General features: G+C 48.0%; 3 protein-coding genes, 2 non-coding genes and 1 pseudogene across 8 annotated transcripts; 3 read left to right on the plus strand and 3 right to left on the minus strand.

Annotated features, from left to right (window-relative positions):
- The first annotated feature begins 4,029 nt into the window (after window positions 1–4,029).
- On the plus strand, window positions 4,030–7,170 carry LOC100282895 (p8MTCP1). The gene is made up of 4 exons (NM_001155801.1): window positions 4,030–4,139; window positions 5,623–6,314; window positions 6,406–6,575; window positions 6,864–7,170. Exons 3-4 carry the CDS (start codon window positions 6,408–6,410, stop codon window positions 7,137–7,139), a joined length of 444 nt encoding a protein of 147 aa, NP_001149273.1. The 5' UTR covers window positions 4,030–4,139; window positions 5,623–6,314; window positions 6,406–6,407; the 3' UTR covers window positions 7,140–7,170.
- Window positions 4,468–4,610, plus strand: LOC111589476 (small nucleolar RNA snoR138). Its single transcript, XR_004849895.1, has one exon. It is a non-coding gene; the product is annotated as a small nucleolar RNA snoR138 (small nucleolar RNA).
- LOC111589460 (small nucleolar RNA U19) lies at window positions 4,765–4,879 on the plus strand. Its single transcript, XR_004849879.1, has one exon. It is a non-coding gene; the product is annotated as a small nucleolar RNA U19 (small nucleolar RNA).
- Window positions 7,171–9,364: 2,194 nt separating the features above from the next.
- LOC100284196 (defense-related protein) lies at window positions 9,365–12,944 on the minus strand. Of its 3 annotated transcripts, XM_008645553.4 has the most exons (4): window positions 12,429–12,936; window positions 10,514–10,837; window positions 10,272–10,389; window positions 9,589–9,872 (listed from the first exon to the last, which is right to left on the minus strand). In XM_008645553.4, the coding sequence occupies exons 1-4, from the start codon at window positions 12,807–12,809 to the stop codon at window positions 9,703–9,705; spliced, it is 993 nt and encodes a 330-aa protein (XP_008643775.1). In that variant the 5' UTR covers window positions 12,810–12,936; the 3' UTR covers window positions 9,589–9,702. The 3 variants fall into 3 exon arrangements, with proteins under 3 accessions (XP_035823965.1, XP_008643775.1, NP_001357546.1); XM_035968072.1 differs by having other exon boundaries at window positions 9,365–9,872; window positions 10,272–10,837; window positions 12,429–12,944; NM_001370617.1 differs by lacking the exon at window positions 9,589–9,872 and having other exon boundaries at window positions 10,108–10,389; window positions 12,429–12,920.
- An 8,134-nt stretch (window positions 12,945–21,078) lies between these two features.
- On the minus strand, window positions 21,079–23,922 carry LOC103628018 (uncharacterized tRNA/rRNA methyltransferase YsgA-like; annotated as a pseudogene).
- Window positions 23,690–41,726, minus strand: LOC103625981 (ferredoxin C 2, chloroplastic). 2 transcript variants are annotated; one of them, XM_008646376.4, is made up of 8 exons: window positions 41,453–41,684; window positions 41,026–41,257; window positions 40,859–40,922; window positions 32,068–33,141; window positions 24,853–24,941; window positions 24,272–24,340; window positions 24,126–24,170; window positions 23,781–24,038 (listed from the first exon to the last, which is right to left on the minus strand). In XM_008646376.4, exons 4-8 carry the CDS (start codon window positions 32,735–32,737, stop codon window positions 23,994–23,996), a joined length of 918 nt encoding a protein of 305 aa, XP_008644598.1. In that variant the 5' UTR covers window positions 32,738–33,141; window positions 40,859–40,922; window positions 41,026–41,257; window positions 41,453–41,684; the 3' UTR covers window positions 23,781–23,993. The 2 variants fall into 2 exon arrangements, with proteins under 2 accessions (XP_008644599.1, XP_008644598.1); XM_008646377.3 differs by lacking the exon at window positions 32,068–33,141 and having other exon boundaries at window positions 23,690–24,038; window positions 41,453–41,726.
- Between the last annotated feature and the right edge of the window lie 28,553 nt (window positions 41,727–70,279).

Consider the following 70,279-nt stretch of genomic DNA (forward strand, 5'->3'; position numbering starts at 1 on the left):
ATAATTAGCCACTTTTGAGCCCAATCCACTCTCATGGGACTAAAGGATTTAAGCCAATCCATGCCTACCACCATGTCGTAGTAGGGAAGGGGCAGGAATGAAACGTCCGAAGTAAAACTGCAGTTCTGAATCTGCCATTGTGCCTGCAACAATTTGTAATGACAAGTCACCATAGCCCCATTGGCCACTTGCACTTGCAGAGTAGATGCCATAGATGTCACCCCTTGCAAGTGTGGTCTAAGTTGATCATTCAAAAAGGTGTGTGAGCTGCCACTATCTATCAGAATAAGTAAGGGATGATTCTGAATGCTCCCATTTAATTTCAGAGTTTGTCGACCAGTCGACCCCGTCCATGCAGATTTGGAAATAGTCACGAACAACTGTTCTAGAGCAGGTTCAGGTGGAGATAAGTCAGATTCGGGTACTTCTTCATCCACCAATAATGACCAAACCTCCTCCATAGCATGAAGTTGAGCAGTGGCAACACATTTGTGACCGGGATTCCACTTTTCTGCACACTTGTCACAAAGACCCTTTGCTCGACGAAAACGTCGCAACGATTCCAGCTTATCAGAATGAGATGCAGATTGAGTTGAATCCTTGTTTGAAGTCCATTTAGTTGAAGCAGACAACTGCACACCAGTCTTGGGGCCAGCATGACTTGAATATGGTTCAGAACGGCGCCAACGTCTCGCCGTTGTGGCCTCCTCCTGCACCAACGCGAGAGAACAGGCAGTGTCCAAATTCGACGGGCGTTGCACCATAATAACAGCTTTAATATCATCACGCAAACCATCTATGAACCGCATTGTGTAATACAATGGGTCAGCATTTGCTTCATATGCAGACAAGTGATCAACAAGTATTGAAAATTGTTCTACATACTCAGCTACGATACCGGACTGATGTATGTGGAAAAGTTGACGAATTAAGGATTCATGCTGCTCTCTACCAAATCTATCATGAAGCTGGCGACAAAATTCAGACCACGACAACATACGCACCCTCTGACCAACAGACTGTAACCATGATGCAGCACGCCCAATAAAATGCATAGTAGCTACACGAATCCACATATATGGTTCCACGTCATACATATCAAAGTAATTTTCACAAAGCGTCTTCCACAACTGAGGATTGTCCCCGTCAAAGTGAGGGAAATTAACCCTCGGTAGGTTACCGTGCCCACAGCGAAACCCCTCGTGACCGCCATTCAGTTCAGTGTGACGAACAGAATCATCAAATGGATCAATACGAGGTGAATCGTGGTACGTACCCTTGACCGGGACATGGGTTTGAGCATGACCATGCCCAAACCCACGCGCCCGGTGACATGGTTCAGCGTGGTGGCCAAATGGCCCGTCAGCGGGTTGTTTCCCGGCAGATGGATGCTCGGACGCCAACCCGGAAGGAGTGAAGAGACCTGGCTTGGTCTGATCAGCGGCGATCGTCTCACGCTCCATGAACTTGGTGGCACGCTTGCTCTCGAGGAAGAGGTTCTCCAGACGCCTCTCCACTTCTGGGCGCCAAGTATCCACCTCGGAATGCCCCATCTTGAGTGAGATGAAGCGTGCCTCCGCTTGTTGCGCCATCGCGTCGATCCGTTGCTCAATCGCGCCGCAGCGATTCTCCAGCGTCGCAGCCATGCGCTCTTCCATCTGCGACAAGGCCTCTAGAACCTTCTGCATCGCGGAATCCATACCGGCGACCGCAGTGGATCGAGGGCGCCGACCGGGTATGGGATCCAGATTCTCTAGGATGAACTAGTCTGATACCACCTGTTAGCACCACGGAACACAGAAGACAGTAAGGGAAGGAGGAAGGGCAACTTGGAGCAGAAGAAGAAGAATAGGGTACGCAACGTGGCGGCTGTTCTTTGTTATTTCGTTCATATCCTCAGCAGCCTAGCACATAGTCTATATATGTCACTCCTGAACTGGACTGCCACAATACGGCTTACACGGCCCACTGCGGCCCAACCACATTTAAGTTTGGCTTCCTGGTCCTCAGCACGCGAGGTTGCATCGTCTCCTGATGTGTTGCTGCTATCTCCAGGTCTTGATTCCCACTTGCTGCCAGCTTCTTCTTGTCTTCCGACGACGCTCTGCTGACAGTCACCGCCCGACAGACTTGTGGGCCCGCTTCGCCAGAACCTTCGTCTCCCTCCCGTAACGAACTAGGGCACAACACAAACTTGTACTTGTGTAGCCGGGGTGTGTTTACTGGCCGACCGCACCCGCCTTGGACTCGTCCACTGCCCCTATATAAACGGTCGCCCCCCGCCCTCGATCAATCAGAGTTTAGGAGCCCCTGCTACCTGTTGTCGTGTGGCGCCGTCGCAATGAGCTCGACGCCGCACGCCATCGTAATTCAGCCACACCTACGCTTTTGCCTTGCTTTCGGTAGGAGGTTTGAGGGTTTCGCCGTCGTACGTGGGAGCTGCTGGATGTTTCGTTAGGTGAGGGAATCTACTGGAGGCAGGCACTGCGTGCCGAGGATCACCGTTGCATCCCAAGCCACCGTTCGACGTCGCCGACTCTCGCCCTCAATTTAGTTACCGACGAGGACCCCTTGACTGTTTCGTTTGCTTCTCACTCGTACCTAGGCACGAGTAGCGCTTTAGATCGGTTTTGGGGCACTCGGATTGCTCGCCGGTGTTCAGAGATTACCACAGAGTCACGCTGTGCTGAGCGCGAGGCTCGACGCTGCATGATCATTGATCAGACCTTGTCCGTGTTGTCTTCATTGACCACAGCTTCGCATACCACCATTTGGATTGGAGAAATAGAGCGCAAGGTCGTCGGTTCGCGTGTGCTAGCGAGCTGTCAGGGCGGAGCTCTATTTCTGCCACCATGACGCGTTGGTAGAGAAAGGAGCGGCATCAGTTGATCAGGATTAAATCCCGCGTACCCCTTCAGCACATTAAATCAAAGCCGTCAGATCTAATCTAGACGTTTGTGATTCGATAATAGCGTGTCGGTTTAGTATTTAAATCTGGACCGTTGATCTCTAGATGATCGCCTTAGGTCGTGTACCAGTTAGTGTAGTTGGGTGAACTTTATTAAAGAGCCCCTATAAAATTTAGGAATTAACCTGCAATCACGTGATATTTAGAAAGTCATGTAGCTAGGTCATGTTCTTAACATATTAGACCCGATGGATTTTAGAATCGGAAGTACACATTAAAGGTATGATTCTATACTTAGTACATTAGTTTTTGTGTACTAACACATTTGTCTAAGTGCTAGAATGAGAAAAAAGACAAAAGGAAAAAGAGTTGGCTGTGTACAGCCAACTGCTGTTCAGTCTGGGTGCACCGGACTGTCCGGTGAGCCTACAGTCGGCCGCGCAATCTGCGCGTGACGCGTGGCCGGGCCAACGGTCTGATGGGGGCACCGGAGTGTCCGGTGTGCACCAGACAGTGTCCGGTGCGCCAACGGCTCCAAATCTTCAACGGTCGGCTGCGCCAAAATAGGAAAGCAATCAGCACCGGGCAGTGTCCGGTGGTGCACCGGACTGTCCGGTGCACCACCCGACAGAAGGCAAGGATAACCTTCCTGGATTGCTCTCAATGGCTCCTAGCTGCCTTGGGGCTATAAAAGGGACCCCTAGGCGCATAGAGGAGTACACCAAGCATACTATAAGCATTCTTGATCATTCACACTCCGTCTCTGCTCACTCGATTGACTTTCTTAGTGATTTGAGCTCCGTTCTTGTGGCGAATCTTGTGCTATTCATTTGAGCTCAAGTCTTGGCTGTGTGTGCGTATTGCTGTGGATTTGTGTGTGTTGCTTCCCTCCCCTACTCTAGTGCTTTCACTTTGATCCTTATTGTAAGAGCGAGAGACTCCAAGTTGTGGAGTAAATGAAACTGAACCCTAAACCCTAAACCCTCTAAAAATGACTAAAATGCAAAATAGACGGCGCATACATAACTAGGAGTAAAATGTCCGAAAAAAAATCGGCTCGAGTCTCGAGACTCGAGTGCCCTCTCTGCCTATAAATCGAACCCTAACCCTTTTTCGTACCTGTTTGTGTCCTTAGGGTTTAGGGTTCTCTGCTCATTCGTTCGCCACCTCGCCCCAAGACGTCTCGCTAGGGTTTCGCCACAGCCGCCGCCATGCCTCGCCGCAAGCTTAGGTAACCTTCTCCTCTGGCGCCTCCTAGGGTTTTGTTTCGAGATTCGGTTGTTCCTTGCGTTGACGGGCCGGGGCTGGCTCCTCCTGGATCTGGGGCTCAGGCGCGTAGGCTTGGGCGTTAGTAGATTTGATTCAGTCGGTATGATGTCGTTAATCGTTTGTTTTAGTATGTGCAAATGATACTGGGGTTGTGGGGATAGGATTGCGCATGTTTGCCATGTTTAGTTGCAGAAATATCCGGATCTGTTTCTTGCGTTCAATGGGCTGGGTCTCTTCCTGTTTAGATAATTGTAAGAAATGGACGGGTGTTCATAATCGACAGAGATCCGATTGCTTCTCGAATAACCGATTGCAGATACTATCTGTTCGCAGGCGGTTCAGACAGGGGCATAGAACAAATCTGAATCCCCACGAGGGAAGGTTTATTTCCATTAATCCTTTCTCGTTAGGATTCGTATAGATTTACATATATACTACAGGTTGTCTTATGAGGTGTTTGGTATATTCTTGAAAGTTAATTCACCAGGGTAGTGGACTGAATCTTATGAATGTTGTATGTGTGTAGCTGTATTGTATTGTCCGTTTATAATGCCTCTTTGAGTAGCCATTACAGTCCCTGAGTACTGTCTTGGTTTAGTTAGGGGGCGCAAAGCACTGGACATCTGATGTCCACTCAGGCCTTTTGAGGGGGTACCTCACCTGTCTTACCAAGAAGTGCCCCCCAAGCAGCCTTAGACATACATCTACATAATCTCTGTTTGTAAGTGCCTCTTTGAGTAGCCATTACAGTCCCTGGGTACTGTCTTGGTTTAGTTAGGGGGCACAAAGCAATGGGCATCTGATGTCCACTCACCTTTTGAGGGGCACCTTATCTGTCTTACAAAGAAGTGCCCCTCAAGCAGCCCTAGACATATATCTACATTATCACTGTTTGATCTGTCCTCAATGCCACGTCTTTTCACTTAGTTTTTGGCACTCATATTTGCTTTATTGAGTTGCCACTGTAGTTGTATATACAATCTTGGTTTAGTTAGGAGGCACATGTGATCTTGAAAAAAACTGACATTGTAGTGTTATCATCTTTCCTGTTGAATGGTAGACATGTAATGCAAAACATTCAAAAGATTGCTTGTGTACTTGATTAGTATCAAGGTTTCAGGGAGCGATGACATTTCTTAATATATTTGGAGGACTCAACTTAGTTACTAACTGGACTACAAGTAACAAATAATGTGCCTCTTGTCTTTATTCATCCCTTCTTAGATTGATTCCTACAGTTAACTGCTATTTTCATCATTTTTGCTGGTGGAAGATGTGGTTGAGCTTGCTTTACAGTATTTTGGTTTTGTTAGCTTGTGTTGCATCTCTCTCTCTACATTTATTATGTGTTGATTTTTGAGTTAAAACTTTGTTTATGATAAACCATGTTGCTTTCTTTGGTTAATTTTTTTTGCTTAATGCTTATTCCCCCACTGTACTGTCAGGAAGGTCCGCGGCTCACGCCCGGCTCCACATGCTGCTCCAGTGAGGAACCCACCACAGCCTGGTAAAGTGATTCACGCAGACAATAAGTATCTTTAGAACTGACATTGGCATGGTAATCATGCCTCTTTTGACTCTGCAGTATTCTATTGTGGACATGTGTTTCAATTATGTAACTTTAGTTATATTTTTGTATAACTGTTTGCTCAGTTGTTGAGAATGTGTTCGGTTTGTTACTATAACAATGTTGATGACATAAATATACTGTTAAGTTTATATTGGAATTTGTGGTACAAGTCTGAAGTTGTTGATTGTGTTTGAAGCAGAGTCAATGGCATTTCGGTTTATATAGAGAATTACAGTTCCTTGTTTTTTGGTAGAACTGGAACCTGTTTCAGTTCTGTTCCTAATGCTTACACATGGGTTTGTGCTACAAGTATAGTATTAGTATTACAGAGCTCATTGTTTTGGAATCTTGATTGCTTTGGAATCAGAATCGTTTATGTTTAGCTCATATTAGTATTAGTATTACAGCTCATTGTGTTTATATAGGAGTTTTAATCTGTTCTATTTCTGTTCCTAAGTGTCTTCTGACTTTTCTTTTTGGCAGCGCGCTAGGCTCGTCCTCCAGCTCCTGTTCGTGATGGTGGTGGTGGCTCCATTCTTGGAGGAATTGGGTCCACCATTGCTTAAGGTAGTTTTCAAAGCTTGTTCTTTTTTGAATAACTTCAGCAACAAACATTATCATAATCCTTGAATTGATTTGAACGAACACATTGTTTTAGGTATGCCATTTGGTACGAGTAGTGCCATGGCACACAGGGCTGTTGATGCTGTAATGGGTCTCCGGACTGTTCGGCATGAGATTGTTATCTCAGAAGCTGCTGCTGCTGCCCCTCCTGCTCCAGTGATGAACGCTAATGCTTGCAGCATCCATTCTAAGGCTTTCCAAGATGTATGTCTGCTTGCCACCTTTATGCTGCCTTGTTTTCCCTCAATTTGATGCATGAAACATTTGGTTACTCACTTCTGTGATGTAGTAGTGAAGTTTTATGGTGTCTTTTTTTTTCCTTTACTGAACCTGCAAATTACTTAATCATCAAACCTTGGCCATCAATCAAGTTTTAATATTATGGGCATGATCCTACCGTTGGCTTTGTTGAGGTCATGTTAAGAATTGTTAACCTGCATTTTGTATACTCATTCGATGATGTGTTCTCACCGATTTTCTTGGTTGATGCAGTGTCTTAACAACTATGGCAGTGAGATCAGCAAGTGCCAGTTCTACCTTGACATGTTGAACGAGTGCCGCCGTGGTGTTGTCTGCCTGAGCTTTTGCTCCAATTGGGATTATTCATGGATTCTCTTTTCACTCCCATGTATCTCATTAATAAGACACCGTGAAACTTTTAACCCTCTCCACGAATGCACCATGGCATCACGGGTTCATCTTGTTGAATCTGTGGTTACGTTCTCTTTATCCTGTGTTGTTGGAACAGACTTCTGTCTCTTCTGGTGATCATAAATATTTAAATGAACCAGTTGTGTTGGAAAATGTTGTTTTCTTTTGTCTCTAGACTGGAAAGCGGAGTTCTCGTCAACACGGTTCTTTCAACTAGGGATGAAAGTGGTAATCCGAATTGTTAGTACAAATTTAATATTTTAAAATAGATATGTATAAAATTTTATGTTGATCTTTTTTATGTTATCAAGCACATTAGTATAAATTAGTATAAATATGAATAAAATATTACATAAAATGTTTTATGTATTATTTGGTCCCTACAACATAAATAGTTGAAAAAATTACTAAATTTGTTTTCGAATCTATATCGAAGTTTATATCTATTATTTAAGAAAAATATAGGATGAAAAGGTTTATCTTTTATGAATCTTTACAAGCTGGATCTTATAAACAAGAAAATAAATTTATATTGTAGATTTTATATCCTATTTATTCGCAATCAAAGAAAAGCGACTAAAAAACTGATTACCGAGTAAATACTGTTTCCAACCGTTTTCGTCCCTACTATCAACGCCTTCTCCCAACCGCAGTCGATCTGTCCGTCTGTATCAGGCGCAGCGGCACCCCTGCTGTTCGACTATCTAGACCATAGAATATTTTAGGTATACAATAATTTTAGTTCCACGCTAGAACATTTTAGTTAGAATAATAACAAGATTTGCTATTGATGTAGGACTCGCCCGTCACTGTCTAAAAAAGCATTCTGTCGGTCTTATTCTTTAGGCATCAGCGGGTGTACTATCTCATTTTTCCTATCATATTCCTCAGTACTCTGTTAAGTATAAATGGTCTATTTTACATGATGAACTAATAAAACTAATTAAGGATCCTAACTTTTTGTGAAGGTAATTTGGATCATTATGCATTACCATCCTACGTATACCTGCTGCAGCAGCATCTGCGTAAGCACAGCCTAGATATATGCTTCTGTGTGGACTGAAAGGAGACTTTGTTTATCAATTAGTATACTCCCAAAAAACTGATGACACCAATGATGCAAATAGGCTGGGAATAGTCTGTCTAATAGTTTGAGTGAATCATGTCACTGTGCGTCCTCTGCAGGCAGTTGTTGACATGAGCGCATCGTCACTGCTGAATCGCCATGGTCTGAAGGCAACAGATAAGGCATACTGGGCCTTGTGGTAGTTGTTTTACTGGGCCTTTTTGTATGATCTATAAAATTCACTGGGATCAACCCGGAGAGGAATGGCAGCAGATGCAGTCCCCAGGGTCCTCCGTCGCCGCCTGAGCACCCGGCACCCGCGCTGAACCGGAGAGGGACGCGCGGACGCCGTGCAGCTGGTGCGGAGGGGGCTGTGGCAGATGAGGATGAGACGCGTACGTGGCTGGGAAGGCCAGCAGGCCACCGGGTCTTCGTCCAGCCCGGCGCGAGTGGACAGGACTAGAGATGGCAACGGTTACAAACCCGCTGGGTTTTACCGTCCCAAACCCGTACCCGTGAAAAATATCTATGCCCATTAAAAAACCCGTACCCATGACGGGTTTGAGATTTTGCCCAAACCCGTACCCATCGGGTTAACGGGTACCCATGGGTTACCCGCGGGTTTCATCTCCAATATACCTGTTCTTCTCATAATCAATAAGTATCGTAATGATTAATGATATCATGATCCAAAATCTATGTAATGAACAACGAGTTCATGATTTGGTATAAAAATTATTAGTAGAGAGAATGAAATACAAATAATAAGTTGTATAATTAAGTGACCTTGCACTAAGTTATCCATCCATCACATATATAACGCTAGTAAAAACTATAATATCAAGCAAGCAACACTCTCACCGACTACTGATACATTCACCAATTGATAAAAAATATGAAGTAAATAAGGAATAACAAGTTTGTTGTTCGTTTATAAAATAAAATGACAATATGCACTAGGTTTGGTCGGGTTTAAAAAACCCACGGGTTCACGGGTTTGGGTACTATAGGAACAAACCCGTACCCATAAACCCATTGGGTACAGATTTATGCCCGTTAACAAACCCATGGGTATGAAAATTGACCCAAACCTATACCCTAATGGGGTAAAAACCCATCGGGTTTCGGATTTCGGGTACCCATTGCCATCTCTAGACAGGACAACCTCGGCCGGTCCTGTATGTAGGCCACCAGCATCGGCCAGTTGGTACATCCAGCCGGGGTCAGGTCACTTTTACTCGTCTCAATCAGACAATCACCGTCCACCAACGAACGCCAACGTTGTCACTTGTCAGGTCGGTTGAGACTTGTATTTTTTTTTGTCCTCCGTAAAAATCAGTTCCAACGACAGATACCCCGACGGTAAGCGGACAGCGCTGTCGTAGTCGTTTTGTTTGAGTCCACAAATGAGCCGAAGATGCAAGCAGCATATGCAACGTGTGTTACAAAGAAAAGAAGTGGATGCAAAGGCACTACGAGAATGAACTGGTGCCACGGAAAGATGGAACCAAACCAACGAACTATTTTTTCCCTCCTTTTTTTTATTAATGCTTCGGACGACGATAGCAGTTTCTGTACAACTCTTGATATATAAAAAACAAACAATATGACGGATTAACCTAGGCATCCAATGCCCCCCCAATTTCCTCCTGCTATAGCGCCACACCTTGCTGCTGCGACGACTGGAGCCTTCCCTTGAGGAAGCCCCTGCACACCTTGCTCCACAGCTCCTTGTCCGGCTGCCGCACGTCGAAGCTCGTCTTGGCCACTTCCACCTGGCAGTCCTGCCAACAACAAACAAAACAAGGACAGATATTTTTTTTTGTCCTCCGTAAAAATCAGCTCCAACGACAGATACCCCGACGGTAAGCGGACAGCGCTGTCGTAGTCGTTTAGTTTGAGTCCACAAATGAGCCGAAGATGAAAGCAGCATATGCAAGGTGTGTTAAAAAGAAAAGAAGTGGATGCAAAGGCACTACGAGAATGAACTGGTGCCACGGAAAGATGGAACCAAACCAACGAACAATTTTTTCCCTCCTTTTTTTTTATTAATGCTTCGGACGAAGATAGCAGTTTCTGTACAACTCTTGAGTTCTGAAGCACATATAATAAAAAACAAACAATATGACGGATTAACCTAGGCATCCAATGCCCCCCAATTTCCTCCTGCTATAGCGCCACACCTTGCTGCTGCGACGACTGGAGCCTTCCCTTGAGGAAGCCCCTGCACACCTTGCTCCACAGCTCCTTGTCCGGCTGCCGCACGTCGAAGCTCGTCTTGGCCACTTCCACCTGGCAGTCCTGCCAACAACAAACAAAACAAGGACAGATATTTTTTTTCCATGTCACAGACAGACAGACAGACAGACAGACAGAGAGACAAACGAACACTCGGCACGCTGTCGTTACTATTATGATTAATTACCAGTATGTGGTTGTGGCGGAGGAGGCGGTCGGCGATGCTCATGAGGACGTCCTTGCTGTACTCCGGGTGGCCCTGGACGCCCATGGCGCGGCCGCCGAGGCGGAACATCTCGACGCGGGTCTTGTCGGACCGCGCCAGCGCCTCGGCGCCGGGGGGCAGCTCCCACACCTCGTCCTGGTGGAACTCGATCACCGGCATGTGCACGGGCAGCTTCAGCGGCGCGAACAGCCGCGCCGCCGCCGCCGTCGGGTGGATGCAGCTCACCCCGATGTCCCAGCCCTTGGCCGACCGCCCCGTGCGCCCGCCCAGCGCCCGGCACAGGATCTGCGTGCCGCAATCAAACAGCTTCAGGAGTTAAGACGGAAGTGTAGTAGCCACAGGAGTTTAGAGGTACGTGTGCGTAACGTGGACGCGTGCAAGTCTGCCTGGCATCGGCGCCCCACCACCGACAGGGCCGATGGACGCAACTAAAACGTTTTCTTCGGGAACACGCCAAGTAATTGATTCATGTGCACACAGACTGTCCCCCTTCTGTTTGTAGTACGATATTGGGAACCTCCTAGGATTCCACTGCTAAACAATTGGTGTCTCCTGTTCCTGCGTACGAGTACGACGACGGAAGACTTCGCGGCCACAAGAGCAATCCAAATCCAAGGCTCTGGCTCTCGGACCACAGGGACAGCGACAGTGTAAGAGCTCTTTGAAGTTGCGAGTGTTATTAACATAGAACCAAGTAATAATTAGGAGAAGAGGTCAGTACGTCCTCACGCGTCGAGGCACGTCTCTGACAAAAGCGTGGTTCGCGCGGGCGATTGCGTGCGCTTGGGCTTGGGCGCTACCCGCACGCCCTTGGGCGTGATCTGATCCCCTGAGCTGCTGGGTTGGTACGCTAGTAGCATCGTCATCCCAAAAGCAATCTCGCTCGGCAGGCGAGATGCGTCACGCCATTTGCGTTCTTCGTCCTCCTCCTCCTTCCCGGGGGATTTGATTTTAAAATTTGCAGGCGCGGTTTACGCGCCACTTTGAGGCAAACAAACCGGCGAACCGGAATAGGGGAACCGCTCGCTCCTCTAAGCCAGGGCAGGGGCGCAGGGCTCTGTGACTGTGAGCCAAACGTCCGGCCACAGACGCAGCGGGCCGTAGGAGATCCTGCAGAACAGATACCCACTCCACTTGTCTGTGTGCCAACAACAACAGCAACCCAGCTGCCACGGCCACGTCACACCACGTGAATCAGCGATGTCAGCCTCGAGCCTTAACCCTTTGTTTGAGAGATGCTGCCGTGTCTTAAACCTAGATTAGCGTGGAGTTTGTAGTCACTAATCCATCCAATCAGTCCCGTGTCCGTCTGTTTGCTTCGACCCGAATCAAACCAGGGGCCTCTGCTTCTATGAACTGAACTGGCATGGACTGAAACAAAACAGCGTCATGGCAGAAGCAAGAGCTCTATATTGTGCGCTCTAAATGGAGATTGGTAAAACTCGTAGAATTGGGGGTTCGTTTCTTCCGTCAAACTCTAACTGTGGGCTTGATGCTAGCACTGAGTCACCTTTGTCATTCTCTGGGGAAAAAAAATAAGGCATCTTTCCGTCCCCATTGCTACTGCTCACCAATTAAGCAGCCAGTACCGTTTGTACTAGTCAAAATGCATCAAGAACGACCACGGGTCGCCGTAAAAAAAAAGAAAGAAAATAATAGAAAAGAAAAGGTGCGCCGGGTGGACGGGAAGGCGCTAGGCTAGAAGAGCGGCAGCCCCACCAGGTGGTGCCCGCAGCGTCCCGCGGTCCCGTGATTCACCAGCGACGACGGAGAAACCCAGCTACGCGCGGAAGGGACTAGACGAGAACCAACCGCACCGCACCTAAACCCAACCAAACAGCAAGTCGAACCAAACATGGACGGATGGGATGGGCACCTGGTGGCCGAAGCAGACGCCGAGGACGCGCTTGCCGGCGGCGTGGACGCGGCGGGTGAGGTCGACGAGCGCGAGGATCCAGGGCTCGTCGCCGTGCGCGTCGGCGCAGCTCCCGGAGATGACGAACCCGTCGAACCCGGCTGCCTCGGCGTCGGCGGGGAGCTCCCCGCGGACGGCGCTGTACACCCGCCACCTCTCGCCGTCCTCCTCCAGCAGCGCGCGGAAGACGGCGAAGTAGCCGCCGTACTTCTGCCGCACGTACTCCGAGTCCTCGCCGCACTGCAGCACCGCGTACGAGCCCGCCCGCGAGGGGGCGGCGGCGGCGGCGGCGGCGGCCTCCAGCGCGGCCGACGCGGCGTTGTCGAGCGGCCCCATTCCCATGGCTGGCGGCGTCGCGGCCAGGCAGGCGCGTCTCCGGCCCGGGAATGGAGGCGGGGGTTGGGCGTCGCTTGGCTTGGCTGACTCGCTTGCGGGGGGTGAGAGGTGGCGGGGAGGATGGGGGGAGAACGGCGAGGCGAGGCGAGGGCGATATTTAAAGTAAGCACGAGCGGTTTTCCCTCGGATTTTTTTTATTTTTTCGTCGCTGGTTTTCCATTTTGCTATTATAGTACTGTTTCTGTTTTTTTTTACTGGTACTGGGGCTGGCCGCTACCGGCCTACCGCTAACATTTGGTATGGACGTATGGCATGGCAACGGCCAGCAGGCGCGGGACGGGGGCTACCGGCGAGCGGCGGTTTTGCTCGGGTCCCCTTCACTGCTCGGGTCTTTGGCCGGGTCCTAGTAATGGGTACCCAAAATCGGGTATCCGATAGATAAAAATCCTATTAGAGCATGGATGTAGCGAATTTTAATATCTATGGATATTTTATTAGGTCATTTATTAAATTTCACTCGCTCATGCATACAATATACTTAACAAGCAAAGAAGACAAACGTGGACCCCTTAATCTCACCTTTAAAACATATATTGATAAAAGAGTTTTTTTTTCTAGACCGATCTTGTCAAATACTGTATCTACCTGCCTGATAAAAGATTCAAACAGGAAGAGCAAAAGCGTATATCAAATTAATTGACACGGGAGTCCATTTCTGTGCTCAGAGTAAGCGAGCCCTACAATTGCAAAAAAAAGGGGGGGGGGGGGGGTATGCATATGTAATATCTGATGTCATTTATATATAGTGCAACGATTCTCTTTCGTACCAAGTTGCAAGTCCTCATATCGAATCGTAAGTTATTCTGTTTTCCTGTGTACATATGAACATATCTATCTTTTAATACAAACAGCATTTTTTATAGTTTTTTCTAAGTACATATGAACATATATCTATCTTCTAATACAAACAACATATTTTTTGTATAGTTTTTGTTATGATCATATGTTTTCCCATGCTACCGTTTGTATTAAAACACGGAAACTAAACTACACTAATTTATTTTATTCATATTTCTTTCTTTAAAAAAATGTTTTTTATCGTTCCATCCTCTCTATTTCAAACCGTAAGCTGTTCTGGCTTTTTTTTTCTAAATGCGTATTTTAGTTATATTTCTAGATATAATTAGAGTGTACATAAACACATAAAAACCCACTTACTAAAATCACAACAACTTACAGCAATTTAAAACCGTGAGATTGCCGAGCAGGGCGAGAACCGACTGTTAGACATGCTCACATGCATGTCTGGGGCATTGTTTGATTTTATTTGCCCGAGAAATTGCTCTGTTTTCATTCGTAGAATTTGTACTAGTATTTTCTTACCGAGGCTGGCTGGGCATACGTGCACGCGCGCGATCGTGCAGCGACATGCACATGCAATGCAATCACCGCGTGACGGAGTACCGAGGCGAGGTCGTCGACCACGTGCCGTATGGGCCGCTGGCACGTGACACCACCGATTCGGATCCTTATTTATTCATTCATTTGTCAGTCCCCACGCATTGTATTTAAAAATTCAGAAACGTAAGCCCACTTTTACGCAAAAACAACTTTACTGTCCGAAACGCCTTGTGCAACTAGCTAGGCTAGGAGGCTAACTCATTAGTAAAATGTTGTGTTTTCCACCCTTCCTTTGTACTAATTTTATAGACTATTAGCCCGGACGAGCTGGCTAGGCCAGACAGGGAAATTATATTTTACTTTGACGCCTCATCTGGATCATTGGAATTGAATTCCATTCTAACAATATTAATTTAGGTATATATCAATTAAGCTAATCCGGTTTTATGCAAAATATATTTATATACTATTATTAGCAAGATGTCGGAGATATTTATGTGCTACATTTTTACTATAAAGGAGTGAAACGAAGAGTGTCATGTAAATTACAGACTAGAAACGAATTCTACTAATGCATAAAATCATTTCACACACTCCACCCCATGAATTTGAGATAGCCTTATATCTGAACTTTGGAAAGTGGTGGAATGTCAAATTCCAAACTAAATAAGTTATTTTATTGAGTGAATTCCAATTCCTCTAAAATGAAGGGATCCAAATGCCCCGTGACTGGAATTTGGAGACGAAGCGCGCGCAGAATATTCGGGTCAAATAGAATCAGCTACATACTATGTGCATTAGGGCTCACATAAATAATCCATATCTTGAGGAGTATCAAGAGAGTAAGTGTAAAAAAAATACAAGAGACATATCTTGATGAAGAGATGTATCTAGCTCAGTTCTCTAAGTCTAGATACAGTTTCGTCCATACAACCCACATAAATGAGTTATATCATGAGAGATTCTAGTGAATAAGATATATGATTATATACAAAAATAGTTTCTTATATGTTTTTTTGTATTTTGAAAACCGAACTGGAGTCTTAAGGTTGCACATGCCCTGGATGTATCTAGTGTTTGTAAAACCTGTTTGTAAAACCGCAACAAAGTTTCTACATTGTACATGCCCTTAGGGATGTTACCAATTTTGGTAGTGAAACGCAATAATGAATTAAGCAATAATTCAAGCGGATCAGAATTAAATGAGACGTGTGGTGTAGACTGTAGAGAGTACTCTACGATATGTAGTGGGATACTTGGAGCAGTAATTATTACTAAACATGAGGTGTAGTAAACATTGACGGGATAACGCTGCACATTAAATACTAGTATCAGTAAACGATGCAATATGCACGATCATGGTCCGAGAGAATATTCGGATCAACACATCTATCTCCTGCGTTTATATATTATTAAAACTGAACGTTACCGTTTTTTGTTAGTAGTGATAAAGATCGATTAAGGTAACTCCAGCAACGTTGGATGTGTATAACACTGTTTTGTATTGTAGATGTACTCTTTTTATATAAGGAGAAGTTTAAAATAGAAATTACGATAACGTAAAGTGGGTTTTTACCGGCTAAATTTGAACGTTTTCCCTTTCCTTCCCTGGTCCTGTACTTGCAGTATTGCACTGTCGCCTGTCGGTTCATCGATCGGAACGACGACGTCGTCGCGCGCGGCACTATGGGCACTAGTACTTTGGTGGCAGTGGCACACGTTCGTAGTGTGTGTCACTTTGGTGTCTGGAGCCTGCTGGAGCAAGACAGCAAGTCAGGCTGAGGCCGGCTACTCAGCTGGGCGAGTGGGTGTTGCTGCGAGCTTTGGCGGATATCAGGGTATGCATATATGGCAACGGCTCCAAAAACGCGCTGCTGCGACTGCGATGCCCTGCAGCATTGCAATGGCTGGCCGGCCGGTGCGCGTTGCTTGGAAGAAAGATGCTGTCCGGTCGGCGAACCAGCCTCGATCAGCCATGCGGTTGTGATGCATGCGCATGCTTAACAGTCTGGACCCTAACACGGGCTGGGTGAAGCTGAAGAGGACCTAATTTTTGGTAGTTTTGTTTGACTGAATTATTGGTAGTTAAGCTAGATTAGTCCTACTTTTGGGCCGGGGCTGGCTTTCTGGCCTAGCTCAACACATAATTGTTTTTTTTTCTCCATACGGACGGCGTACATGCGTTCAAATTTTAAACCTTGACCTTTTACTTTTATTCACGTACGGTGTACTGAACCCGCCGTAGTCCGGTAGAAAAAAGTTTAAAAATGAGAGACACGACCTCATGTTAACCGTCACCCGTGCATCATCGATGGACGTACGTTGACAGCATCACAACGACTACAAAAATATCAAATAATGCATGTTAATCTGATTCTTAGTATAGCCTTTCGGTGTCGGCAAATTGCAATGCCGTGTGCCACTATGTTCATTCTCAAAAAAACTGACCAATTGACGCCGGACTAATGCTGGATCAACAACGACCGCACAAGTCGTGATAGTAACGGTCTAGCTAGTTTTCACTTTTCAGAGATTAATTTAGAGACAGCTAGCTAGCTCATTAGTTAGTTAGCAAATTAGCTAGTTATTTGTTAGTTAGCTAATTTCACTAATATTTTTTAGCCAACTAACTATATATATCTTCAGTGCATTCAAACAGTCCCTATATAATCTAGATTAATTTAGTTGTAGCTATTTGGCATCCTAGATTAATGGAACTCAGATTTTCATCATTAGACAACACTGTCCACGGTCGTATTTCTTCATTATTTATGATACTGTAGCAGTTTGTAGGTACATAAAAACGTTGAACATGTTCAAACACATTAAAAATAAATATTTCATACACATTTTGTGCCCATATCATACTACATTTGAAATTAAATTACATTCTTCTCGCAAATAATACATTGACAATTTTATCTAGAAAAGTATTCGCGGTTCCCTCTTCATCTCCCAATCCGGTATCGTGATGACTTGATGGTATTTAATCGTTGTCGTCTTCATCACATCAATCAAATAGTTCTTCCCGTATATGTTACTACCTCAAATGAAAAAATTATTCCTTCAACATTGGATAACTTGGTAAGTCCAATAAAATTATGAATTTCATCTTCGAGACAGCGAAAGATTGCTCAATATGATAAGTGCAATTGGTTGAATACATCTCATCATCACATGTCAGTCAATTAATTAGTCGATCAACGATGAAAATTAAGCCCTGAGGTTCACCGTGCTACAAAACGACATGATTGTGTGTACAGTTTTCGTACTATTTAAGTTTTACCTCCTTCCTATATGAAACATAATTCCTCAACGATTGTTTGCTTCGGATTAAAGCGGACTATTTAGATTGGTGTAGGTGTAATCTATAAAAACAAAAGTACTATAGAACCAGTAGAAACCGGTATAGATTAAAGTCAAGGGAACGACTGAAAGTCCACAAAGCTACTGGATTCCATGAGCTTCTGTAGATAACAAGCCCGACATGGCGACGTCCACATGGGCCGGGTCTGAAAATTCCCTTCCCAGCAAATAAAGAGAAACTAGCAAATTGTTCATATATGCTACGGTTCTATTTATACTTATGTATAGAATATAAAATATAAAGATATGAGTGTATTGTTAGTTATGTGGATATGAATGTGAGTTTAGAGCTAATAATCATAGTTCGAATCTCTATTTGTATATAATTTTAGCATTTTTATAATTTAAATGTGAGGTATACGATGAAAATCATAAAACTAGGAAAATTAGTGTTTTAATATAGTACAGATATTATTCTCTGAACCAAAGACACACACCAGAATACAACTCACATATGCATTGCACGTGTGAAGCTCCGACACACAGGGCGCAACAACTCAGCTGCTTTCTTTACGTGATCAGATTGCTAGAGTACTTCACAAAGGGACGCCGAGAGAGTATCGTTCACCAACCTGGCAGTGGCAGTTGCCGCATTGTACTAGTGTACAAAAGCCCAGCTGAACGGTGATCAGTGGCCTCCCAATGCCATTCTGTGTAGGCGATCACAGATCTATCAACACCACCAAACCCAAGCCAGCACACTGCAAAACACCAAAAGGATTGAAGCAAGCTGCCAAATGGCACGCGTTGCAGGAACACCGACCCTGCCTGATTCAGAGTCAGAAATGCAATTATAGACGAGTCTATGGGCATTGTCACTGACAGAATGACAGGGCAAAGATACCACAGTTTCACGCGAAAACATGGCCGTGGCACGTTGGCCGCTCGAGGCAACAACTTCTATATTGGCATAGCCAGAATGATAATATTGTTGTACAACTCAGTTAGAGATCGAGTCGCACGATCATGCTCGCACTCTCTGATTAGGGACGTAACAATCTGTTGGTTAATAAGTTCTCCTTTCATACCACATAATAAATAGTCAAAGAACCGATACGCGAACCAACATTCATACCGAGATTCGATCTAATATCTACCGGCCATCTTTTCGACTCCCCGAACCATAGCCGGAGTGGCCATGGGCATTTCTCCGCCCTTGATCAGCATGGCATCTCCTTCCAATTCTGGAGGTACAAATCTATGTTCTATGATTTCTAATGGCTAGGATTACGAGTCGAGGTCTTAAAATCTAATAGTGGTATCAAAGCCATGGTTTTAGGCTCGGGCTCTAACTATAAATGACAGTTTTCCTTAAGTTTTATGACAAAATCCGAGAAAAACACCTCTTAACTCTTTGTATTCGTGTTCCTACTCACGTAGAACAAGCAAAAGGGGAGAAAGAAACTCTAACCCAACATTTCCACCTTTCCCAAACTCTAATCCTAAGGCAGTCCATAATCTGAGCACCCAAGCACACAAAGAAAGGGAAAGCAGACGTTAGGAAAGCAGCCATGTGCTATATATTCGAAGACCTAGCCTACACACACATCTGTGAAACTGTATTAAATTGTTAAATATTTTTAGTTTGTTAAATATTTTTAAATTACGTTAACTCGTCTTTTCTAGTTATTACTTATAGCTTCAAATCTAGTTTCATTTACGATAAAGTTCAATAATCATTATCCTTCTCTTGATTACTATTTTCATTTGGTATGAATCATGATCGGTTGTTTTTCTCTAAATGTTTGGGTGAGTAATCTTTAGGCTTGACAAACGAGGATGGTGAATTCATTTTTTACGCATCTCATATTATTTAAAGTGCATCACTTGTACACGAGCACAAACTCGATGGCATGTAAGTGATTTTAGGGTGTGATTGACACACAAAATAGGCTATTGGGAGTGACAAACAACTCCTCAAGTCTAAGGACTAAATAAGAATATTTAGAAAATTAGTATATTTGGATATCTCATTTAAAAACCCATTGAAGCTTGATTTTTGGTTAATAACATCCTACATTATTTTTAGGGCCTGTTTTGGGAACTAGAGATGTTCTAAGGGCTACCACTCAATTGGATACCTAATTAGTTGTTGACTAATCTTGATTAGTTGGATGACAGAAAATAGAATGGAACTAGGTAACTAAGGGGGTGTTGGATTACACTAGAGATAATAGTTAGCTGCTAAAATTAGCTGAAGACATCCAAACACTTTAGCTAATAGTTAAACTATTAGCTATTTTTAGCAAATTAGCTAATACTCCCTCCGATTTTTTTATTTGACGTTTGTTAGTGAAAATCTGAACTATTGAGTGTCAAATAAATAAAAATGGAGGTAGTAGTTAGGTAGACATTTGTTAGGTAGCTAATTACACTAACAATGTTTAGCCAACTAACTATTAGTTCTAGTGCATTAAAACATCCTCTGAGGTGATGACCTGCATGTGGTATGACTTAAGTCACTTGGCCTCATTAGCCTAATTTGCAACTCTACATGCAGCCATCGTCCTAGAGTTAATTGGTCACTAGTTAGTTGCTAACTGGTCATAGTTAGTTGTCCGTGTGTGCTAGGGTTTCTTTATACCATATAGATAGGCTTTATCGAAAAAAGATATTTATTTAAACACGATCTAAACTCATAGATTCTCATATCGCACAATTATATTTTTTTATTTTTAAATTATTTGTATATATATTTACAATATCAATTCTTAGGCACAAATGAACATGTGGTATACTGGTTAGAGACTCTTTGTTTTGTCTCTCACTGAGTGAGCAGGATTTGAACCCTCATAGGCTGCGTTGGACGCACGGCCGCGAGAGTTAGACGATCCACGATAAAACTCATGTTTTAAGGGTGTGTTTGGTTGTAATGATGGGAATGAGACAGAATGAAATGTGATGATCCTCAAATAAGGTTGTTTAGTTTAGGGTCAAGGGTTGGAACAAGACTGTCCCAGTATTGTCCCAGTTATCCCTCGAAATTAGAGAGACGAGAGGGGACGCGAGGAAACGTCTCTGACCTGGCTATCCCTATGTGTACCGCAACCAAACGCACCATAAATTAATGATGATGATGCTTATTGTTGTTGAAAGGGTTGCAACCTTAACTACAGCACTAACCGCCTTATCCAAGGATCAAACACAAAAGGCCAAACCTGTGAAGATTTACTGTTGTATTACATAATTACAAGATTACCCTGGAATGTTTCGCATGTCTGTAAACCGAAGAAAAATAGTTGGTTCCAAACATCCCAGGTACTAGCCTGTGTGCACCTTGGCGCGCAGAGGCTGGAGTTGATTTTTCCTTTATCGAAAAGGAAATATTTCTAAGCCTCTAACCATTTTTGCATTCTATGCAGTGTCACCTCATCAGAGAGTTAATAGTTAATCAAGCCTCCCAAAACCTTCATTTATTAATGAGCCAGTGAAACTACATGATACCATCATAGTAAGAAGTTCCATGAGTAACAGGTCAGCAGATTCATTTTTCATTTGTGAAACTAGATTAAACAAAATATTCCTTTGGGTTGAAGTTTTTTTTGTCTATTTGACTTTTGGGTTGTAACATGAACAAAAATATACCACCTGCAACTGAAACATTCAAAGATTCAAAGGTACCTTCCTTTGGAATGTTTACAAGCTCAAATGCCTGGAGGGTCTCTGCAGTGAGGCCATTGCCCTCACTTCCTAACACTAAGCACAGAGATTCATTCAACATCGAATCAGCTAGTTCTTTGGACAGCGAGTAGATTTTTTTGGATGCAGCACTACTACTTTCTGGATGGCCTGCCATCATCTTCATACCATACTTTGTCATCAATGCATGCAGGTCATGCCAGGTACCAGAGACAATAGGAAGCTGCAAAGGGGCTCCACGGGCTGCACGAACAGCCTTTCCATTGAAAGGACCACAACAAGCCGGAAGAAGGAATACTCCATCCTGATGGCATTTGGGTTCAGAGGTTGTTAAGAGGTGTAGAGTTGGAACAGCAAAAACTAGAGTGTTTGGTTTTCTCTATTGGAGATTGTTAGTTTCTATGGTGCCTAAGATCGATTCCTAAGTCCCTAATACTAATCCGTAACAGAAAGTAAAACCTCGATGACGAGTAGATCTGATCTACTGAGATCAATAGGGAAACACACTTTTGTTGTTGTTGTTGGAGCGTTGTCGCAGTTGCCGTCTTCATACCGTTGCCCTGCAGAGAAGCAGCAGGCATCGGATTCGAGCCGCTGTGGGTTGTAGCGTTTCCAGGCACTCCGACGCTTAGGTGATGGGGCCTCTGGGGACTAGGGTTTTGGGGCGAGGTACTAGTGTTAGTCTTTCCTGCGACCTTTAGTCCTATATTTATAGCGTTGTGTGCCCGGAGGCTCCAACCGAGGTTAACGTGGCCCCTCTCAATCAAGGGTCCGTTTAAGGAGATAGATAGTTGGGATTAGCCCAATCTGATCACTGATGACCAGCTATAGAGGACACACCCAACAGAGATAACTAATACATATAAATCATGTATTGTGTATCCTATAAAAAATATTGTGTACCGGAATCAGAGATAAGGAGGTAAGGACATCCATCCTATCTTACTTAAGAGCAGAATCAAATTCTTTTTAGCAAAGGAGAACTGGAGCACAATGAAATTTAGTGGCATTCCTCAAATTCTATGGTAGAGTAGCAAGATTATTTAACACTATGCAATGCAGCAATAATACAGTCTGACATACTTCAATAAGCGGCCTTCAGAAAAGAATATGGCATACCCATTTGAAAGCACAAGCTGATCTTATCAGTGTTCCGAGGTTACCAGGGTCCTGCAAGGTAGGGGCACCAGTGCACCATGCTTACCATGAGACCCACTGAACGGATATGCATAACTACATTTGCTTCAAACAAAAACAGCATGCATAGATTGAATTATGCCTTGCATTCTACTCCGTCCGTTCTTTTTTATTTGTCACGGTTTATTAGTTTAGTTCAAAAATGAACTAGCGGGCGACAAATATTCGAGAATGGATATAGTATTATTTAAGGATGACAGCAATCATCTCTCTGCACAATGGTGGCCTTGATGGGTACTGCATATCCTCACCTGAATCCCATCAAGGACTAGAATCCTCTTTGGACAACTGAACAACCCATCAAGAGCATCCCATCCTCATGGCTCCTGAGGTCGCGGAAATGGTTAGGCATGTGCATGACAGCAATCGCCTCGGTGGAATCAGCCGATTGCATCCCGGACACCTTCTTCATCACCGCGTCGCTGCAATACACGACATTAAAGGACTCGCGCAGCACCTCCGGGACCTAGGATAAGCAAGTAATCGATGACAAGGGGTAGAAGCACAGGTTTAGGAAGAGAAGAAACCTCGCAGGACATGTAAATATGACAAGGGCCTGGAGTTGCAGAGGAGTACAGGATGGGCACGAGGCCGACAAAATTTGACCATCACATTTGGTATGTTTGGTTAACTTTCGCATCATATAGGATAGGAGTATAGGACTAGGATCCATTTCAAATTATCGTGCATTTCATAATGGTTTCTGAAGCTTTGGTCACCAAGTATTCCTATTTCTCGGCTGGAATTTCACGTTTGCGCTGCGAGGGAGTGTTTCGTCTTCGACTCTTCGTTCAGACAGACCCCGCGCGGACTGGAGCCAAGCCGCTGCTACCTGCCGCACGCTGCCACTGTCAGGTCCGCTCGGCACATAGCGACACAGCGAGCGCAAACATTTCGTTCGCACTGGTTTAGCAACCGAAACGCTCCTCTATCTAATCTCTTATATCATCCCCTATTTCATACTTATCTCTACAAACAGTGTTATATATAGTTCCACGTCATATATTTTCCACTCTACTAGAAACATGTTTGATTCGCCCCTGACTGTGCCACAATTTACAATTTATCTAAGGTTAGTAAAAAAAAGTTAGATAAAGTATGATAAGATGGCGAACTAAATATACCCTAGCGACACAACAGCTTGGAACAACTTCAACCAGCCCTAGTTAGCCACTCGTAGCTTCATGGTAAAGATTTTGGATAATTTTTTACAAGTTTACACACTTCATCACGACAAAGATTGTGAATGCTGGATGTTTTTGGATTTTGACACCTTTACACACTTCATAACGTGTGCCATCTATTAGAGGAGAAACGAGAACTGCACGCAGCAACGCACCAGGCTAATAAGTGACAACCGAACAAGGAAAGGCGGGAAGGGGGCAACCTGGAAAATAGAGAGCAGAGCAGAACTTTATTCCTCCTCTCAGGAAGTGTCCTTGTCACTCTAAACGCTAACAGCCGAAGGAAAGAAGGCTGAGAGTGAGATTTGGAGCCACAAAAAGATAACCGGCATACTCAGAACTACATGGGTCCAAATTTGAGATGGTATTCAAATTTTAGATGGCAAGGTCTCTTAGGCACAGCTCATTCGTCTCCCATTGCAAGTTCTAGCGCGTAATCATCTCTTTCCTGAAAAACAAGGAGTCCATTTTATCTCAGTGAAGTGTCTAATAACCTATAATCACACTTTGCAGATCAGAAAGTATTGTTACTCACCACTGGCCCTCGTGCAAAGTATCTCCCGAATTGGAGCCAATATACCTGCAAATTGACAAACAACATGCTTTGAAGAGCGAATTTCCTACTACATATAGAGCTAGATATTAATTAATTTCAAAAGGTGTTTTAGACTACGTGCTTGCCTCATCTTCATCTTGAGTCTCGACTTCAACATCGCCAGATGGGAAACCAACACACAACAAAGCATAGCCCTGAAAAGGAAACCATACAATAGAACTCTAAAATCCTTAAGTACCATACTTGATAGGCAACATCGGACAATGCTCCTTTCCACTTTAGCTATGAATTTGGATTTATCCGAATTTATAGCTAAGTGTCTACTATTTTAGGACGAAGATAGTACTTTATAATTGGTAGCTAATTTGTATTGATGAACATTTCTATGTTGCTTGGCCAAGAATAACTGATCAATAAAAAAATCTATTGTCATATCTGTAACACAAAAAATACAAAATAAATTGTGGGTCACATTGCAATCATAATCCTTCCTTAAAAGTCGACATAATAGTTATGCATCAAACTCTAGCAATTGCCCAGGAACATTCAGGAAATTGTACAAACTAGGTAACTGACTAAACTGGAGGACAGGTTAAGAGTGAAATACAACCTCTCATTTCCAGACCATGTACACAGGGAACAATAATATGTCATGGGCACAATACTCCAATCGTGCTTCAACTAGTGGAAGAAAAAATGGATGTACCTTATCTTTTAGTTCTGCAGATATCCCAAGTGCTTCAGGCTGCCTTATCTGTCCTGATTTTATTCGGACTGCACAGCTTGTGCAGCAACCTGATTACCAAAATGAGTTTTCAATTGTTATATAGACCACACGGAACAATCAAATAAGAGATGCTATCCAATCAAAAGGTATTCATAGTTAAATAATATATCAAAAGCCAATGGCATGGGTAGTTTTTTTTTTAATTTATAGTTGCTATAAGTATTTGACAAATAGAAAGAGTCCCAAATGAGTCCAACATGGTTCTGACTACATATTCCAAAATCAAAACCAACATCACACTCCCACACGATACTATCTATATCAACATAAAGGAGGATGAGAAATAGCCAACATTCAGTTTGCACATATTGGAGCAGCTAGTGGTGGAGCTTGGCCATAAAAAGAGGACGGACCATTATGATATGAAGTGTAAAGAGAAGGGAGACAGATTAGTATTTCATCAGTTCCGCCACTCAAGACAGGGCTTCATCAGGCTCTATTTGTAACAAATGAAGACGGTTCAAGCTGAAGGGTGACATTCATGCTTAGCACTTAGTGTAGCTGCTACTAACTAGGCATGCATAATGAGTCGCCCAATAGCTTACTGTCATGTACGGCCGCACTTACAGGCGCCGTCGTGACGCCAGGAGGGCTGCAGATCGCGCAGCCAAGGCAGGCGCCACAATCAGTGGCTAAGTTTAGAAAGATAAGGATTAGTTTCCCTCTTGCATGCCTTAATCATAGGAGGGATTGGTTACGATTAGTTTCCTTTTCATATGCCTTAATAATAGGAGAGATTGGTTAAGATTAGTTTCCTTTTCATATGCCTTAATCATAGGAAAGGTTGGTTGAACCAGAGGCTATATATATGCCGTGTAATAGGCTGGGAAATAATCAAGCAAGATCAATTATCCAAAACTGCTCTTCTCCTTTGCCTCTCTCAAGCCACCGGTGAGGAATCCCTCACGGTGAAGGTCTAGAGCGCGACTACGAACTGCGTAGCCGCGGTCCAGCGACGTTGGGCGTCGAGGCGCTTGACAACCTGGTATCAGCGTCACGTCGATCCTCACCCACCCGCTCTTGCCCTCCACCATCCCCTTCCACGCCCACCACCTCCACCGACCACTCCATCACCATGGCTGAGCCCACCATCAAGGACCTCATGGAGCTGATGCAGTCTTTCCAAACCGAGTTGGCTGCCGTGAAAGCCACCATGAAGGACAAGTCGTCCTCGTCGTCCACCGACGGCGGCGGCGAGCGCGAGGATCCCCCTCGTGTGGATCGGCCCCCCAGGTTCCAGAAGCTCGACTTTCCCCGGTTCGATGGCACCACCGACCCGATGCTCTTCATCAACAAATGTGAATCCTATTTTCGCCAACAGCGCACCATGGCGGAGGAACGCGTGTGGATGGCCTCTTATAATCTGGAGGACGTCGCGCAGCTGTGGTTCATCCAGCTGCAGGACGACGAGGGCACACCATCCTGGGGGCGGTTCAAGGACCTCCTCAATCTTCGCTTCGGGCCACCACTCTGCTCAGCGCCCCTGTTCGAGTTGGCGGAGTGTCGCCGCACCGGGACCGTGGAGGAATACTCCAACCGGTTCCAGGCCCTGCTGCCGCGCGCGGGTCGCCTCACGGAGGGCCAGCGTGTCCAACTCTACACAGGCGGTCTCCTTCCCCCATTGAGCCACGTTGTTCGCATCCACAACCCGGAGACACTTGATGGGGCCATGAGTCTCGCCCGTCAAGCCGAGCAGCTGGAGTTGGCACGGGGACCGCCACCGGCCGCCAGGGGAGCCCCTCGCTCTCTTCCCCCAGCGCCGGCGCCCAAGCAGCCGCTGCTCGCCCTCCCTGCACCACCCGCGGGCGCGCCCCAGCCGCGACCAGAGGGTCCGCCCTTGAAGCGGCTATCACCGGAGGAACAGGCGGAACGGCGCCGCCTCGGCCTCTGCTTCAACTGCAATGAGCCGTACAACCGCGGCCACAACCGTGTCTGCCGCCGCATCTTCTACCTCCATGGCGTCGAGCTCACGGCCGCTGCCGAGGAACTCGTAGGGGACGACCCGCAGGACGGCGCCCCTGTCTTCTCCCTCAGGGCAGTCACTGGCATGCCCATCTGCAATTCCATGCAGGTGCGGGCCACCCTAGGCGCCACCACCCTCCTCGCGCTCCTGGACACCGGCTCCACGCATAACTTCATTGGGGAGGATGCCGCCCGCCGCACCGGCCTGCCGATCCAGCCGCACCTCACGGCCACTGTGGCCAACGGTGAACGTGTCACCTGCCCAGGAGTCATTCGCCGCGCCCAGGTCATCATCGAGGGCGAGCCATTCTTCATCGACCTCTTCGTCATGCCGCTCGCAGGGTACGACCTCGTCCTAGGGACTCAATGGATGGTCACCCTTGGTCGCATGGTGTGGGACTTCGTCGACCGCTCCGTCTCCTTCCTGCACCAAGGTCGCCAGGTCTCCTGGTCGGACGTCGCCGACCGTCAGCATCCCCTGCTCGCCGCTACCACGACACCGAGCGCCCTCCTTGAGGAGCTCTTGCACTCCTTCGACGGGGTGTTTGCTGAGCCGGCGGGTCTGCCCCCACAGCGAGCTCGGGACCACGCCATCGTCCTCAAGCCAGGCTCTACACCTGTGGCGGTCCGGCCGTACCGCTACCCGGTGGCGCACAAGGATGAGTTGGAGCGGCAATGTGCCGCCATGTTGACCCAAGGCATCGTACACCGCAGTGACTCGGCGTTCTCCTCACCGGTTCTGCTGGTCAAGAAGCACGACGGGGCTTGGCGGTTTTGCGTGGACTACCGCGCCCTTAATGCCCTCACCGTCAAAGACGCCTTCCCCATCCCCATCGTCGACGAGCTCCTTGACGAGCTGCATGGTGCGCAGTTCTTCACGAAGCTGGACCTTCGCTCCGGTGATAGTCGCCTAGAGGGGGGGTGAATAGGGCGAAACTGAAATTTACAAATATAAACACAACTACAAGACGGGGTTAGCGTTAGGAATAAGAAACGAGTCCGCAAGAGAGGGCGCAAAACAAATCCCAAGCGAATAAGCAAGTGAGACACGGAGATTTGTTTTACCGAGGTTCGGTTCTCTCAAACCTACTCCCCGTTGAGGAGGCCACAAAGGCCTGGTCTCTTTCAACCCTTCCCTCTCTCAAACGATCCACGGATCGAGTGAGCTTTCTCTTCTCAATCACTTGGAACACAAAGTTCCCACAAGGACCACCACAAGATTGGTGTTTCTTGCCTTAATTACAAGTGAGTTTGATTGCAAAGAAGGATCAAGAAAGAAGAAAGCAATCCAAGCGCAAGAGCTCGAAAGAACACGAGTAAATCACTCTCTCTAGTCACTATGGCGTTGTGTGGAATTTGGAGAGGATTTGATCTCTTTGGCGTGTCTAGAATTGAATGCTAGAGCTCTTGTAGTAGTTGGGAAGTGGAAAACTTGGATGCAATGAATGGTGGGGTGGTTGGGGTATTTATAGCCTCAACCACCAAAAGTGGCCGTTGGAAGGCTGTCTGTTCGATGGCGCACCGGACAGTCCGGTGCACACCGGACAGTCCGGTGCCCCCTGCCACGTCATCACTGTCGTTGGATTCTGACCGTTGGAGCTTCTGACTTGTGGGCCCGCCTGGGTGTCCGGTGCACACCGGACAGGTACTGTTTGCTGTCCGGTGTGCCAGCATGGGCGTTTCTGACTCCTGCGCGCGCAGAGCGCGCATTAAATGCGCGGCAGAGAGCCGTTGGCGCGGAGAAGACCGTTGCTCCGGAGACGCACCGGACAGTCCGGTGAATTATAGTGGACTAGCCGTTGGGGTTTCCCGAAGCTGGCGAGTTCCTGAGGCCGACCTCCTTTGGCGCACCGGACACTGTCCGGTGTACACCGGACAGTCCGGTGAATTATAGCGCGAGTGCCTCTGGAAATTCCCGAAGGTGGCGAGTTTGAGTCTGAGTCCCCCTGGTGCACCGGACAGTCCGGTGCGCCAGACCAGGGGTGCCTTCGGTTGCCCCTTTGCTCTTTTGTTGAATCCAAAACTGGGTCTTTTTATTGGCTGAGTGTGAACCTTTTACACCTGTGTAATCTATACACTTGGGCAAACTAGTTAGTCCAATTATTTGTGTTGGGCAATTCAACCACCAAAATTAATTAGGGACTAGGTGTAAGCCTAATTCCCTTTCAATCTCCCCCTTTTTGGTGATTGATGCCAACACAAACCAAAGCAAATATAGAAGTGCATAATTGAACTAGTTTGCATAATGTAAGAGTAAAGGTTGCTTGGAATTGAGCCAATGTAAATACTTACAAGATATGCAGGGATTGTTTCTTTCTTATATATTATTTTGGACCACGCTTGCACCACATGTTTTGTTTTTGCAAATTCTTTTTGTAAATCCATTTCAAAGATCTTTTGCAAATGGTCAAAGGTAAATGAATAAGAGTTTGCAAAGCATTTTCAAGATTTGAAATTTTCTCCCCCTGTTTCAAATGCTTTTCCTTTGACTAAACAAAACTCCCCCTAAAAGAGATCCTCCTCTTAGTGTTCAAGAGGGTTTTGATATATCATTTTTGAAATACTACTTTCTCCCCCTTTTGAACACAATAGGATACCAATTGATAAATACTCTTGGAAAACACTAAGTTTTTGAAATTGGTTGTGGTGCGGTCCTTTTTGCTTTGGGCTCATACTTTCTCCCCCTTTGGCATGAATCGCCAAAAACGGAATCATTAGAGCCTATCGAAGTACTATCGTCCCCTTTGGTCATAAGTAAATGAGTTAAGATTATACCAAAGACGAAATCCGGTCTTTTAGCTTTGGGTTCTTACTCTCTCCCCAAAGACAAGGTCCTTTATTGGAGCGATGGCGAAGGATGAGTTACCGAGTGGAAGCCTTTGTCTTTCACCGAAGACTCCAATTCCCTTTCAATATACCTATGACTTGGTTTGAAATAGACTTGAAAACACATTAGTCATAGCATATATGATTAAAAGTATAAATGAGCTATGTGTGCAATCTAGCAAAAGAAGTTGCGTGAATCAAGAATATTGAGCTCATGCCTAAGTTTGGTAAAAGTTTGTTCATCAAGAGGCTTGGTAAAGATATCGGCTAATTGATCTTTAGTGTTAATGTAAGAAATCTCGATATCCCCCTTTTGTTGGTGATCCCTAAGAAAATGATACCGAATGGCTATGTGCTTAGTGCGGCTATGCTCGACGGGATTGTCGGTCATTTTGATTGCACTCTCATTATCACATAGCAAAGGGACTTTGGTTAATTTGTAACCGTAGTCCCGCAGGGTTTGCCTCATCCAAAGCAATTGCGCGCAACAATGACCTGCGGCAATGTACTCAGCTTCGGCGGTGGAAAGAGCGACCGAATTTTGCTTCTTTGAAGCCCAAGACACCAAAGATCTTCCCAAGAACTGGCAAGTCCCTGATGTGCTCTTCCTATTAATTTTGCACCCCGCCCAATCGGCATCCGAATAACCAATCAAATCAAATGTGGATCCCCGAGGGTACCAAAGTCCAAACTTAGGAGTATAAGCCAAATATCTCAAGATTCGTTTTACGGCCGTAAGGTGGGATTCCTTAGGGTCGGATTGGAATCTTGCACACATGCATACGGAAAGCATAATGTCCGGTCGAGAAGCACATAAATAGAGTAAAGAACCTATCATCGACCGGTATACCTTTTGATCCACGGACTTACCTCCCGTGTCGAGGTCGAGATGCCCATTGGTTCCCATGGGTGTCTTGATGGGCTTGGCATCCTTCATTCCAAACTTGCTTAGAATATCTTGAGTATACTTTGTTTGGCTAAGGAAGGTGCCCTCTTGGAGTTGTTTGACTTGGAATCCTAGAAAATACTTCAACTCCCCCATCATAGACATCTCGAATTTCTGTGTCATGATCCTACTAAACTCTTCACATGTAGACTCGTTAGTAGACCCAAATATAATATCATCAACATAAATTTGGCATACAAACAAGTCATTTTCAAGAGTTTTAGTAAAGAGTGTAGGATCGGCCTTGCCGACTTTGAAGTCATTAGCAATAAGGAAATCTCTAAGGCATTCATACCATGCTCTTGGGGCTTGCTTGAGCCCATAAAGCGCCTTTGAGAGCCTATAGACATGGTTAGGGTACTCACTATCTTCAAAGCCGGGAGGTTGCTCAACATAGACCTCTTCCTTGATTGGTCCGTTGAGGAAGGCACTTTTCACGTCCATTTGATAAAGCTTAAAGCCATGGTAAGTAGCATAGGCTAATAATATTCGTATTGACTCAAGCCTAGCTACGGGTGCATAGGTTTCACCGAAATCCAAACCTTCGACTTGGGAGTATCCCTTGGCCACAAGTCGTGCTTTGTTCCTTGTCACCACACCATGCTCATCTTGCTTGTTGCGGAAGACCCATTTGGTTCCTACAACATTTTGGTTAGGACGTGGAACCAAATGCCATACCTCATTCCTCGTGAAATTGTTGAGCTCCTCTTGCATCGCCACCACCCAATCCGAATCTTGAAGTGCTTCCTCTATCCTATGTGGCTCAATAGAGGAAACAAAAGAGTAATGCTCACAAAAATGGGCAACACGAGATCGAGTAGTTACCCCCTTATGAATGTCGCCGAGGATGGTGTCGACGGGGTGATCTCGTTGTATTGCTTGGTGGACTCTTGGGTGTGGCGGTCTTGGTTCTTCCTCATGCTCCTTCTCTTGATCATTTGCATCTCCCCCTTGATCATTGTCATTATCTTGAGGTGGCTCATCTTCTTGATTTTGCCCTTCATCAACTTGAGCCTCATCCTCATTTTGAGTTGGTGGAGATGCTTGCGTGGTGGAGGATGATTGATCTTGTGCACTTGGAGGCTCTTCGGATTCCTTAGGACACACATCCCCAATGGACATGTTCCTTAGCGCTATGCATGGAGCCTCTTCATTACCTATCTCATCAAGATCAACTTGCTGTACTTGAGAGCCGTTAGTCTCATCAAACACAACGTCACATGAGACTTCAACTAGTCCAGTGGACTTGTTAAAGACCCTATATGCCCTTGTGTTTGAGTCATAACCAAGTAAAAAGCCTTCTACAGTTTTAGGAGCAAATTTAGATTTTCTACCTCTTTTAACAAGAATAAAGCATTTGCTACCAAAAACTCTAAAGTATGAAATGTTGGGCTTTTTACCGGTTAGGAGTTCATATGATGTCTTCTTGAGGATTCGGTGAAGATATAACCGGTTGATGGCGTAGCAGGCGGTGTTGACCGCTGCGGCCCAAAACCGGTCCGGTGTCTTGTACTCATCAAGCATGGTTCTTGCCATGTCCAATAGAGTTCGATTCTTCCTCTCCACTACACCATTTTGTTGAGGGGTGTAGGGAGAAGAGAACTCATGCTTGATGCCCTCCTCCTCAAGAAAGCCTTCAATTTGTGAGTTCTTGAACTCCGTCCCGTTGTCGCTTCTTATTTTCTTGATCCTTAAGCCGAACTCATTTTGAGCCCGTCTCAAGAATCCCTTCAAGGTCTCTTGGGTTTGAGATTTTTCCTGTAAAAAGAATACCCAAGTGAAGCGAGAATAATCATCCACAATAACTAGACAGTACTTACTCCCGCCGATGCTTATGTAAGCAATCGGGCCGAATAGATCCATGTGTAGGAGCTCCAGTGGCCTGTCGGTCGTCATGATGTTCTTGTGTGGATGATGAGCTCCAACTTGCTTCCCCGCCTGACATGCGCTACAAATCCTGTCTTTCTCAAAATGAACATTTGTTAATCCTAAAATGTGTTCTCCCTTTAGAAGCTTATGAAGATTCTTCATCCCAACATGGGCTAGTCGGCGGTGCCAGAGCCAACCCATGTTAGTCTTAGCAATTAAGCATGTGTCGAGTTCAGCTCTATCAAAATCTACTAAGTATAGCTGACCCTCTAACACACCCTTAAATGCTATTGAATCATTACTTCTTCTAAAGACAGTGACACCTACATCAGTAAAAAGACAGTTGTAGCCTATTTGACATAATTGAGAAACAGAAAGCAAGTTGTAATCTAAAGAATCAACAAGAAAACATTGGAAATAGAATGGTCAGGAGATATAGCAATTTTACCAAGTCCTTTGACCAAACCTTGATTTCCATCCCCGAATGTGATAGCTCGTTGGGGATCTTGGTTTTTCTCATATGAGGAGAACATTCTTTTCTCCCCAGTCATATGGTTTGTGCACCCGCTGTCGAGTATCCAACTTGAGCCCCCGGATGCATAAACCTACAAAACAAATTTAGTTCTTGACTTTAGGTACCCAAACTGTTTTGGGTCCTTTGGCATTAGAAACAAGAACTTTGGGTACCCAAACACAAGTCTTGGAACCCTTGTGTTTGCCCCCAACAAACTTGGCAACTACTTTGCCGGATTTGTTAGTCAAAACATAGGATGCATCAAAAGTTTTAAATGAAATAGCATGATCATTTGAAGCATTAGGAGTTTTCTTTCTAGGCAACTTAGCACGGGTTGGTTGCCTAGAACTAGATGTCTCACCCTTATACATAAAAGCATGGTTAGGGCCAGAGTGAGACTTCCTAGAATGAGTTCTCCTAATTTTGCTCTCAGGATAACCGGCAGGGTACAAAATGTAACCCTCGTTATCCTGAGGCATGGGAGCCTTGCCCTTAACAAAGTTGGACAAGTTCTTAGGAGGGGCATTAAGTTTGACATTGTCTCCCCTTTGGAAGCCAATGTCATCCTTAATGCCGGGGCGTCTCCCATTATAAAGCATGCTACGAGCAAATTTAAATTTCTCATTCTCTAAGTTGTGCTCGGCAATTTTAGCATCTAGTTTTGTTATATGATCATTTTGTTGTTTAATTAAAGCCATATGATCATGAATAGCATCAATATCAACATTTTTACATCTAGTGCAAATAGTGACATGCTCAATGGTGGATGTAGATGGTTTGCAAGAATTAAGTTCAACAATCTTAGCACGAAGTATATCATTCTTATCTCTAAGATCAGAAATTGTAATTTTGCAAACATCAAAATCTTTAGCCTTAGCAATTAAATTTTCATTTTCTAATCTAAGGCTAGCAAGAGATACATTCAATTCATCAATCTTAACAAGCAAATCAACATTATCATCTCTAAGATTGGGAATTGAAACATCACAAATATGTGAATCAACCTTAGCATTTAAACTAGCATTTTCATTTCTAAGGTTGTCAATAATCTCACGACAAGTGCTTAGCTCACTAGACAATTTTTCACATTTTTCTACTTGTAGAGCGTAAGCATTTTTAACCTTAACATGTTTCTTGTTTTCCTTAATAAGGAGGTCCTCTTGAGAATCCAAAAGGTCATCCTTTTCATGAATAGCACTAACCAATTCATTCAATTTTTCCTTTTGAGCTATGTTAAGGTTGGCAAAAAGGGAACGCAAATTATCTTCCTCATCACTAGCATTGTCATCACTAGAGGATTCATATTTAGTGGAGGATTTAGATTTAACCTTCTTTTTGCCGTCCTTTGCCATGAGGCACTTGTGGCCGACGTTGGGGAAGAGAAGCCCCTTGGTGACGGCGATGTTGGCGGCGTCCTCGTCGTCGGAGGAGTCGCTTGAGCTCTCGTCGGAGTCCCACTCGCGACAAACATGGGCATCGCCGCCCTTCTTCTTGTAATACCTCTTCTTCTCCTTTCTTCTCCCCTTCTTGTCGTCGCCTCGGTCACTGTCACTAGATATAGGACATTTAGCAATAAAATGACCGGGCTTACCACACTTGTAGCAAACCTTCTTGGAGCGGGACTTGTAATCCTTCCCCCTCCTTTGCTTGAGGATTTGGCGGAAGCTCTTGATGACGAGCGTCATTTCCTCATTGTCGAGCTTGGAGGCGTCTATGGGTTGTCGACTTGGTGTAGACTCCTCCTTCTTCTCCTCTGTTGCCTTGAATGCAACGGGTTGAGCTTCGGATGTGGTGGCATCATCAAGCTCGTTGATCTTCCTCGAGCCTTCGATCATGCACTCAAAACTTACAAAATTCCCGATAACTTCCTCGGGGGTCATTTTAGTATATCTAGGATTACCACGAATTAATTGAACTTGAGTAGGGTTAAGGAAAATAAGTGATCTTAGAATAACCTTAACCACCTCGTGGTCATCCCACTTTACGCTCCCGAGGTTGCGCGCTTGGTTCACCAAGGTCTTGAGCCGATTGTACATGTGTTGTGGCTCCTCCCCTTTGCGAAGCCGGAACCGACCGAGCTCCCCCTCAATCGTTTCCCGCTTGGTGATCTTGGTGAGCTCATCACCTTCATGCGCGGTCTTGAGTAAATCCCAAATCTCCTTTGCGTTCTTCAACCCTTGAACTTTGTTATACTCCTCTCTACTCAAAGAGGCTAGGAGTATTGTTGTTGCTTGAGAGTTGAAGTGCTCGATTTGGGCCACCTCATCCTCATCATAGTTCTCATCCCCTACGGATGGTACCTGCGCACCAAACTCAACAACATCCCATATGCTTTTGTGGAGCGAGGTTAGATGAAATCGCATTAAATCGCTCCACCTAGCGTAATCTTCACCATCAAAAGTTGGTGGTTTGCCTAATGGGACGGAAAGTAAAGGTGTATGTTTGGAAATGCGAGGGTAGCGTAGGGGGATCTTACTATACTTCTTGCGCTCTTGGCGCTTAGAAGTGACGGAGGGCGCATCGGAGTCGGAGGTCGATGTTGATGAAGTGTCGGTCTCGTAGTAGACCACCTTCCTCATCCTCTTGTGCTTGTCGCCTTTCCGATGCGGCTTGTGGGAAGAAGATTTTTCCTTCTTCTCTTTGTGGTGAGAGGAGGAAGACTTTTTCTCCTTCCGTTTGGAGGAGTCCTTCTTCTCCTTCCTCTTGGTGCGGGACTCTTCCGATGAAGTGCTCCCATGGCTTGTAGTGGGCTTTTCGCCGGTCTGCATCTCCTTCTTGGCGTGATCTCCCGACATCACTTCGAGCGGTTAGGCTCTAATGAAGCACCGGACTTTGATACCAATTGATAGTCGCCTAGAGGGGGGGTGAATAGGGCGAAACTGAAATTTACAAATATAAACACAACTACAAGACGGGGTTAGCGTTAGGAATAAGAAACGAGTCCGCAAGAGAGGGCGCAAAACAAATCCCAAGCGAATAAGCAAGTGAGACACGGAGATTTGTTTTACCGAGGTTCGGTTCTCTCAAACCTACTCCCCGTTGAGGAGGCCACAAAGGCCGGGTCTCTTTCAACCCTTCCCTCTCTCAAACGATCCACGGATCGAGTGAGCTTTCTCTTCTCAATCACTTGGAACACAAAGTTCCCACAAGGACCACCACAAGATTGGTGTCTCTTGCCTTAATTACAAGTGAGTTTGATTGCAAAGAAGGATCAAGAAAGAAGAAAGCAATCCAAGCGCAAGAGCTCGAAAGAACACGAGTAAATCACTCTCTCTAGTCACTATGGCGTTGTGTGGAATTTGGAGAGGATTTGATCTCTTTGGCGTGTCTAGAATTGAATGCTAGAGCTCTTGTAGTAGTTGGGAAGTGGAAAACTTGGATGCAATGAATGGTGGGGTGGTTGGGGTATTTATAGCCTCAACCACCAAAAGTGGCCGTTGGAAGGCTGTCTGTTCGATGGCGCACCGGACAGTCCGGTGCACACCGGACAGTCCGGTGCCCCCTGCCACGTCATCACTGCCGTTGGATTCTGACCGTTGGAGCTTCTGACTTGTGGGCCCGCCTGGGTGTCCGGTGCACACCGGACAGGTACTGTTTGCTGTCCGGTGTGCCAGCATGGGCGTTTCTGACTCCTGCGCGCGCAGAGCGCGCATTAAATGCGCGGCAGAGAGCCGTTGGCGCGGAGAAGACCGTTGCTCCGGAGACGCACCGGACAGTCCGGTGAATTATAGTGGACTAGCCGTTGGGGTTTCCCGAAGCTGGCGAGTTCCTGAGGCCGACCTCCTTTGGCGCACCGGACACTGTCCGGTGTACACCGGACAGTCCGGTGAATTATAGCGCGAGTGCCTCTGGAAATTCCCGAAGGTGGCGAGTTTGAGTCTGAGTCCCCCTGGTGCACCGGACATGTCCGGTGGCGCACCGGACAGTCCGGTGCGCCAGACCAGGGGTGCCTTCGGTTGCCCCTTTGCTCCTTTGTTGAATCCAAAACTGGGTCTTTTTATTGGCTGAGTGTGAACCTTTTACACCTGTGTAATCTATACACTTGGGCAAACTAGTTAGTCCAATTATTTGTGTTGGGCAATTCAACCACCAAAATTAATTAGGGACTAGGTGTAAGCCTAATTCCCTTTCATCCGGTTATCACCAAGTCCGGATGCGGCCGGCTGACGTGCACAAGACGGCGTTCCACACCCACGACGGCTTCTACGAGTTCCTGGTGATGCCGTTCGGATTATGCAACGCACCGGCAACCTTCCAGGCGCTCATGAACGACGTGCTCCGGTCATTCCTCCGTCGGTTCGTTCTTGTCTTTTTTTATGACATTTTGATTTATAGCAAGACCTGGGCAGATCACTTGCGCCACATCCGCGCCGTCCTCGACGAACTTCTCCGCCATGTCCTCTTCGTCAAGCGATCCAAGTGCATTTTTGGGTCCCCATCAGTGGCGTACCTAGGCCACGTCATCTCCGCCCACGGTGTGGCCATGGACCCGGCCATTCTCCGCCATGTCCTCTTCGTCAAGCGATCCAAGTGCATTTTTGGGTCCCCATTAGTGGCGTACCTAGGCCACGTCATCTCCGCCCACGGTGTAGCCATGGACCCGGCCAAGGTGCAGGCCATTCACGACTGGCCGACACCTCGGTCGGCACGCGCGGTGCGTGGGTTTTTGGGCCTCGCTGGGTACTACCGCAAGTTCGTCCATGACTACGGCAAGATTGCAGCACCCCTCACCGCGCTGATGAAGAAGGAGGGCTTCTCCTGGAGCGACGAGGCCCAGGCAGCCTTCCAGGACCTCAAGATGGTCGTGACCTCGGCTCCGGTTTTGGCGCTGCCGGATTTCACCAAGGCCTTCATCGTCGAGTGTGACGCATCCACACACGGCTTCGGGGCAGTCTTACTGCAAGAACATCATCCGATCGCCTACTTTAGCAGGCCAGTCGCCCCCCTTCACCGCGCGCTGGCAGCTTATGAGCGGGAGCTCATCGGGCTGGTGCACGCCGTGCGACACTGGCGGTCGTACCTGTGGGGGCGCGCGTTCCTCGTCCGCACCGACCACTACAGCCTCAAGTTCCTCCTCGACCAGCGCCTTTCGACAATCCCGCAGCACCATTGGGTGGGCAAGCTCCTCGGCTTCGACTTCTCGGTGGAGTACAAGCCGGGCGCCACGAACACCGTAGCCGACGCGCTGTCTCGGCGCGACACCGATGCGGAAGGCTCGGTCTTGGTGCTGTCCGCGCCCCGCTTCGACTTCGTCGACCGTCTCCGTCAGGCTCAACTTCAGGATCCGGCCCTGGTCGCCATCCAGGATGAACTCGCGGCCGGCACAAGGGGCGCACCATGGTCGCTGCTCGACGGCATGGTGGCATACGCAGACCGGCTGTACATCCCGCCGGACTCCCCGCTGCTGCTAGAAGTGGTGGCCGCTACGCACGACGACGGTCATGAAGGGGTGCAGCGCACTCTCCATCGCCTCCGCCGCGATTTCTTCTTCCCCGCCATGCGCCGTGTGGTCCAAGACTTCGTCCGCGCCTGCGCTACGTGCCAGCGCAACAAGTCTGAGCACCTACACCCGGCGGGCCTGCTGCTGCCCCTGCCCGTTCCCCAGGCCGTGTGATCCGACATCGGCTTGGACTTCATCGAGGCGCTGCCTCGCGTTGGGGGTAAATCAGTGATCCTCACCGTGGTCGACAGGTTCAGCAAATATTGTCATTTTCTTCCTCTGGCTCACCCCTACAGTGCTGAGTCTGTGGCCCAGGCATTCTTCGGCGAGATCGTTCGCCTCCATGGGATTCCTCAGTCCATGGTGTCGGACCGGGACTCCGTGTTCACCTCGGCGTTCTGGAAGGAGTTAATGCGCCTCACAGGCACCAAGCTGCACATGACGTCTGCCTTCCACTCGCAGTCCGATGGCCAGACGGAGGCGGCCAACAAAGTCATCGTCATGTACCTCCGGTGCTTCACTGGGGACCGGCCCCGTCAGTGGCTACGTTGGCTACCGTGGGCGGAGTACATCTACAACACGGCGTACCAATCATCACTCAGGGACACTCCTTTCACGGTGGTTTACGGCAGGGATCCTCCCTCCATCCGTTCTTATGAGCCTAGCGATACCCGGGTGGCGGCGGTGGCCAAGACAATGGCTGAACGCGAGGAGCTCCTAGCGGATGTTCACTACCGCCTGGAACAAGCCCAAGCCGTCCAGAAGAAGTTCTACGGCCGCCTGCACCGACCGGTCTCCTATACCGTGGGCGACTGGGTGCTGCTGCGCCTGCGTCATCGGGCAGCCTCCTCCCTTCCCCACGCGCCCAAGGGTAAGCTGAAGCCGCGCTTCGTCGGGCCGTATCAAGTCACAGAGCTCATCAATCCGGTGGCAGTTCGCCTAGCGCTACCTCCGCGTGCCAAGTTGCACGATGTCTTCCACGTCGGCCTTCTCAAGAAGTTCGTCGGCGCCCCACCAGCTACACCACCTCCTCTTCCACCCACTCACAATGGGGCGGTGATCCCAGAACCGGAGCAGGCTGTTCGGTACAGGTTGGCCAGGGGTATTCAGCAGGTGCTCATCCGCTGGAAAGGGCAGGCCACTACTGATGCTACATGGGAAGATGTCGCCGACTTCCGCGACAAATTTCCCCATTTTCAGCTCGAGGACGAGCTGATCGTCGAGGGGGGGAGAGATGTCATGTACGGCCGCACTTACAGGCGCCGTCGTGACGCCAGGAGGGCTGCAGATCGCGCAGCCAAGGCAGGCGCCACAATCAGTGGCTAAGTTTAGAAAGATAAGGATTAGTTTCCCTCTTGCATGCCTTAATCATAGGAGGGATTGGTTACGATTAGTTTCCTTTTCATATGCCTTAATAATAGGAGAGATTGGTTAAGATTAGTTTCCTTTTCATATGCCTTAATCATAGGAAAGGTTGGTTGAACCAGAGGCTATATATATGCCGTGTAATAGGCTGGGAAATAATCAAGCAAGATCAATTATCCAAAACTGCTCTTCTCCCTTGCCTCTCTCAAGCCACCGGTGAGGAATCCCTCACGGTGAAGGTCTGGAGCGCGACTACGAACTGCGTAGCCGCGGTCCAGCGACGTTGGGCGTCGAGGCGCTTGACACTTACTTTAACATATATTTTCATGGTTACTACATGAATATCAGAACACATATCATGCAACTTGCAGAAATCTGGTGGGATTTTTTTAACCTCAGCCTAAAATTCGCTTCCAAGGGTTGTCGAATATAGGACCTGAGAAGTGCTACTTAGACCACCTAATCAACTCGGCTAGAGGCCCTTTCGCTATGTACCTTAAAGATGACCAAAGTTAAAGAAGTTTGACTTAGGACAATACTAAAGTGAGCTATAACTTAAAATAGAGGGAGTACATAGTCTGGTTCTACTGGTAGTGGTAAAGATCGGACTAGAGAGTTGTTGGCTTGGGATAGTCATTGAGCCAAACCATGACATTAAGCAAAGTACTTGCACAATCAAATCACATTAGACATTGCAGTTTCAAATTTATCAGGAGTCAATATAATAAGCTGCGAAGGCCATTGTTTCTTTCTGAAACGGTAATTGAACACCAAAAATCGTTCCATTGTCATGAGATTATCATGAATAGTCAGCAAATTTATACAGTAATCTGGTCAGCAGAAGGTTAAAGCCATATCGTCTGTAGTTATGTCAAGTCATCAAAATCAATATCATGTTTAGGTCTTGCTTAATTCAGTCGCTGTTCAACAGTATATAGCACAAATGAGTAAGGCAAATGAGGACAAATAGTGGATGGCTACCAGGACTGAGAAGCCAACCTACCGTGGCGGCACGCGAACGGCAGCCTGATGTCCTGCGCCTCCGCCGTGTGCAGAATGTACTGGTCCTGTCACGAACATGAGCCATGTCAGTGGCGGTTCCCCGGCCCAGAATGAGAAACACAGAAGTAGAATGGAATACGTTGGGGTCGTGAGTCGTGACTGTGTTACCTCGGGCACGACGAATTCGTGGATGACCCCGCGCTGGCGGTCGTGGACGGTGACCTTGTGAGCGGGGACGGTAGCGGAGGCTGGTCGAGGCGCTTGCTGCAGCTCCGAGGCGGCGCGCGCCCTCGTGTCCCGGGCCGGGCGGTCCGGGAGCAGGGACGTGGAACGGACGAGGAAGCTGGCCCTCCTCTCGCTCCTCCACAGGCACGGTCCTCTCCGCGCCCCGATGCGAGCCCTGCAGGCAGCAACGCGCACGGATTGCCCAGTTCAGCGTGCACCCAGTCAGTTTTTTTTGAAGATTCAGGAGTGCACCCAGTCAGTTGGGAAGGAGTCGCGAATGGTGATCGTTTGGGGCTCTGGGGAGGAAGAGTACTAACTATGGTGACTGAGCTGGTATCATGAGAAGAGAGACAAGGAGGAGTGTACGTACGTGGTGGCGGTGGCGGTGGCGGCGGGGCAGGTCATCGTGCCGCCGTCGGCCTGAAACCTGATTGACGTTCGGGCTGTTCGACCCGCAGCGTGAGATGTGCTCTGGCGGACGGAGGGACGGGTTGGGCGCCGACTGCAGCGACCGGCGGGAGGGGAGGGGAGGGGACAGCGCCGACTGCCGCGACGAGTGCCAACTGCGTGAGCGAGCAAGACGAGACTGAATTCTAGCGCGACGCCGCGACTGGCTCGGAGCGGATAAGGGCCTCCCTGCCGTTCGGTGTAGAGATGGCAATGGGTACCCGCGACCCGATACCCGATGGGTATTTACTCCATTAGGGTATGTATGTGGGCTAAATATTCTACCCGTGGGTCTGTTATTGGGCAAAAATCTTCACCCAATGGGTAAACGGGTATTAGAACGTTCCGCCTTCACCCATACCCGTTAACCCGTGGGTATAAAATACCCAATATAAACTTATCCGAAGCATAAACTTGGACTTTAGTCATCCAACTTTTTTACTATTTAACAACAATCTAATGACCATGTAATGGAACATGTAATGTGCTATATAATACTATCATAGTGTTACTACTTTATCCAATTATCTTTGGTGTGTTAAATGGATGGTTAAATGATGCTAGAAAAATTTGTAATGGTATTTATATGGATATACTTGCCATTTGTATAGTATAATATTTTTATAGTTTTTTAATTTTTGTGGGTACGGGTGACCCGATGGGTGACCCATACCCACATGGGTATGGGTACGGGGGTAAATCCATACCCGCCAGTATATATGGGTGACCCGGTGGGGTTATTTTTGTGTCGTGGGTATGGGTATGGGGTAGTAATACCCGATGGGTATTTACCCATTGCCATCTCTAGTTCGGTGTCCGCCGCTTTTGTGTACTGCGGGCCTGCGGCCGAGTGGGATAGGCTAGACAAGGTTGCGTTGATCGCCCGGCCCCGGCCCCGGCCCGGCCTCGGCCCGGCCCAATAGGACTGGAGGATGGAGTCGTGTCGTGCGCGACGGCGGCGGTGAGCAGCTCGAGCGTTGGGCGTGGGCGCGTGGCGGCGCCTGCGCTGCTTAAACTTGGAGACTACGGGTCTGTTTGGTTCGACTTTTTTCTAAAGAGCTTTTTTGAAAAGCTGTCTATGAGAAAAAGCTGGCTGTGAGGAAAAGCTGGTGGTTAGAATCTAGGTGTTTGGTTCGGCTGCTGTGGACAGAAGCTGGTCGGTAGAATCTGAGTGTTTGGATACGCAGATTATGAGATTGTAGATTTTGATTAAAAAAAGAAAATAAATAAATACAGATCAGATTATTAAATATCAGTGTCTCAAGTCTATATGCTTAAATGTTAAAATTATCGTATTGTTAACATCTGAACATGAGGATTAAAGGTACACTTAACAACAGCAATGGCAGTCGCGCATCGATATACTGTTCCAAACATGAGTTAAACCTTCCTAGTATCCTAGACTTAATTAAAAGGCAATTAAAGCCAACGTATTGATATATATAGTTTATGTATTAGAAGCCCTGGGCTTCAAATAACTATGGAAAGCCCAACCAACCGAACCTGGTTTGGTTCAACCCAACGGAGTAACCTGCTGACCGAAACCACCCCTACAGCATCGTAAAACGACCCGCCCCTAAAATTTTGCCCTAATCTTGCCGAAAAAACTCCCCTTCACCTGCGCCGCCGAGATCCACGGCGGATTCGTCCTCCTCTCCCCAAACCTACGATTCAAGGACCTAGGTGTCGTAGATGGCTTCAACACGACGCCCGATGCCGGTAGCAGCCCGGACGAAGCGCCAGTGTCCAAGCATCCGGTTCCTCACTGTCGCGTCGCCACCCCCATAGGTGAGTGTAACGAATCCGCCGCCGATGTCATATCCTCCTCTACCTCGACTCGCTCGCAGGCGACAATCATTTCTTTGCTGCGCCGGCGAGCTGCCCATGTTGAGCTCGCGGTGGATCTGACGGGTTTGTTGTGATTTCCTGCATGTAAGGAGGAGGAGGCGAGGATGTCGCACTACAAGTTCAAGCACTCGAGGCACGGTTCTCTCGGCTTCCTCCCTAGGAAGCGATCCTCCCACCACCACGACAAGGGTACGCGTGCATCTCGGCTCGATCCTTAGCCCTACAACGACCTGAATCGAGTGTCGCCGCCTTGCTCTCAGCTCCACCACTGTCTACCACTGCCATCCATCTTTGTCCCCGCCTCACCGCCAGAGACGCGCAAGCTTAGGGTTCGCAGGTCTTACTCCGGCGGTAGCATGGGAAAGAAGATTTGCAGCACCGATGGCACCTCAACGCCTACCAGGTCCATGAATCAGGTCGTATTGCTCTGTGAGGAGACCTCTGGGAGGACACACGTAGAATATGCCATTTTCAATATACCATTTCTAGCTGTTACATTTGTATTCATGTCGGCGTTTCGACCCCGGGGGGTCCCTGGACCGACGAGTAAATTGTCGCCGCGTGTCCCAGCCCAGATGGGTCGGCGCGAGACGGAGCACGAAGGGGGAAGAAAACAGGCAAAGGGGAATCTCGCGGCCTTCGTGTTGCCCTGCGCCCAGGTCGGGTGCGCTTGCAGTAGGGGGTTACAAGCGTCCGCGTGGGAGAGAGCGAGAGCCTTACGCGACGGCCCGTTCTCCCGCGCGGCCAACCTTCTCGTACAAGAGCCTTGGACCTTCCTTTTATAGGCGTAAGGAGAGGGTCCAGGTGTACAATGGGGGTGTAGCAGTGTGCTAACGTGTCTAGCAGAGAGGAGCTAGAGCCCTAAGAACATGCCGTCGTGGCAGTCGGAGAGGTTTTGGCACCATGTTCATGTGATGTCGTGGCCGTCGGAGGAGCGCTGGAGCCCTGTGGAAGGACAGCTGTCGGGGCTGTCGAATCCTTATTGATGTCTCCTTGCTTCCGTAAGGGGCTGAGAGCCGTCGTCGTCATGGAGCACGCGGGGCACCATCATTATTTGTTTACTGGGGCGAGCCAGATGGGACGCCGGTCTTGTTCCCCGTAGCCTGAGCTAGCTAGGGGTAGGGTAATGATGGCCCCCCTGTGACGTGGTCGGTCCGAGTCTTAGGTCGGGCGAGGCGGAGGCTCCTCCGAGGTCGAGGTCGAGTCCGAGCCCCAGGTCGGGCGAGGCGGAGACCGTCTTCCGAGGCCGAGGCTGTGTCCGAGCCCTAGGGTCGGGCGAGGCGGAGTTCGTCGTCCAGCGTCGAGGTTGAGCCCGAGCCCTGGGGTCGAGCGAGGCGGAGACCGTCTTCCGAAGCCGAGGCTGTGTCTGAGCCCTGGGGTCGGGCGAGGTGGAGGCTCCTCCGAGGTCGAGTCCGAGCCCCAGGTCGGGCGAGCGGAGACCATCTTCCGAGGCCGAGGCTGTGTCCGAGCCCTGGGGTCGGGCGAGGCAGAGTTCGTCGTCCAGCGTCGAGGTTGAGCCCGAGCCCTAGGGTCGGGCGAGGCGGAGACCGTCTTCCGAAGCCGAGGCTGTGTCCGAGCCCTGGGGTCGGGCGAGGCGGAGTCCGTCGTCTTCTGAGTCGTGGTTGAGTCCGAGCTCTGGGGTCGGGCGAGGCGAAGTCCATCTTCCGAGGCCGAGACGGGGGCCGAGCCCTGGGGTCGGGCGAGGCGGAGCTTCCTATGGCGCCCGAGGCTGGACTTGGCTGCTGTCAGCCTCACTCTGTCGAGTGGCACAGCAGTCGGAGCGACGCAGGCGGCGCTGTTCTCTTGTCAGGTCGGTCAGTGGAGCGGCGAAGTGACTGCGGTCACTTCGGCTCTATCGACTGAAGAGCGCGCATCAGGATAAGTTGTCAGGCGATCCTTGCATTAAATGCTCCTGCGATACGGTCGGTTGGCGTGGCGATCTGGCCAAGGTTGCTTCTCTGCGAAGACTGGGCCTCAGGCGAGCCGAAGGTGTGTCCGTTGCTTGAGGGGGCCCTCGGGCGAGACGTGAATCCTTCGGGGTCGGCTGCCTTTGCCCGAGGTTGGGCTCAGGCGAGGCGAGATCGCGTCCCTTGAGTGGACTGAGCCTTGACCTTAATCGCGCCAATCAGGCCTTTGCAGCTTTGTGCTGATGGGGGTTACCAGCTGAGATTAGGAGTCTTGGGGGTACCCCTAATTATGATCCCCGACAGTAGCCCCTGAGCCTCGAAGGGAGTGTTGATACTCGCTTGGAGGCTTTTGTCGCACTTTTTTGCAAGGGGGCCGACCTTTCTCGGTTGCGTTTCGTTCCGATGGGTGTGCGCGAGCGCACCCGCCGGGTGTAGCCCCCGAGGCCTCGGAGGAGTGGTTTGACTCCTTCGAGGTCTTAGCGCGTTTCGTGATGCTTTGGCCGGTCTGGTTGTTCCCTCATGCGAACTGGTCGTAGCCCGGGTGCATAGTCGAGTCCCAAGTTCTCGGGCTGGTATGTTGACGCTGTCAACGGGTTGGCCGGAGCCAGGTTTGCGAGAGCAGCCCCCGAGCCTCCGCACAGAGTGAGAGGACGGTCAAGGACAGACTCGGTTTTTTTCATACGCCCCTGCGTCGCCTTTCCGCAAGGAGGAGGGGGGAAAGCGCCATGTTGCCCTCGGAGGGCGCCGAACATGGTGTCTCCAGTGAGTTGCTAACGGGTAATCCGAGTGGACGCCCGTGCCCCATTCGTTAGGGGTCGGCTAGTGGCCCAGAGGCGCGCTCCAAAAGTACCTGCGGGTGATTTGCCGGACCTGGTCCCCTTTTGACGGGGTCCGAGGGCTCGATGCCTCCCTCTTGTGGGATTCCGTTACAAAATCGTTCACGTCGGTCTCGAAAATGTTCTAGGGTACCTCGGGAGCGTAGCCCGAGCCTTGGTTATGTATCGAATGTACCCAGGGTCATCCCTCGCTCTGCGTGCTCTAAGGCGACTGTTAGAACCCTTCGGGGGCCAGCCTATGAACCCCTGATCAGTAGTGGGCGCGGAGCCCGAGTGGCCTGAGGCGGCCGTTGAACCCTTCCGAGGGCCGGCCTTCGAACCTCTGACCAGTAGTGGGCGCGGAGCCCGTGTGCTCTGAGGCGGCTGTTGAACCCTTCCGAGGGGCCAGCCTTCGAACCTCTGATTAGTAGGGGGGCTCGGGGCCCGCTTCCTTCGTGGAGAAGGATCCCTTTCGGAGTATCCCCTTTCCCGGTCCCTGTGGCAAGAGAGAGAAAGAGGAAGTGGAAAAGGATACGAAATCGAATGACGTGGCGCACCTTTTTTGACGCGGTCATTATGGCGGAGGTGAAGCGTCGCCTGCTTCGCCTGCCAAAGGTGCCGCCTGTCCTGCCGCAGAGTTAATGTGACGGGTCGAGTGGTTTGCGGGGCAGCCGTTGTGCGTGCACGAGCCGTTCGAGGAACGGAACACAGACGCGTCGTCTTCACGCCGTGGGAGAGGGTTCTCTCGCTGTCCCAGGAGGGGGCGTGAGCTTGCTGACGGCTTGACTGCTGCTTCCGCCCGCCTGCCACCGCCATTACTGCCGGCCCACTTCTGGCCGTATCGACCGTCGCGCCTTCTCCCGCGGCTGACTGACCCGTGACCGATGTGCTCGGTTGGCACTGTTGGGTCATGCGCAGGGTCGCCTCGAGTCGCGGCATTGGTTCCGTAGTCGAGAAGGCGCGGTACTGGCGCGAGTGGCGGTGCGGTTTCTTGCACGTAGTAACCGGCGCGCCGGTTACATGACGTGTGGGCCTGGGCCTCCATGCTGGACGCGTCGAAGTCGAAAGGGTGCGCCCCCTTGGTGCGGTTGCATGCTGCCTGCATGGCGGTCCACCCTTCCACCCGCTGGTCCGGTGATAGTGGAAAAATGCTTGTAACCGCTGGGCAGTTGCGCGCACCGCGCGCGGCGGTTTTGGCTCCTTCTGTCCTAGGCCAGCTTGCATGACGTGTGGGACCCAGCCCCCATGTCGTAGCGGGAGGACCTTGGAGCGTGCTGGAGAAGACTTAGTCCGCGCCGGCTGAGGACACAAGTGGGGAGAGTCGCCTTTAAAAGGAGGGTGACCCCCTTGGATGGCAACCATGTCTTCGCTCTCCCTTCATGCATCGCATCCTTCCACCTTCCGAGCCCCCGGATGGGGAGCACTCGTATCGCTTTCGTCTTACTGTCGTTGGAGGAACGCAACTTCGCGGAAGTTGGTACCTTTCAGCCATCGTTCGGCTTCAAGGATTTTCATCAGGCAGCCCGGCTGCATCCCCTCGCCGGTGGCCACCCAAGATGGTGACCACCAGTTTGATGGTGGGGAGAAGCAAGCCGGGTTGCGACCTCTGCCTCGCCCTCAGCTTCAAGGATCTTCATCATCCTGGCTAGGGCGGAGGCCGGACTGAGCCGAAGCTCTACCTCCCGCGCGGGTTCGTGGGTCACCTTCTCCCTCAGCATTCAGGGGAGAGGAAGCTCACCGGCCTAGCGGGAGGGTCGGACTTCGACAACGCGGGGCTGGTCGGCGGCGAGCGTCGTCAGCTTCAGCGCGTTGGGCTCGTTGGCTCAGCTGGCTCTGGCTCGGTTCCCGGTGCCCCCTCCCGCCGTGAGAGCGGTTGTCGCGCCGCGCGCACCGGAGGACCACCCAAGACGTCGCGCGCTGCTAGGGCGGTGTTCGTGTTCTTGGGTCGTCCTGCCTTTGCTCCGGTACGGCGCCTCTGCGTGGAGGTCGGTGCTGCCCGTTCGGGAGGATCCGAGTGGGGATCTGTCGGTGGGCAGATGGCTTCCGTCGTCGGCGCGGAGGTGGTGGCGGCTGAAGAAGTCCTCGTCGCCGACGGGATCACCGCCACCATCTGGGCTCCAGGCCTCCGGCTCTTTGGCTTTGATAGCTTGTCCTCGCCCCTCGAGTGGGGACGTGGGCGAGGGGCTCGTTGCAGCAGCGTCCGCCCTGAGGCCATCGCTGCTGCTGTTTGGCCACCTGGAGCGGAGGTCGTTGTCGCTGCTGCCAGAGCGGGCGGCGGTGAGCCACCTAGAGTCTCGTCACCCCGCAGGCCCTCCAATGTGGGGGTTGTTCGTACCTGCGGGGGTGGAACCGGAGTTCCTAAAAGGGAATTAGGCTTACACCTATTTCCTAAATGATTTTGGTGGTTGAATTGCCCAACACAAATAATTGGACTAACTAGTTTGCTCTAGTCTATAAGTTATACAGGTGCCAAAGGATCACACTTAGCCAATAAAAAGACCAAGAAATGGGTTCAACAAAGCGAGCAAGGGATAACCGAAGGCAGCCCTGGTCTGGCACACCGGACTGTCCGGTGTGCCACCGGACAGTGTCCAGTGCACCAGGGGACTACACGCTAAACTCCTCACCTTTGGGAAAATCCAGAGGCGCTCCGCTATAATTCACCGGACTGTCCGGTGTACACCGGACAGTGTCCGGTGCTCCAGGATTGAAGCGACTCTGAACTCGCCAGCTTCGGGAATTCGCTCCGCTATAATTCACTGGACTGTCCGGTGCACACCGGACTGTCCGGTGAGCCAGCGGAGCAACGACTACTTCGCGCCAACGGTCACCTGCAGAAGCAATTAATGCACGCCAGAGCACGCAGAAGTCAGGCACGCGCGAAGTGGCGCATCGGACACTCTACAGTACATGTCCGATGTGCCACCGGACATCAAGGCGGGCCCAGCAGTCAGAGCTCCAACGGTCAGAGCCCAACGGCCAGGTGACGTGGCTGGCGCACCGGACACTGTCCGGTGGCGCACCGGGCTGTCCGGTGCGCCATGCGACAGCAGCCTCCACCAAACGGCTAGTTTGGTGGTTGGGGTTATAAATACCCCCAACCACCCCACATTCAAGTCATCCAAGTTTTCCACCTTCCAACTACTTACAAGAGCTAGGCATTCAATACAAGACACACCCAAGTGATCAAATCCTCTCCCAATTCCACAAAAGCTTTAGTGTTAAGTGAGAGTGATTTGTTGTGTTCTTTTGAGCTCTTGCGCTTGGATCGCTTTCTTCTTTCTCATTCTTTCTTGAGATCAATACTCACTTGTAACCAAGGCAAGAGACACCAATTGTGTGGTGGTCCTTGCGGGGAAGTTTTTGTTCTCGGTTGATTTGAGAAGAGAAAGCTCACTCGGTCCGAGGGACCGTTTGAGAGAGGGAAAGGGTTGAAAGAGACCCGGTCTTTGTGACCACCTCAACGGGGAGTAGGTTTGCGAGAACCGAACCTCGGTAAAACAAATCCACGTGTCACACTCTTTATTCGCTTGCGATTTGTTTTTGCACCCTCTCTCGCGGACTCGATTATATTTCTAACGCTAACCCGGCTTGTAGTTGGGATTAACTTTGTAAATTTCAGTTTCGCCCTATTCGCCCCCCCCTCTAGGCGACTTTCAATTGGTATCAGAGTCGGTGCTTCATTAGAGCTTAACCGCTCGAAGTGATGTCGGGAGAACACGACAAGAAAGAGATGGAGACCGGCGACAAGCCCACTACAAGCCATGGGAAGGCTTCATCGGGAGAGTCCCGCAACAAAGGGAAGGGAAAGGAGAAGAAGCCTTCTTCCCACAAGTCGCATCGGAGTGGGGACAAGAAAAAGAAGATGAGGAAGGTGGTCTACTACGAGACCGACACCTCATCGCCATCTACCTCCGGCTCCGACGCGCCCTCCGTAACTTCTAAGCGCCATGAGCGCAAGAAGTTTAGTAAGATCCCCTTACACTACCCTCACACTTCTAGACATACTCCATTACTTTCCATTCCATTAGGCAAACCGCCAACCTTTGATGGTGAAGATTATGCTAGGTGGAGTGATTTAATGAAATTTCATCTAACCTCACTCCACAAAAGTATATGGAATGTTGTTGAGTTTGGAGCACAGGTACCATCCGTAGGGGATGAGGATTTTGACGAGGACGAGGTGGCCCAAATCGAGCACTTCAACTCCCAAGCCACAACCATACTCCTCGCCTCTCTAAGTAGGGAGGAGTACAACAAGGTGGAAGGACTAAAGAGCGCCAAGGAAGTTTGGGACGTGCTCAAGACCGCGCACGAGGGTGATGAGCTAACCAAGATCACCAAGCGGGAAACGATCGAGGGGGAGCTCGGTCGCTTTCATCTTCGCCAAGGGGAAGAGCCACAAGATATGTACAACCGGCTCAAAACCTTGGTGAATCAAGTGCGCAACCTCGGGAGCAAAAAATGGGATGACCACGAGGTGGTTAAGGTTATTCTAAGATCACTTATTTTCCTTAACCCTACTCAAGTACAATTAATTTGTGGCAATCCTAGATACACACTAATGACTCCCGAGGAAGTAATCGGGAATTTTGTGAGCTTTGAGTTTATGATCAAAGGCTCAAGGAAGATCAACGAGCTTGACGGTCCCTCCACGTCCGAAGCTCAACCGGTCGCATTTAAGGCGACGGAAGAGAAGAAGGAGGAGTCTACACCGAGTAGAACACCCATCGATGCCTCCAAGCTCGACAATGAGGAAATGGCGCTCGTCATCAAGAGCTTTCGCCAAATCCTCAAGCAAAGGAGGGGGAAAGATTACAAGTCCCGCTCCAAGAAGGTTTGCTACAAGTGTGGTAAGCCCGGTCACTTTATTGCAAAATGTCCTATTTCTAGTGACAGTGACAGGGGCGACGACAAGAAGGGGAGAAGAAAGGAGTAGAAGAGGTACTACAAGAAGAAGGGCGGCGATGCCCATGTTTGTCGCGAGTGGGACTCCGACGAAAGCTCTAGCGACTCCTCCGACGACGAGGACGCCGCCAACATCGCCGTCACCAAGGGCCTTCTCTTCCCCAACGTTAGCCACAAGTGCCTCATGGCAAAGGACGACAAAAAGAAGGTTAAATCCAAATCCTCCGCTAGATATGAGTCCTCTAGTGATGATAATGCTAGTGATGAGGAAGATAATTTGCGTACCCTTTTTGCCAACCTAAACATGCAACAAAAAGAAAAGTTAAATGAGTTAATTAGTGCCATCCATGAGAAGGATGACCTCTTGGACACCCAAGAGGACTTTCTAATCAAGGAAAACAAAAGGCATGTTAAGGTTAAAAATGCTTATGCTCTAGAAGTTGAAAAATGTGAAAAATTATCTAGTGAGCTAAGCACTTGCCATGAGACTATAGACAACCTTAGAAATGAGAATGCTAATTTGTTAGCTAAGGTTGATTCTATTGCTTGTAATGTTTCTGAAAGTCGCCTAGAGGGGGGGTGAATAGGGCGAAACTGAAATTTACAAATATAAACACAACTACAAGCCGGGGTTAGCGTTAGTAATAAAGAAACGAGTCCGTGAGAGAGAGCGCAAAACAAATCCCAAGCGAATAAGCAAGTGAGACACGGAGATTTGTTTTACCGAGGTTCGGTTCTTGCAAACCTACTCCCCGTTGAGGAGGCCACAAAGGCCGGGTCTCTTTCAACCCTTCCCTCTCTCAAACGATCCACGGATCGAGTGAGCTTTCTTTTCTCAATCACTTGGAACACAAAGTTCCCACAAGGACCACCACAAGTTTGGTGTCTCTTGCCTCAATTACAAGTGAGTTTGATTGCAAAGAGAGGATCAAGAAAGAAGAAAGCAATCCAAGCGCAAGAGCTCGAAAGAACACAAGTAAATCACTCTCTCTAGTCACTATGGCGTTGTATGGGATTTGGAGATGAGTTGATCTCTTTGGTGTGTCTAGAATTGAATGCTAGAGCTCTTGTAGTAGTTTTGGAAGTGGAAAACTTGGATGCAATGAATGGTGGGGTGGTTGGGGTATTTATAGCCCCAACCACCAAAAGTGGCCGTTGGGAGGCTGTCTGCTCGATGGCGCACCGGACAGTCCGGTGCACACCGGACAGTCCGGTGCCCCCTGCCACGTCATCACTGCCGTTGGATTCTGACCGTTGGAACTTCTGACTTGTGGGCCCGCCTGGGTGTCCGGTGCACACCGGACAACTCCTGTTCATTGTCCGGTGCGCCGGAATGGGCGCGCCTGCCTTCTGCGCGCGCAGAGCGCGCATTTATTGCACAGCAGGTAGCCGTTGGCGCGGAGTTAGCCGTTGCTCCGGAGTCGCACCGGACAGTCCGGTGCACACCGGACAGTCCGGTGAATTTTAGTGGACTAGCCGTTGGAGTTTCCCGAAGCTGGCGAGTTCCTGAGGCCGACCTCCCTTGGCGCACCGGACACTGTCCGGTGTACACCGGACAGTCCGGTGAATTATAGCCGAGTTGCCTCAGGGAATTCCCGAAGGTGGCGAGTTTGAGTCTGAGTCCCCCTGGTGCACCGGACATGTCCGGTGGCGCACCGGACAGTCCGGTGCACCACACCAGGGGTGCCTTCGGTTGCCCCTTTGCTCCTTTGTTGAATCCAAAACTTGGTCTTTTTATTGGCTGAGTGTGAACCTTTTACACCTGTATAATCTATACACTTGGGCAAACTAGTTAGTCCAAAGATTTGTGTTGGGCAATTCAACCACCAAAATTATTTAGGAACTAGGTGTAAGCCTAATTCCCTTTCAATCTCCCCCTTTTTGGTGATTGATGCCAACACAAACCAAAGCAAATATAGAAGTGCATAATTGAACTAGTTTGCATAATGTAAGTGTAAAGGTTGCTTGGAATTGAGCCAATATAACTACTTACAAGATATGCATGGAATGTTTCTTTCTTATATAACATTTTGGACCACGTTTGCACCATATGTTTTGTTAAATAATCAAAGGTAAATGAATAAGAGTTTTGCAAAGCATTTTCAAGATTTGAAATTTTCTCCCCCTGTTTCAAATGCCTTTCCTTTGACTAAACAAAAAAACTCCCCCTAAATGAGATACTCCTCTTAGTGTTCAAGAGGGTTTTGATATACCATTTTTGAAATACTACTTTCTCCCCCTTTTGAACACAAAAGGATACCAATTGATAAATACTTTTGGAAAGCACTAAGTTTTTGAAATTGGTGGTGGTGCGGTCCTTTTGCTTTGGGCTCATACTTTCTCCCCCTTTGGCATGAATCGCCAAAAACGGAATCATTAGAGCCCTCGAAGTACTATCGTCCCCTTTGGTCATAAGTAAATGAGTTAAGATTATACCAAAGACGAAATCCGGTCTTTTAGCTTTGGGCTCTTACTCTCTCCCCAAAGACAAGGTCCTTTATTGGAGCGAAGGCGAAGGATGAGTTACCGAGTGGAAGCCTTTGTCTTTCGCCGAAGACTCCAATTCCCTTTCAATATACCTATGACTTGGTTTGAAATAGACTTGAAAACACATTAGTCATAGCATATATGATCAAAAGTATAAATGAGCTATGTGTGCAATCTAGCAAAAGAAGTTGCGCGAATCAAGAATATTGAGCTCATGCCTAAGTTTGGTAAAAGTTTGTTCATCAAGAGGCTTGGTAAAGATATCGGCTAATTGATCTTTAGTGTTAATATAAGAAATCTCGATATCTCCCTTTTGTTGGTGATCCCTAAGAAAATGATACCGAATGGCTATGTGTTTAGTGCGGCTATGCTCGATAGGATTGTCGGCCATTTTGATTGCACTCTCATTATCACATAGCAAAGGAACTTTGGTTAATTTGTAACCGTAGTCCCGCAGGGTTTGCCTCATCCAAAGTAATTGCGCGCAACAATGGCCTGCGGCAATGTACTCGGCTTCGGCGGTGGAAAGAGCGACCGAATTTTGCTTCTTTGAAGCCCAAGACACCAAGGATCTTCCCAAGAACTGGCAAGTCCCCGATGTGCTCTTCCTATTAATTTTGCACCCCGCCCAATCGGCATCCGAATAACCAATCAAATCAAATGTGGATCCCCGAGGGTACCAAAGTCCAAACTTAGGAGTATAAGCCAAATATCTCAAGATTCGTTTTACGGCCGTAAGGTGGGATTCCTTAGGGTCGGATTGGAATCTTGCACACATGCAAACGGAAAGCATAATGTCCGGTCGAGATGCACATAAATAAAGCAATGAACCAATCATCGACCGATATACCTTTTGATCCACGGACTTACCTCCCGTGTTGAGGTCGAGATGCCCATTAGTTCCCATGGGTGTCTTGATGGGTTTGGCATCCTTCATCCCAAACTTAGCAAGAATGTCTTGGGTGTACTTCGTTTGGCTAATGAAGGTGCCTTCTTGGAGTTGCTTCACTTGAAATCCTAAGAAATACTTCAACTCCCCCATCATAGACATCTCAAATTTCTTTGTCATGATCCTACTAAATTCTTCACATGTAGATTCGTTAGTAGACCCAAATATAATATCATCAACATAAATTTGGCATACGAACAAATCATGGTCAAGAGTTTTAGTGAACAAAGTAGGATCGGCCTTGCCGACTTTGAAGCCATTTGCAATAAGAAAATCTCTTAGGCATTCATACCATGCTCTTGGGGCTTGCTTGAGCCCATAAAGCGCCTTAGAGAGCCTATAGACATGGTTAGGGTACTCACTGTCTTCAAAGCCGGGAGGTTGCTCAACATAGACCTCTTCCTTGATTGGTCCGTTGAGGAAGGCACTTTTCACGTCCATTTGATAAAGCTTAAAGCCATGGTAAGTAGCATAGGCTAATAATATTCGAATTGACTCAAGCCTAGCTACGGGTGCATAGGTTTCACCGAAATCCAAACCTTCGACTTGTGAATACCCTTTGGCCACGAGTCGAGCTTTGTTCCTTGTCACCACACCATGCTCATCTTGCTTGTTGCGGAAGACCCATTTGGTTCCTACAACATTTTGGTTAGGACGTGGAACTAAATGCCATACCTCGTTCCTCGTGAAATTGATGAGCTCCTCTTGCATCGCCACCACCCAATCCGAATCTTGAAGTGCTTCCTCTACCCTGTGTGGCTCAATAGAGGAAACAAAAGAGTAATGTTCACAAAAATGTGCAACACGAGATCGAGTGGTTACCCCCTTATGAATGTCGCCGAGGATGGTGTCGACGGGGTGATCTCGTTGTATTGCTTGGTGGACTCTTGGGTGTGGTGGTCTTGGTTCTTCCTCATCCTCCTTTTCTTGATCATTTGCATCTCCCCCTTGATCATTGCCATTATCTTGAGGTGGCTCATCTTCTTGATTTTGCCCTTCATCAACTTGAGCCTCATCCTCATTTTGAGTTGGTGGAGATGCTTGCATGGAGGAGGATGGTTGATCTTGTGCACTTGAAGGCTCTTCGGATTCCTTAGGACACACATCCCCAATGGACATGTTCCTTAGCGCTATGCATGGAGCCTCTTCATTACCTATCTCATCAAGATCAACTTGCTCTACTTGAGAGCCGTTAGATTCATCAAACACAACGTCACATGAGACTTCAACTAGTCCAGTGGACTTGTTAAAGACCCTATATGCCCTTGTGTTTGAGTCATAACCAAGTAAAAAACCTTCTACAGTTTTAGGAGCAAATTTAGATTTTCTACCTCTTTTAACAAGAATAAAGCACTTGCTACCAAAAACTCTAAAGTATGAAATGTTGGGCTTTTTACCGGCTAGGAGTTCATATGATGTCTTCTTGAGGATTCGATGAAGATATAACCGGTTGATGGCGTAGCAGGCGGTGTTGACCGCTTCGGCCCAAAACCGGTCCGGTGTCTTGTACTCATCAAGCATGGTTCTTGCCATGTCCAATAGAGTTCGATTCTTCCTCTCCACTACACCATTTTGTTGAGGGGTGTAGGGAGAAGAGAACTCATGCTTGATGCCCTCTTCCTCAAGAAAGCTTTCAATTTGAGAGTTCTTGAACTCCGTCCCGTTGTCGCTTCTTATTTTCTTGATCCTTAAGCCGAACTCATTTTGAGCCCGTCTCAAGAATCCCTTTAAGGTTTCTTGGGTTTGAGATTTTTCCTGTAAAAAGAATACCCAAGTGAAGCGAGAATAATCATCCACTATTACAAGACAATACTTACTCCCGCCGATGCTTATGTAAGCAATCGGGCCAAATAGATCCATGTGGAGTAGCTCAAGCGGACTGTCGGTCGTCATGATGTTCTTGTGTGGATGATGGACTCCAACTTGCTTCCCTGCCTGGCATGCGCTACAAATCCTGTCTTTCTCAAAATGAACATTTGTTAATCCTAAAATGTGCTCTCCCTTTAGAAGCTTATGAAGATTCTTCATCCCAACATGGGCTAGTCAGCGGTGCCAGAGCCAACCCATGTTAGTCTTAGCAATTAAGCATGTGTCAAGTTCAGCTCTATCAAAATCTACTAAGTATAGCTGACCCTCTAACATACCCTTAAATGCTATTGAATCATCACTTCTTCTAAAGACAGTGACACCTATATCAGTAAAAAGACAGTTGTAGCCCATTTGACATAATTGAGAAACAGAAAGCAAGTTGTAATCTAAAGAATCAACAAGAAAAACATTGGAAATAGAATGGTCAGGAGATATAGCAATTTTACCAAGTCCTTTGACCAAACCTTGATTTCCATCCCCGAATGTGATAGCTCGTTGGGGATCTTGGTTTTTCTCATATGAGGAGAACATTCGTTTCTCCCCTGTCATGTGGTTTGTGCACCCGCTGTCTAGTATCCAACTTGAGCCCCCGGATGCATAAACCTACAAAACAAGTTTAGTTCTTGACTTTAGGTACCCAAATGGTTTTGGGTCCTTTGGCATTAGACACAAGAACTTTGGGTACCCAAACACAAGTCTTTGACCCCTTGTGCTTGCCCCCAACATACTTGGCAACTACCTTGCCAGATTTGTTAGTTAAAACATAAGATGCATCACAAGTTTTAAATGAAATGGCATGATCATTTGATGCATTAGGAATTTTCTTTCTAGGCAACTTGGCATGGGTTGGTTGCCTAGAGCTAGATGTCTCACCCTTATACATAAAAGCATGATTGGGGCCAGAGTGAGACTTCCTAGAATGAGTTCTCCTAATTTTGCTCTCAGGATAACCGGCAGGGTACAAAATGTAACCCTCGTTATCCTGAGGCATGGGAGCCTTGCCCTTAACAAAGTTAGACAAGTTCTTAGGAGGGGCATTAAGTTTGACATTGTCTTCCCTTTGGTAGCCAATGCCATCCTTAATGCCGGGGCGTCTCCCATTATAAAGCATGCTACGAGCAAATTTAAATTTTTCATTCTCTAGGTTGTGCTCGGCAATTTTAGCATCTAATTTTGCTATATGATCATTTTGTTGTTTAATTAAAGCCATATGATCATGAATAGCATTAACATCAACATCTCTACATCTAGTACAAATAGATACATGCTCAACAATAGATGTAGAGGGTTTGCAAGAATTAAGTTCAACAATCTTAGCACGAAGTATATCATTCTTATCTCTAAGATCGGCAATTGTAACTTTGCAAACATCAAAATCTTTAGCCTTAGCAATCAAATTTTCATTCTCTAATCTAAGGCTAGCAAGAGAAATGTTTAATTCTTCAATCCTAGCAAGCAAATCATTATTATTATCTCTAGGATTGGGAATTAAAACATTACAAACATGAGAATCAACCTTAGCACTTAAACTAGCATTTTCATTTCTAAGGTTGTCAATCATCTCATGACAAGTGCTTAGCTCACTAGACAACTTTTCACATTTTTCAATTTGAAGAGCGTAAGCATTTTTAACCTTAACATGTTTCTTGTTTTCCTTGATAAGGAGGTCCTCTTGGGAATCCAAAAGGTCATTCTTTTCATGAATAGCACTAACCAATTCATTCAATTTTTCCTTTTGAGCTATGTTAAGGTTGGCAAAAAGGGAACGCAAATTATCTTCCTCATCACTAGCATTGTCATCACTAGAGGATTCATATTTAGTGGAGGATTTAGATTTAACCTTCTTTTTGCCGTCCTTTGCCATGAGGCACTTGTGGCCGACGTTGGGGAAGAGGAGTCCCTTGGTGACGGCGATGTTGGCGGCGTCCTCGTCGTCGGAGGAGTCGCTTGAGCTCTCGTCGGAGTCCCACTCGCGACAAACATGGGCATCGCCGCCCTTCTTCTTGTAGTATCTCTTCTTCTCCTTTCTTCTCCCCTTCTTGTCGTTGCCACGGTCACTGTCACTAGATATAGGACATTTAGCAATAAAATGACCGGGCTTACCACACTTGTAGCAAACCTTCTTGGAGAGGGACTTGTAATCCTTCCCCCTCCTTTGCTTGAGGATTTGGCGGAAGCTCTTGATGACGAGCGCCATTTCCTCATTGTCGAGCTTGGAGGCGTCTATTGGTTGTCGACTTGGTGTAGACTCCTCCTTCTTCTCCTCCGTTGCCTTGAATGCAACGGGTTGAGCTTCGGATGTGGTGGCATCATCAAGCTCGTTGATCTTCCTCGAGCCCTCGATCATGCACTCAAAACTTACAAAATTCCCGATAACTTCCTCGGGGGTCATTTTAGTATATCTAGGATTACCACGAATTAATTGAACTTGAGTAGGGTTAAGGAAAATAAGTGATCTTAGAATAACCTTAACCACTTCGTGGTCATCCCACTTTACGCTCCCGAGGTTGCGCGCTTGGTTCACCAAGGTCTTGAGCCGATTGTACATGTGTTGTGGCTCCTCCCCTTTGCGAAGCCGGAACCGACCGAGCTCCCCCTCAATTGTTTCTCGCTTGGTGATCTTGGTGAGCTCATCACCTTCATGTGCGGTCTTGAGTAAATCCCAAATCTCCTTTGCGTTCTTCAACCCTTGAACTTTGTTATACTCCTCTCTACTCAAAGAGGCTAGGAGTATTGTTGTTGCTTGAGAGTTGAAGTGCTCGATTTGGGCCACCTCATCCTCATCATAGTTCTCATCCCCTACGGATGGTACCTGCGCACCAAACTCAACAACATCCCATATGCTTTTGTGGAGAGAGGTTAGATGAAATCGCATTAAATCGCTCCACCTAGCGTAATCTTCACCATCAAAAGTTGGTGGTTTGCCTAATGGGACGGAAAGTAAAGGTGTATGTTTGGAAATGCGAGGGTAGCGTAGGGGGATCTTACTATACTTCTTGCGCTCTTGGCGCTTAGAAGTGACGGAGGGTGCATCGGAGTCGGAGGTCGATGTTGATGAAGTGTCGGTCTCGTAGTAGACCACTTTCCTCATCCTCTTGTGCTTGTCGCCTTTCCGATGCGGCTTGTGGGAAGAAGATTTTTCCTTCTTCTCTTTGTGGTGAGAAGAGGAAGACTTTTTCTCCTTCCGCTTGGAGGAGTCTTTCTTCTTCTCCTTCCTCTTGGTGCGGGACTCTTCCGACGAAGTGCTCCCGTGGCTTGTAGTGGGCTTTTCGCCGGTCTCCATCTCCTTCTTGGCGTGATCTCCCGACATCACTTCGAGCGGTTAGGCTCTAATGAAGCACCGGGCTTTGATACCAATTGAAAGTCGCCTAGAGGGGGGTGAATAGGGCGAAACTGAAATTTACAAATATAAACACAACTACAAGCCGGGGTTAGCGTTAGTAATAAAGAAACGAGTCCGCGAGAGAGAGCGCAAAACAAATCCCAAGCGAATAAGCAAGTGAGACACGGAGATTTGTTTTACCGAGGTTCGGTTCTTGCAAACCTACTCCCCGTTGAGGAGGCCACAAAGGCCGGGTCTCTTTCAACCCTTCCCTCTCTCAAACGATTTACGGATCGAGTGAGCTTTCTTTTCTCAATCACTTGGAACACAAAGTTCCCACAAGGACCACCACAAGTTTGGTGTCTCTTGCCTCAATTACAAGTGAGTTTGATTGCAAAGAGAGGATCAAGAAAGAAGAAAGCAATCCAAGCGCAAGAGCTCGAAAGAACACAAGTAAATCACTCTCTCTAGTCACTATGGCGTTGTATGGGATTTGGAGATGAGTTGATCTCTTTGGTGTGTCTAGAATTGAATGCTAGAGCTCTTGTAGTAGTTTTGGAAGTGGAAAACTTGGATGCAATGAATGGTGGGGTGGTTGGGGTATTTATAGCCCCAACCACCAAAAGTGGCCGTTGGGAGGCTGTCTGCTCGATGGCGCACCGGACAGTCCGGTGCACACCGGACAGTCCGGTGCCCCCTGCCACGTCATCACTGCCGTTGGATTCTGACCGTTGGAACTTCTGACTTGTGGGCCCGCCTGGGTGTCCGGTGCACACCGGACAACTCCTGTTCATTGTCCGGTGCGCCGGAATGGGCGCGCCTGCCTTCTGCGCGCGCAGAGCGCGCATTTATTGCACAGCAGGTAGCCGTTGGCGCGGAGTTAGCCGTTGCTCCGGAGTCGCATCGGACAGTCCGGTGCACACCGGACAGTCCGGTGAATTTTAGTGGACTAGCCGTTGGAGTTTCCCGAAGCTGGCGAGTTCCTGAGGCCGACCTCCCTTGGCGCACCGGACACTGTCCGGTGTACACCGGACAGTCCGGTGAATTATAGCCGAGTTGCCTCAGGGAATTCCCGAAGGTGGCGAGTTTGAGTCTGAGTCCCCCTGGTGCACCGGACATGTCCGGTGGCGCACCGGACAGTCCGGTGCACCACACCAGGGGTGCCTTCGGTTGCCCCTTTGCTCCTTTGTTGAATCCAAAACTTGGTCTTTTTATTGGCTGAGTGTGAACCTTTTACACCTGTATAATCTATACACTTGGGCAAACTAGTTAGTCCAAAGATTTGTGTTGGGCAATTCAACCACCAAAATTATTTAGGAACTAGGTGTAAGCCTAATTCCCTTTCAGTTTCAATTCCCAATCTTAGAAATGATAATGATAATTTGCTTGCTAAGATTGAAGAATTAAACATTACTCTTGATAGCCTTAGGAATGAAAATGAAAAATTGTTTGCTAAGGCTAAAGAATTAGATATTTGCAATGCTTCCATTTCCGACCTTAGAAGTAAAAAATGATATATTGCATGCTAAGGTTGTAGAATTAAAATCTTGCAAATCCTCTACATCTACCGTTGAGCACACTTCTATTTGCATTAGATGTAGAGATGTTGATATTAATGCTATTCGTGATCACATGGCTTTAATTAAACAACAAAATGATCATATAGCAAAATTATATGCTAAAATTGCTGAGCATGAACTTAAAAATGAAAAATTCAAATTTGCTCGTAGTATGCTTTATAGTGGGAGACGCCCTGGCATTAAGGATGGCATTGGCTTCCAAAAGGGGGACAATGTCAAACTTAAAGCCCCTCCTAAGAAATTGTCTAATTTTGTTAAGGGCAAGGCTCCCATGCCTCAGGACAACGAGGGTTACATTTTGTACCCTGCCGGTTATCCCGAGAGCAAAATTAGGAGAATTCATTCTAGGAAGTCTCACTCTGGCCCTAACCATGCTTTTATGTATAAGGGTGAGACATCTAGTTCTAGGCAACCAACCCGTGCTAAGTTGCCTAAGAAGAAAACTCCTAGTGCATCAAATGATCATGACATTTCATTTAAAACTTTTGATGCATCATATGTCTTAACTAACAAATCCGGCAAGGTAGTTGCCAAATATGTTGGGGGCAAGCACAAGGGGTCAAAGACTTGTGTTTGGGTACCCAAAGTTCTTGTGTCTAATTCCAAAGGACCCAAAACCATTTGGGTACCTAAAGTCAAGAACTAAACTTGTTTTGTAGGTTTATGCATCCGGGGGCTCAAGTTGGATCATCGATAGCGGGTGCACAAACCACATGACAGGGGAGAAGAAGATGTTCTCCTCCTACGAGAAAAACCAAGATCCCCAACGAGCTATCACATTCGGGGATGGAAACCAAGGTTTGGTCAAAGGATTGGGTAAAATTGCTAAATCTCCTGACCATTCCATTTCCAATGTTTTTCTTGTAGATTCTTTAGATTACAATTTGCTTTCCGTTTCTCAATTATGTCAAATGGGCTACAACTGTCTTTTTACTGATGTAGGTGTCACTGTCTTTAGAAGAAGTGATGATTCAATAGCATTTAAGGGAGTGTTAGAGGGTCAGCTATACTTGGTAGATTTTGATAGAGCTGAACTCGACACTTGCTTAATTGCTAAAACTAACATGGGTTGGCTCTGGCATCACCGACTAGCACATGTTGGGATGAAGAATCTTCATAAGCTTCTAAAGGGAGAGCACATTTTAGGATTAACAAATGCTCATTTTGAGAAAGACAGGATTTGTAGCGCATGCCAAGCAGGGAAGCAAGTTGGTGCCCATCATCCACACAAGAACATCATGATGACTGACAGGCCACTAGAGCTCCTACACATGGATTTATTCAGCCCGATAGCTTATATAAGCATCGGCGGGAGTAAGTACTGTCTAGTTATTGTGGATGATTATTCTTGCTTCACTTGGGTATTCTTTTTACAGGAAAAATCTCATACCCAAGATACTTTAAAGGGATTCTTGAGACAAGCTCAAAACGAGTTCGGCTTAAGGATCAAGAAAATTAGAAGCGACAACGGCACATAGTTCAAGAATTCACAAATCGAAGGCTTCCTTGAGGAGGAGGGCATCAAGCATGAGTTTTCTTCTCCCTACACACCACAACAAAATGGTGTAGTGGAGAGGAAGAATCGAACTCTATTGGACATGGCAAGAACCATGCTTGATGAGTACAAGACTTCGGATCGGTTTTGGGCCGAGGCGGCCAACACCGCTTGCTACGCCATCAACCGATTATATCTACACCGAATCCTCAAGAAGACATCATACGAACTCCTAACCGGTAAAAAGCCCAACATTTCATATTTTAGAGTCTTTGGTAGCAAATGTTTTATTCTTGTTAAAAGAGGTAGAAAATCTAAATTTGCTCCTAAGACCATAGAAGGCTTTTTACTAGGATATGATTCAAACACAAGGGCATATAGAGTCTTTAACAAGTCCTCTGGACAAGTTGAAGTTTCTTGTGATGTTGTGTTTGATGAGACTAACGGCTCTCAAGTAGAGTAAGTTGATCTTGATGAGATAGGTGATGTAGAGGCTCTGTGCGTCGCGCTAAGGAACATGTCCATTGTGGATGTGTGTCCTAAGGAATCCGAAGAGTCTCCAAACGCACAAGATCAACCATCCTCCTCCACGCAAGCATCTCCACCGACTCAAAATGAGGATGAGGCTCAAGCTGATGAAGGAGAAGATCAAGAAAATGAGCCACCTCAAGATGATGACAATGATCAAGGGGGAGATGCAAATGATCAAGACAAGGAGGATGAAGAACCAAGGCCGCCACACCCAAGAGTCCACCAAGCAATCCAACGAGATCACCCCGTCGACACCATCCTCGGCGACATTCATAAGGGGGTAACTACTAGATCTCGTGTTGCACATTTTTGTGAGCATTACTCTTTTGTTTCCTCTATTGAGCCACATAGGATAGAGGAAGCACTTCAAGATTCGGATTGGGTGGTGGCGATGCAAGAGGAGCTCAACAACTTCACTAGGAATGAGGTATGGCATTTAGTTCCATGTCCTAACGAAAATGTTGTAGGAACCAAATGGGTATTCCGCAACAAGCAAGACAAGCATGGTGTGGTGACAAGGAACAAAGCTCGACTTGTGGCCAAGGGATACTCCCAAGTCGAAGGTTTGGATTTCGGTGAAACCTATGCACCCGTAGCTAGGCTTGAGTCAATTCGTATATTATTGGCCTATGCTACTTACCATGGCTTCAAGCTTTATCAAATGGACGTGAAGAGTGCCTTCCTCAATGGACCAATCAAGGAAGAGGTCTATGTTGAGCAACCTCCCGACTTTGAAGATAGTGAGTACCCTAACCATGTTTATAAACTCTCTAAGGCGCTTTATGGGCTAAAGCAAGCCCCAAGAGCATGGTATGAATGCCTTAGAGATTTCCTTATCACTAATGGATTCAAAGTCGGAAAAGCCGATCCTACACTCTTCACTAAAACTCTTGAAAATGACTTGTTTGTATGCCAAATTTATGTTGATGATATTATTTTTGGGTCTACTAACGAGTCTACATGTGAAGAATTTAGTAGGATCATGACACAAAAATTCGAGATGTCTATGATGGGGGAGTTGAAGTATTTCTTAGGATTTCAAGTGAAGCAACTCCAAGACGGCACCTTCATTAGCCAAACGAAGTATACTCAAGATATTCTAAGCAAGTTTGGGATGAAGGATGCCAAACCCATCAAGACACCCATGGGAACCAATGGGCATCTTGACCTCGACACGGAAGGTAAGTCCGCAGATCAAAAGGTATACCGGTCGATGATAGGCTCTTTACTATATTTATGTGCATCTCGACCGGATATTATGCTTTCCGTATGCATGTGTGCAAGATTCCAAGCCGACCCTAAGGAAGCTCACCTTACGGGTGTAAAACGAATCTTGAGATATTTAGTTTATACTCCTAAGTTTGGGCTTTGGTATCCTAGGGGATCCACATTTGATTTGATTGGTTATTCGGATGCCGATTGGGTGGGGTGTAAAATTAATAGAAAGAGCACATCGGGGACTTGTCAGTTCTTGGGAAGATCCTTGGTGTCTTGGGCTTTAAAGAAGCAAAATTCCGTAGCTCTTTCTACCGCCGAAGCCGAGTACATTGCCACAGGCCATTGTTGCGCGCAACTACTTTGGATGAGGCAAACCCTTAGGGACTACGGTTACAAATTAACCAAAGTTCCTCTTCTATGTGATAATGAGAGTGCAATCCGCATGGCGGATAATCCCGTTGAGCATAGCCGCACTAAACACATAGCCATTCGGTATCATTTTTTAAGGGATCACCAACAAAAGGGAGATATCGAGATTGCATATATTAATACAAAAGATCAATTAGCCGATATCTTTACCAAGCCTCTTGATGAACAAACTTTTAACAAACTTAGGCATGAGCTAAATATTCTTGATTCTAGAAACTTCTTTTGTTGATTTGCACACATAGCTCATTCATATACCTTTGATCATATCTCTTTTATATGCTATGACTAATGTGTCTTCAAGTGAATTTCAAATCAAGTCATAGGTGTATTGAAAGGGAATTGGAGTCTTCGGCGAAGAAAAAGGCTTCCACTCCGTAACTCATCCTTCGCCGTCGCTCCGAGCATCTTTCCGGCTTTGGTATAATCTTCACTCATATGTTTTATTTGCCAAAGGGGAGAAAGTAGTTACCAAGGGCTTATATCTCACTCGAGTATCCGTTTTTGGCGATTCATGCCAAAGGGGGAGAAAGTATTAGCCCAAAGCAAAAGGATCGCACCACCACCTAATCTTTTTAAAAAAGAATCTTTTCAATTGGTATGATTTTCAATTTGGTATCTCCTTGTGTTCAAAAAGGGGAGAGAGTAGTATTTTCAAAATCAATATCTTAAAACCCTCTTGAACACTAAGAGGAAAATTTCATTTAGGGGGAGTTTTGTTTAGTCAAAGGAAAAGCATTTGAAACAGGGGGAGAAAATTTAAATCTTGAAAATGCTTCTCAAAATCTTATTCATTTACCTTTGACTATTTGCAAAAGAACTTTGAAAAGGATTTACAAAAGAATTTGCAAAAACAAAACATGTGGTGCAAGCGTGGTCCAAAATGTCAAAAATGAAGAAACAATCCATGCGTATCTTATAAGTTTTTATATTGGCTCAATTCCAAGTAATCTTTGCACTTACATTAAGCAAACTAGTTCAATTATGCACTTCTATACTTGCTTTGGTTTGTGTTGGCATCAATCACCAAAAAGGGGGAGATTGAAAGGGAATTAGGCTTACACCTATTTCCTAAATGATTTTGGTGGTTGAATTGCCCAACACAAATAATTGGACTAACTAGTTTGCTCTAGTCCATAAGTTATACAGGTGCCAAAGGTTCACACTTAGCCAATAAAAAGACCGAGAAATGGGTTCAACAAAGAGAGCAAGGGATAACCGAAGGCAGCCCTGGTATGGCGCACCGGACAGTGTCCGGTGCACCACCGGACAGTGTCCGGTGCACCAGGGGACTACACGCTAAACTCCTCACCTTCGGGAAAATCCAGAGGCGCTCCGCTATAATTCACCGGACTGTCCGGTGTACACCGGACAGTGTCCGGTGCTCCAGGATTGAAGCGACTCTGAACTCGCCAGCTTCGGGAATTCGCTCCGCTATAATTCACCGGACTGTCCGGTGCACACCGGACTGTCCAGTGAGCCAGCGGAGCAACGACTACTTCGCGCCAACGGTCACCTGCAGAAGCAATTAATGCGCGCCAGAGCGCGCAGAAGTCAGGAACACGCGAAGTGGCGCACCGGACACTCTACAGTACATGTCCGGTGTGCCACCGGACATCCAGGCGGGCCTAGCAGTCAGAGCTCCAACGGTCGGAACCCAACGGCCAGGTGACGTGGCTGGCGCACCAGACACTGTCCGGTGGCGCACCGGACTGTCCGGTGCGCCATGCGACAGCAGCCTCCACCAAACGGCTAGTTTGGTGGTTGGGGTTATAAATACCCCCAACCACCCCACATTCAAGTCATCCAAGTTTTCCACCTTCCAACTACTTACAAGAGCTAGGCATTCAATACAAGACACACCCAAGTGATCAAATCCTCTCCCAATTCTACAAAAGTTTTAGTGTTAAGTGAGAGTGATTTGTTGTGTTCTTTTGAGCTCTTGCGCTTGGATCACTTTCTTCTTTCTCATTCTTTCTTGAGATCAATACTCACTTGTAACCAAGGCAAGAGACACCAATTGTGTGGTGGTCCTTGTGGGGAAGTTTTTGTTCCCGGTTGATTTGAGAAGAGAAAGCTCACTCGGTCCGAGGGACCGTTTGAGAGAGGGAAAGGGTTGAAAGAGACCCGGTCTTTGTGACCACCTCAACGGGGAGTAGGTTTGCGAGAACCGAACCTCGGTAAAACAAATCTGTGTGTCACACTCTTTATTCGCTTGCGATTTGTTTTTGCATCCTCTCTCGCATACTCGATTATATTTCTAACGCTAACCCGGCTTGTAGTTGTGATTAACTTTGTAAATTTTAGTTTCGCCCTATTCACCCCCCTCTAGGCGACTTTCAGTTCCGTTTGTAATGGCACCTTGAGTGCCGGTGTCTGTTCATTGCGGCTGTCGGGGCCTAAACATGTATGTGTTTTTGGCACGAAGCCGTGTTTTTCCCTCATTTTCGAGCACTGGAACTCGCCTGTCGGCTAGCCGAGCCGCTTAACCAAGTGTGAGTTGCCTCGTGCGAAGGTGACAAGTGAGGTATCCGTATCCCGGAGGCGTAGGAGTCCCTTGGCTCGGTCGGCCTTGCCGCCCGAGGCTTCTCTTGCTCAGTTAAAGGAAACCCTCGGCCGCTCTGCGATGAGCCGGAGCCGGAGGCAGCGGTGTCAGCATGGACATAGGCAAAGTTGGCTCGAAAAGAAGCTTCGTCGGCTGGAGCCTGGCCGGGTCGTCCACTGGCGGGACCGACGCCGGAGTCGAGTTGCCGAGGCCACGAGCCGGGCTGGTGTCCTCGGAGGACAGCTGGCTGAGGCTTTGGGGCGGCCGACCGAGCCGTCTGCTCGGCCCGGGTCCCTGGAGGAGACCCTGGCGGTGATGGCCCGGGCGTGGTGCTGACGTCGTCCTTTGGAGTGGAGATCCTCTGACCGCGTTGCCGTCCGAGGCTCGGTCGGACTTCGCCGAAGGTGGAGTTGACGCCGAGGGTGTGCTGCTCCCCCTCCATCGACGTCTGAGCCTGCAGGATCGGTTCGCCTGTAGTATGCATATGTTTTTTGCGGTCGCCGAGGCCCAAACATATTGTCGTCGCGTTGTAAAGCTGTGTTTCTTTTCCTCTTGTTTCGAGTATCTGGACTTATTTGTCGGTAACAGAATTGTTTGTCCGAGCGAGAGTTACTTTTCATGAAAGGTGATGAGTGAGGTATCCGTATCCCGGAGGCGTAGGAGTCCCTCGGCTCAGTCATCCTTGCCGCTTACGTGTACTCTTACTCGTCCGTAGGATTCTGCTATCGATATAGTCGAGAAGGCACGCAAAATCGTTTCGGCAGAAAGATTTCCGAGCATTAAGACTTGTTCGGTCAGTGGAATCGCTTATCCGAGCGTGAGTTACTTATCGCAGAAGGTGATGAGTGAGGTATCCGTATCCCGGAGGCGTAGGAGTCCCTTGGCTCGGTCAGCCTTGGCTGCTTACGTGTACTCCGTCGTTTTCAGGGTCTCACTTTCGAAGTAGTCGAAAAGCATGAAAGACGTTCTGGCAGAAAGACCTTTTCCGAGGAAAATTTTGACGCGGAGGGGGTTCCCCCCTTCTAGCCCCCGAGGGAGGGTCGGGCTTTGCCGAGGCAAGGCTGACCCTTCCTTGATGGTTAGACTTCATATGTAAACGAGGTATATGAACGGCTTGAAAACATCTTAAGGGTAGAAGCAACGTAGCTGTCGGATGTTCCAAGCGTTGCTGTAGACCTCGCCTTGACTGTTGGCCAGCTTGTACGTCCCGGGTTTCAAAACCTTGGCGATGACGAACGGCCCTTCCCAGGGAGGCGTGAGATTGTGCCGCCCTCGGGCGTCTTGTCGTAGTCGAAGCACCAAGTCGCCCACCTAGAGGTCTCGGGACCGAACCCCTCGGGCGTGGTAGCGTCGCAGGAACTGCTGATACCACACCGAGTGTAGTAAGGCCATGTCCCGAGCCTCTTCCAGCTGGTCCAGTGAGTCTTCTCGGTTGGTCTGGTTGCTTCGGTCGTCGTACGCCCTCGTCCTCGGGGAACCGTATTCTAAGTCAGTGGGCAAGATGGCCCCGACCCCATAGACTAGAAAGAACGGTGTGAAGCCCGTGGCTCGGCTCGACGTTGTCCTTAGACTCCAGACCACCGAGGGGAGTTCCTTCATCCATCGCTTGCCGAACTTGTTGAGGTTGTTGTAGATCCTCGGCTTGAGCCCTTACAGAATCATGCCGTTGGCACGTTCTACCTGCCCATTCGTCATGGGGTGAGCCACGGCGGCCCAGTCCACCCGGATGTGGTGATCCTCGCAGAAGTCCAAGAACTTTCTGCCGGTGAACTGGGTGCCGTTGTCGGTGATAATGGAGTTCGGGACCCCAAAGCGATGGATGATGTTGGTGAAGAACGCCACTGCCTGTTCGGACCTGATGCTGTTTAGGGGTCGGACCTCGATCCACTTGGAGAATTTGTCGATGGCGACCAGCAGGTGCGTGTAGCCCCCGGGTGCCTTCTGCAAGGGACCGACGAGGTCCAGACCCCACACAGCAAACGACCAGGTGATGGGTATTGTTTGCAGAGCCTGAGCGGGCATGTGGGTCTGCCTTGCGTAGAATTGACACCCTTGGCAGGTGCGGAGAATTCTAGTGGCGTCGGCCACCGCAGTCGGCCAGTAGAAAGCTTGTCGGAAAGCGTTTCCAACAAGGGCTCGAGGCGCTGCGTGATGACCGCAAGCCCCCGAGTGTATTTCTTGTAATAACTCCTGACCTTCGGCGATGGATATGCATCGCTGGAGGATGCCTGAGGGGCTGCGGTGGTAGAGCTCCTTCCCGTCCCCCAACAAGACGAACGACTTGGCGCGCCGCGCCAGTCGCCGAGCTTCGGCTCGGTCGAGGGACAGCTCTCCTTGGTGGAGATATTGCAGGTACGGGGTCTGCCAGTCTCGATTAGGCGGGACCCCATTCCGCTCTTCCTCGACGCGCAATGCCTCACCCTCGGGGTCCAAGGGTGCCTCGGGCTGAGCCGAGGGTGCCTCGGGCTGGGCCGAGGCCTTCTCGGACTCGGGCGTATCGTCGGTCTTGACTGAGGGTTGATGTAGGTCTCGGGAGAAGACGTCCGGGGGAACCGTTGTTCGCCCCGAGGCTATCTTAGCCAGCTCGTCCGCAGTCTCGTTGTATCGTCGGGCGATGTGGTTGACCTCGAGCCCGTAGAACTTGTCTTCCAGGCGCCGAACCTCGTTGCAGTAGGCTTCCATCTTCGGGTCGCGGTAGTGGGAGTTCTTCATGACTTGGTCGATGACAAGCTGCGAGTCACCGCGAGCGTCGAGGCGTCGGACCCCTATCTCGATGGAGATGCGCAACCCGTTGACCAGAGCCTCGTACTCAGCCACGTTGTTGGACGCCGGGAAATGGAGGCGCAGCAC

Source organism: Zea mays, chromosome 5, assembly GCF_902167145.1.
Source record: "Zea mays cultivar B73 chromosome 5, Zm-B73-REFERENCE-NAM-5.0, whole genome shotgun sequence".
Taxonomy (NCBI): Eukaryota; Viridiplantae; Streptophyta; class Magnoliopsida; order Poales; family Poaceae; genus Zea; species Zea mays.

Bases quoted from the DNA above. Each gene is read 5' to 3' on its own strand.
- LOC100282895 (NM_001155801.1), top strand. From the start codon at position 6,408: ATGCCATTTGGTACGAGTAGTGCCATGGCACACAGGGCTGTTGATGCT. The intron at 6,576-6,863 runs GTATGTCTGCTT...TGGTTGATGCAG, and splicing joins ATTCTAAGGCTTTCCAAGAT to TGTCTTAACAACTATGGCAG.
- LOC100284196 (XM_035968072.1), bottom strand. From the start codon at position 12,809: ATGGGAATGGGGCCGCTCGACAACGCCGCGTCGGCCGCGCTGGAGGCC. The intron at 10,838-12,428 runs GTGCCCATCCCA...TGCGGCACGCAG, and splicing joins GCGTCTGCTTCGGCCACCAG to ATCCTGTGCCGGGCGCTGGG. The intron at 9,873-10,271 runs GTGTGGCGCTAT...TGTTGTTGGCAG, and splicing joins CCAGTCGTCGCAGCAGCAAG to GACTGCCAGGTGGAAGTGGC.
- LOC103625981 (XM_008646376.4), bottom strand. From the start codon at position 32,737: ATGGGTTGGCTCTGGCACCGCCGACTAGCCCATGTTGGGATGAAGAAT. The intron at 24,341-24,852 runs GTACATCCATTT...TTTCCTTTTCAG, and splicing joins CTGCAGAACTAAAAGATAAG to GGCTATGCTTTGTTGTGTGT. The intron at 24,171-24,271 runs GCAAGCACGTAG...GTCAATTTGCAG, and splicing joins AGACTCAAGATGAAGATGAG to GTATATTGGCTCCAATTCGG.